General features: G+C 36.2%; 5 protein-coding genes and 1 pseudogene across 6 annotated transcripts; 2 read left to right on the plus strand and 4 right to left on the minus strand.

Annotated features, from left to right (window-relative positions):
• Positions 1-7,029: 7,029 nt before the first annotated feature.
• Positions 7,030-12,009, plus strand: LOC133797092 (protein unc-13 homolog). The gene is made up of 5 exons (XM_062234888.1): positions 7,030-7,853; positions 8,205-9,074; positions 9,224-9,679; positions 10,162-10,351; positions 10,436-12,009. The coding sequence occupies exons 1-5, from the start codon at positions 7,350-7,352 to the stop codon at positions 11,353-11,355; spliced, it is 2,940 nt and encodes a 979-aa protein (XP_062090872.1). The 5' UTR covers positions 7,030-7,349; the 3' UTR covers positions 11,356-12,009.
• Positions 12,010-14,334: 2,325 nt separating this feature from the next.
• LOC133795360 (uncharacterized) lies at positions 14,335-14,832 on the minus strand. Its single transcript, XM_062232813.1, has 2 exons — positions 14,567-14,832; positions 14,335-14,503 (listed from the first exon to the last, which is right to left on the minus strand). The coding sequence occupies exons 1-2, from the start codon at positions 14,830-14,832 to the stop codon at positions 14,335-14,337; spliced, it is 435 nt and encodes a 144-aa protein (XP_062088797.1).
• A 569-nt stretch (positions 14,833-15,401) lies between these two features.
• LOC133797094 (putative pentatricopeptide repeat-containing protein At1g68930) lies at positions 15,402-17,949 on the minus strand (annotated as a pseudogene).
• A 228-nt stretch (positions 17,950-18,177) lies between these two features.
• LOC133797093 (dolichyl-diphosphooligosaccharide--protein glycosyltransferase subunit STT3A) lies at positions 18,178-25,827 on the minus strand. The gene is made up of 23 exons (XM_062234889.1): positions 25,628-25,827; positions 25,120-25,182; positions 24,830-24,885; positions 24,661-24,732; positions 24,316-24,421; positions 24,177-24,227; positions 23,464-23,559; positions 23,174-23,233; positions 22,981-23,094; positions 22,223-22,309; positions 22,057-22,160; positions 21,868-21,963; positions 21,613-21,733; positions 21,439-21,519; positions 21,224-21,355; positions 20,873-21,112; positions 19,865-20,008; positions 19,501-19,687; positions 19,318-19,415; positions 19,103-19,182; positions 18,908-18,995; positions 18,530-18,619; positions 18,178-18,435 (listed from the first exon to the last, which is right to left on the minus strand). Exons 1-23 carry the CDS (start codon positions 25,742-25,744, stop codon positions 18,370-18,372), a joined length of 2,349 nt encoding a protein of 782 aa, XP_062090873.1. The 5' UTR covers positions 25,745-25,827; the 3' UTR covers positions 18,178-18,369.
• A 34,886-nt stretch (positions 25,828-60,713) lies between these two features.
• Positions 60,714-63,613, plus strand: LOC133797095 (SNW/SKI-interacting protein A). The gene is made up of 2 exons (XM_062234890.1): positions 60,714-60,870; positions 61,213-63,613. Exon 2 carries the CDS (start codon positions 61,253-61,255, stop codon positions 63,098-63,100), a length of 1,848 nt encoding a protein of 615 aa, XP_062090874.1. The 5' UTR covers positions 60,714-60,870; positions 61,213-61,252; the 3' UTR covers positions 63,101-63,613.
• Positions 63,614-66,005: 2,392 nt separating this feature from the next.
• LOC133797096 (protein phosphatase 1 regulatory inhibitor subunit PPP1R7 homolog) lies at positions 66,006-68,550 on the minus strand. Of its 2 annotated transcripts, none has more exons than XM_062234892.1 (7): positions 68,182-68,550; positions 67,796-68,026; positions 67,519-67,665; positions 67,253-67,395; positions 67,005-67,119; positions 66,459-66,551; positions 66,006-66,358 (listed from the first exon to the last, which is right to left on the minus strand). In XM_062234892.1, exons 1-6 carry the CDS (start codon positions 68,479-68,481, stop codon positions 66,528-66,530), a joined length of 960 nt encoding a protein of 319 aa, XP_062090876.1. In that variant the 5' UTR covers positions 68,482-68,550; the 3' UTR covers positions 66,006-66,358; positions 66,459-66,527. The 2 variants fall into 2 exon arrangements, with proteins under 2 accessions (XP_062090876.1, XP_062090875.1); XM_062234891.1 differs by having other exon boundaries at positions 66,459-66,608.
• Positions 68,551-71,639: the final 3,089 nt, after the last annotated feature.

A 71,639-nucleotide genomic window follows, 5' to 3' on the forward strand; every position in this document is an offset into this window, starting at 1 on the left:
ATAATGAATATTGTTCTTTAATTTCTCTCAATATTAGATTGTTTCTATTTTTCCAATTGAATGTTATGAATCTTGTAATTTCTTGTTAGGTGGCCAACTAATTAAGGTTTTACATTGTTCAATTGTCATCTTAGAATTACTACTCATCTAATAGTTTAGGATTCTAAGTGTATGTGATAAATTACAATTGATAGTTATGTCAAAAGAATTGTTGATTGTGATGAAAAATAGAACCTAGGTTAAATGAATTATATGCTTCATTAATTTATTGCCTAGATTAACTTGTTTCCATAGGACTTAATGCTTTATCTAAGTTAAATAGATTGTATGCTTCATAGATTTATTGCTTAGATAAAAGAGTTAATTATTAAGCGCTTCGCCTTGATTACTTATAATAGGGAGACTGGGATAATTGACTGCTTCAGCGTTATCTGCGGGGTTAATAGTTTAATTGAGAAATTGGAATAATATTTATTATTAGTGATTAGGAATGATTGTCGAGGGTGGAGATTAACCTTTAACTGCTTCTTAATATCGTAATATCCATCTTTAATTGCTTTCTAGTTTATGCTATTTAATTTTGAGTTAAAAATCAAAATCCCCTTTTAAGTTTTAGTGTTAATTCTTGAATAATAGAGTGAACGATAGTCCTCGTGGGTTCGACCTGTGCTTGCTATTATACTAAATAATTGGAAGTATTGAAAGAAAAATCATTGTTAAATTTGTGTGGTATACGACAGCCATCACTGATCAATCCTTTCCTGGACCAAATCCACTGGGGGTCGAGCCTGGACTTGAGGGGGCTGGTTATCATTAATAAAAACTCCAGCTTTCTGTCTTGGTAAGGGATTATGAGTCGACTGCTTACAACCATTCAGATGGTCTCACAAATCAGGGTTTGGGGGATTATCTCGCCCTCGGTTATGGTTCAGATGATCTTGCAGATCAGGATGATTCCCCTGATTTTTAGGATGTCTAGGCTCAGTATTATAAATACTTACAGACTGAGTGTAATCCGAGCTCCTACTTACATAACTTGTAGCCTTTTCTGGATGTGAGGCTCGATGATTACGAGGTGGGTCCCCTGTTGGTCTCCTTGTTCCAACAGTTTGTGATCTTGACATTTGGCTTCTCGAAGGTTGAGGAGCTCTGTGATCTCGGGTAGTCTCCCTTTCATTCCCCTGTCCAGGCCTAGCCTGTCGGTTTCCATCTTGACTGCCGCTGCGAGATGGTCTCTGTGGTGAAAGTCGTGGGACCTCTTGGACTGGTGAGGGATGCCTTTTTGGTGATGGTGGATGCCTTATGAGAGACGATGTTGTCTCCCATTGTCGGGCCTGGATGGCCCAGAGTTTTCCCAGATAGGCTTCGGGTTGTTTCTTGCAGCATTAGGATTCGGGTTCTGAGCCACTGGAGGAGCTCGGTTATTACCCGTTCCTGTTGAAAATTCTACAGTCGGGTTGGTCGCAGCCTCAGCCAGGGTACTTCTCTGAGGCCTCGGCTGATTCAGTTGCGGGGCTTCCTCCTGGCAGCCGCGCACCCATGGGGACGTCCTCTAGGCCTCTGGGGAGGTGCCTGGGAATCAGCAGCATGTCTGACTAATTCTTCATTGCGTTTTGTCGCCTCTGCCAACTGTTTCCGCAGTTGGCAATTTTCAAGCTCCACGATAGGAACATACCTCTCGGGATTGTAATACAGATTCTCATCAGGCCTGGGAGCAGGCAAGTTCCGAGAGTTGGACGAATCACTCTTCTCTTCAGGGTCCGGGTCCACCATGGGCTGCTTTCCAGGTCGTCGGGGATAGTCCTCGGTATGAGGAGTCTGCTCCTCAGGTATCTGAGGCAATTGTTGCCCACCAGTACTGGGGTTGTTTGTAGCGGCGATTGATGATTCAGGAGGTTTTCTGATTAAACAGGCTCACGTCTTGTTTAATGGCTCTCAATGAAAGCACCAAACTGTTGACACTGTTTTTCGTCAACTTAGAAATGAAGAGCAATTAAACAAAATACCAAAAGAAACAAACAATAGAAGCACGATTTTTTATGTGGTTCAGCAATTAAAATTTTCCTAGTCCACGAGTCGATGTTATTCAACTATGGAATTCTCTCAAAGCTTTTTGAAAGCAATTTAACAGAGTATTCCCAATACCAATTTCTCCGTCCTTTACAAATGAATAACTCTAATCTATTTATAGATTGGTTTACAAAATATCTCCCCTCACATTTCGGAGAGTTATTATTCAAATCTCAAATTAAATACAAATAAATGCATATATTTATATAATACGCGTATAAATCTCATGATATTCGGGATTTAATAATAGATTATATCAAATCCATTAGATATAGGGATTCTCAAACAGTAACTATGTTCACACTTGGCTATCGACCTCGAATATTCGAATGCCTTTGAGATCGACTAACCATCACGAACTCGCTACCTCAGTTTACCTTGGTCTTAACAAATAACTTTTTCGAGATCATCCCTTCCGAGCTCACAATGCCTGAGCTCACAATGCCCGAGCTCGAACCGTCTTATCCGATGGTAAAGTTGAACCAGGAGATTTATACAAGTGTTGAACCTGTTATTGTAGCTTCGAGCTCGACTTGTAATCTCAGAACACCTCTGAGCTCACCAATTCTGATGCTGTCATTTTAATACTCAGCGAGACTGTCCCTGATATTCTCATTAAATATGACGAATCTACTTATTTCGAGCTTACACTTTACAAGTCTGACTTTCGAGATCAAAATTTCTATTCTCGAAATTTGGGTGTAACATTTTTATTTTGTTTACAAATCAATTTAATAAATTTTGTTTAGTTTCATATACCAAATATGAAACTAAACAAAGTTTATTAAACTGATATGCAAACAAAATAAAATACTAAACTATTTGGGAAATATATATTGTTGCTAGAAAATATATATAGTTGTTTGGTGTTATATTAATATAATAAAATGTTAATGTTTACATGAAAATATAATACAACAATATAAATAAGACAAAAGAAGTTTATTTCTTATGAATATGCATAATAAACTAAACTAATTCATTTATTTATTTGTACAATATACATTTTGTTATATGCTTTCAATTGAATTGAGTATATTTTATGTTTATTTTCAATAAAATTTAATAATATGCTTATTTGTTATGGAATATATGACTGTAGTGAACTATCTTTCTCAATTTGAACAATTTGGATAATGAAAAACAATAAGTTAAACAAGGACTCAACATTCACAAAAATAATATTTGTATTGTAATATACGTTTTTGTTTATTGTTAAATGAGTACGTGAATCACTTTCGTTACAAATCATTTCCAAAATATCACTATATAATTGTCAAGTAATGTTATAATGTTAAAATTTATATTTTTAAACAATGTGTTTTGTTTTATTATTTGTTTGGACCTTATATTTTAATAAATTATTTTTTGAACCATATATTCTGTAAAATAGTTCAAATATACCCACAAACTCGATTTTGATGGGAAAATAATCGAATATAACAACATAGTTGTTAAGCATAATAATTGTGATTTTATTCTTAGTCGTTAGTTTGGTAAATTATTTGTGATTTTAGTTTAAAAAACTTTGACCCAAGTTGGGTTCAAGGGTATATTTAAATTATTTTATAAAATATAGAGTCTAAAAAATAATTTATCAAAATACAAAGTCGAAATAGATAATAAAACAAAACACATAGTCCAAAATTATAAAGTTCAATATAATACTTTCAAACACAAGTGGAAAAACTAATTATAGGATTTTCTAATCTAATCTTGGAATTGTTGGAGACCTTTGTGCTTTTTGTATGACTTTGAGTACAAACATATTTGTATTGCTGCTATTTTTTGCATTGACTTTTTTTTTTTAAGAAATGGGAATGGCGGTTGTTTGTGAGTTAATGTTAAATATTTGAATTATTTTTAGAATATTTGCTTATTAATATTGATTGGCATGATCAATTAGTATCATACACATATAGAAAGTAGTAAAATCTATTACATTGATTATAAATGTTTGTTTTATGTTAATAGAACCATTTGCCAAATTTAACACAAAAATTCAATAAATGACATATTTGACACAATTTTTATAATTATACTTTAATACATATTAATGTAAAATTAATCCAAAAATGATTTTTTAATCATTTAATATTTATTGAAAATATCAAATAATAATAATTTTTTCATTTATATTTAATATCAATAATGAATTAGATACTTATATTTGTTTCTATATAAAAAGTGTGCAGATAACGGAAATTATTAATTTTAAATATTTTTTTATTTTTTTATGTTAACTTTAACAGAATATTCTATATATAATAGAATGTTCTTATATTTAACGGTAGATTGTAAATATAATTTAAATTTAAATAAAATTAAATAAATTAAAATATGATATTTTTGAGATATTTTACAATCATAATTATTTAAAAATAATAAATGCATAAGTTTTATAACTTAAATAAAATTTAATTAAACTTAAACTTAATCTATTGGAATAATATTATATTAAACATATAATATAATATAATATCAACTAGCAACAAACTTAAATTAAAAATCTATGTATAATATCAATATTATATTAAACATATAATATATAATTTCTTGTTGTCACTGCCAAATTCAAAAACTATAACAATTATAAACTTATTAAAAAAAAATAAGTAATTAATTAAAATAAGATATTTTATGATAATTTCAATAATTGTATTATTAATATTTATGATATCATTTTTTTTTATCTTATAAGTTTTTGTGATAGTTTATTTTTTATGAAGTGATTGAAGCTCTTTTTATTAATTAGAAATTAAAAATAGTCGATGCATGTAATACTACTCTACACTATGACTCTTTCTATTATTAATTAATTTTTAAATGTTATTGTAATTATATATATGTCATGTAGACATGTAAATATATATTTATGTCAATGTTTTATTTAAATGTCATATATGTAAAGATTATTGATATAAATATCTATATATACTATAGAACTTTAGTTCATTCTTTTATATATCTAAAACAAAGTGAACCAATTTTTATTAAAATTATAGACAATTTTTCCCTAATTTCTTTAATACATTTATGTCATATATTATATTAAGCATATTTTATTTATTGTTATGATATTGTTTATTTATTTAAAATTTATATGATAATTAAAAAAATACATGTTTGAATAAATATGTTTACAATTTTAAAATTAAGGGCCCGTTTGGTAAAAAATTTGTTTTCGAATTTTTTAAACACAAAAATAGAAATATTATTTTATTTTTGTTTCTTTATTTAAAAAAATAAAAATATGTTTGGTAACTATTTTTATTTTTTATTTTTAAAAACAAAAAATAATAAATGCGTTTGATAACTTTTATTTTTATTTTTTGTTTAACAATATAAGATGTTGATTTGAAGAAGAGAAAAAAAAAATTTGAAAACTGTTCAAAAAAAATTGAAAGTGAAAAAATTCTATTTTCAAAATTTAATAAATTTTAATTAAATTTAAAAAAAATAATAAATAAATATAGAGTTACCAAACACATTTTATGTTTAATTTTCAAAATTTTAATTAATTAAATAAAAAACTATTTTTTTAAGTGTTACCAAACAACACCTAAGCAAATGTACATTGAATGTTGTTTCTACCTACTAATAAAATAATCATTAATAGCTAAAAATATATATTTATTGATTATATAAATTTAGATATGTTATATTTTATGTAAAATTTGATTCAATTTGCATGGTATATAAGTTTTAGCACATTATTCCAACAACTATTTTTTTGAAATATATTGTATTTTAGTAATGCATCAAAAAAATTCGGAAGATGATCTTATTAATTTTGTTTGATTAATATAGTGTCTTCATAATACTAGTACACAAGTGAAAAAAGCACTTAATTTTATAACAAAATTATCGAATAAAAATAATCTAATGTAACTAAATTGATGGTCAAAAACCCAACCCAAACCCTTCATTTATTATTTACTTATTTATTTTAAATATGGATGGACACATATGGACAAAGAATTTGGAAGTTATTAGTTGTAACTTGAATCCGACAGTGCCCTCGATCCTCGGAACATGAAAGTATCTGTTTCTCCGTGTCAGTGGCTTTATAATCCAGGTTGCTACTTTTTTTTTCAGATTGATTTTTTTTCTTTCTTTTTTTTCAGATTGAATTTTATAAAAATGAAAAAATATATTTTTAAAATACTCAGTCAGTCAGTCCGCTGAAGCATCGCACTCAACTGTGATAGATTGGATGTGTGTGATATGATTACGAGTTATGAGTTATCGCAGAAGCATGAGTCTGTGGTCCATTTGGTCAAAGACTCGACTCTTTCCTAAAAGTTCAGCGTATTTGCCAAATCAAAACAATATAATCCCATTCATATCATCGATGAATCTTTCCTAGTTAATTAAGGTCAAATCACATATTATCTAATCTAGACTGGACTTGGTCCAATTATCGTCTGTCTGTGTGACCTTCTCTCTTGAAAGAAAAAGGTCACTCTTTTATTACATTCATAATTCTCTTGATGAAATCGCTTGAAATTTTTTAGAGCATTAATGTTATAACATAAACATTCAACTTGATAGTTGAGAAACGACTTATATGTCCAAGATCCAAATATAGGTGTAGCCCTGTTAGTGCAACTTTTTCTTTATGGTTTTGATGAATTTTAATGTTTGTTTGTGACTCAATAACAAACCAATTAGAAAATAAAGCTTAAATGGATGATGGGTGATGACAAAGAGACAACCCATCTCTCTCTCTCTTTCCTAAATATAATAATGTTTTTTTTGTGGCACTAAATATAATAATGTTGAGAACCCATTATCACTTTATCTTAATTGTTTACTAATTAATTGATTTTTTTCTCTAAAAAGGTATTAGATTAATGATTATTGCATGGTAAGCCAACCTTACCTTCCATTCCATCTTTTCCAATTTCCATTGCCATGTTTTGTTTGAAAGTACCAACCAATGAACCCAACTTCTCTTTCTCTCTTATAATAGCCAACAAAGCTTTGAAAAAGTAAAATTCCATATCCAAATCAATTTCCCTCTGAAATTCCGTGTCTTCCTTTATTTTGTTTATCACTCTCTCTGTCTCTCTCATACTAAAAAACATTAGCTCTTCCTTATAAGTCAAGCAAGAATCTCTCTCTACTTTTTTTTCTTCTTTCTCTCTCATATACCAGAAAGAAGAAGTTTTATTTTATTTTTCAAAAAAGAAAGCGAGTGAACCCCACCGGCCACCTCTCCATACCCAAAGCCTGAGTTTTTACCTTTTTATTTTTCTTCTTAATACTCAAAAGCAATGGCTCATATGCTGAAGAAGGACAGAGTAACTGGGGGCTCGAGGAAATACCAACGAGAACCATCCAAACCCGAAACCGTCATGCCCATTTACACACAAACAGGCTTGGTATCCCCATTTGGCGAACTGGGTCTCAACCTTACGGACTCGGAGCTCCGGGAAACGGCCTACGAGATCCTAGTCGGAGCATGCCGGAATACAAGCGGAAAGCCGTTGACTTACATCCCTCAGTCGGAGAAGACCGACCGGGCTCCGGCGACTCTGACCGCGTCGCCGTCGCTGCAGAGATCGCTAACTTCGACGGCGGCGAGCCGGGTGAAGAAGGCTCTTGGGTTGAAATCGTCGCCGAGTTCCAAGAGGAGAGCGGACGGTGGTGAGTCGGTGAGTGAGGGGAAGACGAAACGGTCGGTCACTGTGGGTGAGATGATAAGGATTCAGATGAGGGTTTCGGAGCAGACTGATTCGAGGATTAGGCGAGCTCTCTTGAGGGTCGCTGCTGGTCAGGTATGTATTACGTTTGAGTTATGAATTGAATGTGGAACAAAATGGATTGGATTACGTTTGAATTTTTGGAGACAATTAAGGAACAAATCTTATGTTGTTTACTTGTTATAACGTTTTTGTATTCAAAGATTAGGTGTTCTGTTTTTTTTCTCCTTCAATTATTGTGGCAGTTTAAAAATTCACCAAGTTCTGTTTTTCCCCCCTTAAGCGAGAATATGTCGTTGAGTCCAAGGAATGTGGATCAATGATGGTTAAATTTGAAATTCTTGGTTTGTTGTCGTTGCTTGTTCTTTTGACTAAGGATGCTGAACTGAATTAGTGCATTTCTTTTTTAAAAATGATAATTATAAGCTCGGAAGACGCATGGAAACTATGGTCCTGCCATTGGAGCTCCTACAACAGTTCAAGGCCTCAGATTTTCCCAATCAACAACAAGAGTTTGAAGCTTGGCAGAGGAGAAATTTGAAGGTTTTAGAAGCAGGGCTACTTTTGCACCCTTGTGTGCCACTTGATAAGACAGACAGTGCCCCAAAACGACTCCGGATGATCATTCAAGCATCATTAGAGAAACCAATAGAAACTGGAAAGAACAGTGAATCCATGCAAGCTCTTCGCAGTGTTGTTATGTCTCTTTCTTGTAGATCATTTGATGGTTCTGTTTCCGATACTTGCCATTGGGCTGATGGGTATCCTTTGAATCTTAAGCTGTACCAAATGCTTTTAGAATCATGTTTTGATGTGAATGACGATACATCTGTGATCGAAGAGGTTGATGAGGTTTTGGAACTCATAAAGAAGACTTGGGAGATCCTTGGAATAAACCAAATGCTGCATAATCTTTGTTTCTTATGGATTTTATTTCATCGTTTCGTTACAACTGGTCAAGTAGAGAGTGACTTGCTGTTGGCTTCAAATAATCTTCTGGTGGAAGTTGAAAAAGATGCCAGGACAACAGTGGATTCGGTTTATTCTAAGATCTTAAGTTCTACATTAAGTTCGATTATGGGTTGGGCTGAGAAAAGGCTCCTATCTTACCGAGATATATTCGACAGTGATAATATTGAATCAATGCAGAATGTAGTTTCTCTTGGTGTATTATCAGCAAAGATATTGGTGGAAGATGTTTCTCACAACTATCACAAGAAGAGAAAAGATACCGACGTGGCTCGAGACAGGGTTGACTCTTACATAAGATCCTCATTACGAAATGCGTTTGCTCAGGCAAGTTTAACCTTGCTGAACTGTGAATGATGATTTACTATATTACATTACATTTATGCAGTTGCCTGCAATTCTTTTATTTCCCAAGCTGGCCTTTTTTTTTTGTGAAGTATACTGCTCAAGGTCTTGTTTGAACTTTTCTGTTCCAGAAACTTGAAAAATTGAAGTCGAGCCAGCGTTCATCTAAGGGCAAAAAAAATAATCTTCCTCTGCTAGCCATCCTTGCGCAAGACATTAGTGAACTGGCTTTTAGTGAGAAAGCTGTATATAGTCCAGTTTTGAAGGGATGGCACCCTCTTGCAGCAGGTGTTTCTGTAGCTACCCTTCATTCTTGCTATGGGAATGAGCTGAAGCAGTTCGTTGCCGGTATTAGTGAGTTGACACCTGACGCTTTACAAGTGCTGAGAGCTGCTGATAAATTGGAGAAAGATCTTGTACAGATTGCTGTTGAAGATGCTGTAAATAGTGATGATGGTGGAAAGTCGGTCATAAGGGAGATGCCTCCTTATGAGGCCGAAGCTGTAATTGTCACTCTGGTGAAGGATTGGATAAAGACAAGAGTGGACAGACTTAAGGAATGGGTTGACAGGAATCTACAACTAGAGGTAACAATGCATACCTTGTTGAGCTTTAATGGAACCAATTGGTAGTATCTAACTTTTAAATTTGAGACTGGTATAGGGCTTAGCCTGTACTCACTCAACTATTTTATAAACTAATATTAATTTTGAGAATCACGTAGAGAGGTCAAACTTAGAAAGTTGCTCGCTTTAGAAAGAAGAAATAAAAAAGTAATGAAATAAAATAGTCGGAGCAACATTTTACCAAGTGAAACACCATAATACTAAAAAGCTATTTAGTTCCAGTTCAGGCACAAATATTGTATTTGTGGGACTCTCCTTATGTGGGATTGTGGATGTATTTTTTTTATATATTTGTGTTGTTGCAGTGTCGGGAACCTTGTTAGTATTTTTAATTAATGTTTGTCAGGAGTTCTAATTGTACAATAGTTCTTTAAAGGGAAAATTGAAACTTAATCTTTTTATTAAGTTCCCATGATCTAAGCAAGAGAATATGTTTTCTGTAGGTGTGGAATCCGCAAGCAAATAAAGAGCATTTTGCTCCCTCTGCTATTGAAGTTCTACGCATAATAGACGATACTTTAGAAGCATTTTTTCTTTTGCCGATACCTATGCACTCAGTCTTGATTCCTGATTTGATGAAGGCTCTTGACAGATGTCTCCAACACTATGTATCCAAGGCCAAATCTGGCTGTGGTATGTATAGCTTAGTTGCTAGGAATCTGATGCATTAACTGTAGATTAAATCTCTATAGTGAACACCTTTTCTCCTGTCTCCAGGATCTCGAAGTTCATTTATTCCTACTCTGCCTTCTATGACAAGATGTTCAACAGGATCAAAGTTTCATGGTGTATTCAAGAAGAAGGACAAGTCGCATTTAACACAGAGGAAATCCCAGGTTGGCACTACAAATGGGGATGATTTGTTTGGGGTACCCCAGCTTTGCGTTCGCATAAGTACTCTGCAGCTCATTCGATTGGAGTTGGGAGTGTTTAAGAAGAGGATAGTTGCCCATCTGGGGAACGCAGAATCTGATATTGCAGATCGTTTGGGAAAGATGTTTGAACTTTCAGAATCTGCTTGCATGGAAGGAGTCCTACAACTCTGTGAAGCTACAGCATACAAGGTCATCTTCCATGAATTAAGTCATGCTCTCTGGGATGGTTTGTACATCGGTGAAGTTTCTTCATCTAGGATTGAGCCTTTTCTTCAGGAACTCGAGCAATATTTGGAGGTTATTTCTTCAACAGTGCACGACAGGGCCAGAACACGAGTTATCACAGACGTAATGAAAGCGTCTTTTGATTGTTTCCTGTTAGTTTTACTTGCTGGCGGTCCTTCTCGTGCTTTCACTCTTCAAGATTCTGACATAATAGAGGAGGACTTTAAGTTTCTCACAGATCTATTCTGGTCCAATGGAGATGGGTTGCCTTCTGAAATAATTGATAAATTTTCCAAGGTAGTAAAAAGTATTCTTCCCCTATATCACACAGATACCGAGAGCCTAATAGAACAGTTCAAACGTGCAACTCTGGAGAACTTTGGTTCTTCTGCCAAATCCAAGCTTCCTTTGCCTCCAACTTCAGGTCAGTGGAGTCCAAATGAACCAAACACGCTTCTCCGAGTTTTATGTTATCGGAACGATGAGGCTGCTGCAAAGTTTCTCAAGAAAACATACAACTTGCCTAAGAAACTTTAAGTTGAGTCAAGGAAAGACTGGGAAAAGATGCAATTCATAGGTGGATTGGGTGTGATGAGTCGTTCATGGCATTGTCGTTTTAATCAAATCACAACTCTAACTATAGTTTTCTTACAGACTGCTGCCCGAGTTGAGACTAAACATGTCTGATATATTGATAATTATTGGCTGCATTGTTTTGTTCAGAAATTTTCCAAGTTTGAAGCTTGAGGGGACTGAGTTTTCTCCTTGGAGAGGATCAGGAAGACACGGGCATTTCACAATGCTCAAGAAAGTTATGGGTCAATTAGATTGTCTCTGCCATGACATGAGAATTTTTCTTCCCATCAAGCCTACCAATATGTGGAAAAATTGATGAACATACATAGTATGGGCCTTCAGTTTTCGAGTAAATTAATTTCATATTATACGGGGCAAAGCATACACTGACGAACCAAGTCACACAGAGAAAGAAATACATGTGTATATGTTTATATATATTTATTTTATTTATTCTATTTTTCTCTTTTTTGAGTCTATTATTTGAAAGGTTCTGCAATTTTTGGTTTTTGAGTTTTCCTGTTAGGTAGTGTTGTAGGAGTGAGCAGAAAAATGTTGACTTTGTATGTATGTAACTAATTATTTTATTATAATTTTGTCATTAAGTTTTTTAAATGAAGTGTTAAATAAAGTGATGAGACTCTTAACTCTTTATGTGGATTTTGAAAAAAAATGAAAAGGTTTTATTTTCTTAACAAGATTTGTGCTTCGCTTATATAATAATTAAAAGTAATAATATAAAGAGAAATACAATTGAATGATAGACAATAAAAGTAAACAGAATATTTGATAACTAACCAGGTTTCATATTTGGACAAATCATGGTGAGCTTAGAAAGTGATTTGGTCGGGACAATGACCAATTTAGGTAGAAACCCCAAGGCACGAGTCATTTCTTTCCCTATAACTTTTATCATTCCGATTTTGCTGGAATTAATTTTATTTTGATAACCAGCAAGTCTTTTTTTTTTTTTTTTTAAAATTGCCATTTTAATGCTCAATTTTTTTTCTTTTGGATCAAACTGTATGTTGTTAAGCGCCAATAGAGAGCAAGATGACGTGGAGGAAGAATGGATAGAGCAATTATACGTGTAACATCTGCAATGAGTTTTTTTCTCAATGAAATAAGAATTTTAAACATAAAAAACTTTTTTTATTTGTCAAAAAAAAAAAATGTCAGAAACTTTTAATGTAAAACGGAAAATAAAAAATAAAATCAGGCTTATGAATAGCTTTATTTGTAATAATGTGACATTATCTTGTCTCTAAATTCTTTGTTAAATTTATTACTGCACATATTTTTATTACATAAAACCGAACATATTATTACAAAATTAGTTATCAAGGGAAACTTTAGCTAGAAAATAAACTGTCGTAAGCTTAAATGAAGCGTGGTAGGAAGTAGGAACACACTGATAATAATAATTTTTTATTTTAAAAAAAAAAGATCAAATGAAGTTGATTCCAAAACTTCAATAATTTTGTATAATTAGGCAGATAGCTCTAACCGGATTGCAAAAAAGTAAATATAGTGCTAAAAAGACACAAAATCAAATCCAACCTAACTCCATTTATCCTATTATTATGCTGTCAAGCTATGGTACCCCAACGGCAAAAACAAAATGCAATATTATTTTGCTTTTTATATTAGTATTTAATAATAAATATATATGTATATTATTTTATATATAAGATAAAATAATATAATAATAAATAATATATTTTTTGGTGTAATTTTTGGTGTTGTGGTTAGAATGAAAAAAAATATAGTGTTGAGATTCCTTAAAACTAAAGAATTTTAGCACCATATTTTTTTTCCATTCCAACCACAACACAAAAAATTACACCAAAAAGTATACTATTTATTATTATATTATTTTTTAATAAAATAGAATGTTCTTTTTATTATTATATTATTTAATCATTTATTTATTTAATTAATCTATTAAGTAAAAATGTTATTATTAATTACATGAAACTTATATCATAAATATTAAAATATGACAAATTATAATAACACATTACATTTTCCTATTTCAATATTACACTACTAAAATAAAATACATTCAATTAACTCTAAAACATAACACACCCTTGAAATATTAATTAAATTAAACTAATTTTCCGAGTTAGTATATTTGTCCCACAAGTGTTCAATTAATGCATTTCGCAGTTCAATATGAGCATTCTTATCTTTGATTTTTCTATGTCGAGCCAGAAATTCTTGAAACCAAGCATCGTCATTACCCACCATCTCAACTTTTGGATTTGGCACTTCGAATCGTTCTTCAATTGGTGCATTAACGTCGCGTTCATGTTATATTATTATATTATGCATATTAATACATGAAGTCATTATATCATGTAATATCCTCTCATTCCATAGACACGCTAGTCCTGCCACAATGGCAAATCTTGATTGCAATACTCCAAACGCACGTTCTACATCTTTTCTACATGCTTTTTGTTTTCGAGCAAATAATTGTTTCTTCGGGCCAAGTGGCTCACGAATGGTTTGAACAATAGTAGATCATTTTTGATATATACCGTTAGCTAAATAATAACTCATATTATACTCTTTCCCTTTAGTGACATAATTGGCGGGTGGAGCAACACTCGCAGCAAGATCAACAAAAAAATGGGACGCCTCCAACACGTTAATATCATTGTTAGATCCAGGTAGACCAAAATACGCATGCCATATCCAAAGATCACAGTCAACTACAGCTTCAAGAATAATAGTCGGAGATCCACTACGGCCAGCGTATTGTCCTCCCCAAGTCGTAGGGCAGTTTTTCCATTTCCAATGCATACATTCTAAACTACCCAACATTCCTAGAAAACCTCGACGTTCACCAATATGTAGTAGCCTTGCAACATCATTAGCGTTAAGTGATTAGAGATAGCGGGTTCCAAAGACCTCGATAACAACACGACAAAATCATTTCAAACTTTCCAAAGCAATAGATTCTCCTACTTTTATGTACTCGTCGGTAGCAGCTACTGGTACACCATATGTCAACATTCGAAATACGACCGTTACTTTTTGTAGACCCGATAACTCGAGCTTACCAAATCCATATCTTCGTTGGACGAAGTAATTGTCATGCCTTTGTACAACATCATAAATATGAAGGAATAAAGCACGATCCATTCAAAATCTTCGGTGGAACATCGAGGCAGAAAATCGAGGGTTCTCTGCAAAATAGTCGTTGAAGAGATTGCGATCAGCATTTTCTCGGTCACGGTTGACTACTATATGACTAGGAATTGAGCCCTTGTGTGACCCTTCGTTATTTTGGTGTTGAGCGATGCAAAAATTGTTGTTAGCAGTAATTTGACATTCCACTTGCTTTTCTAGATCATCGTAATAATCATCATCATCATCTGAAGAAGAAGACGATGCCAAATAAGATGAACTACCATAATGAGAATTCATCTTTAATCCACGTTGATTTGTATGTGTAGTTGGTCTACATGAAGCCCATGTTTTATAGTGTAGATTTCCATTGTCTTCAGATTTCAAATTATTGTCTTGAGAAAAAATACCCGTAGCATTGTATTGTCACATCGTATTTTGTCTTCAAATTTCAAATTATTGAAGATAAGAAAAGATACTCGTAACATTGTATTGTCACATCGTATTTTGTCTTTTACTATTTTCTCAAACTATTGAAGATAAAAAATCTAAATTTACATCCTTATATAATGACATATTTTTCACATAAGATGACCAAATTATTAGAAGTATGTCTTAGTTTGTCTTGTGCTATTTATTTATATATATATATATTGTTGTTTTTTTATTTATGTTTGGTGTGTTTAATTTTAATATTAGAATGTAAGTTTGTAATATTTTAATTATCTGTTGTTTCTTTAATTAATTTTAATGTTAATTTTATTTTAAAGAATTTTCATACACAAATTATAAAAAATATTTGAAATTTTATTTAAAAAATTAAATTACGTGTGTATTTATAATTTAAAAAATCCAGCATAAAATATATACTCAAATAATACCATATATTTATATATATATAGGATATAAATATGTGTATTAAAAAAATGGTCTTAAAATTGGCACAGGGTTGGACGTCTTTTGAGGGAATCACGGCATATTTACGCGTTGTAACTTTGCATTGCAGTTTGCCTTAACAGAACTATTGATCACCAATAATCCTTGCAAGAGCATGTCCCCCCTTCAAAATGATGGAATCTGTTTAAATCTCTCAATATGACTGACCTTCCAGTAATTTTCGATACAAACTTCATAAATTGATGGCAGTCACCGCAGACACGAATATTTTTCATTATCCTTATTGGTATCCATGCTTGAGGTTTCTTGATCAATCCAAATGCAAGAGCAAGTTTCTCACTATGGTAACATATAGACTCAATTTTTTCCTTTTCTCCGATGTCATGCAACACAAAATTTGTATTAGGAGTAAACCCAGCTTCTTGCACTTTCTTAACCAGTTTGTTCAGCTCCTCATAAATTGTTTCAGTCTCCGGATGCGATCGATCTTCAGATACAAATTTGTGGATCATGCTATCGATTTCGATCCAACTATAAGCTGAGAACTTCTTCACATTCTTAATCTTCATTAGAGATCTAATGGACACCACATCTTTCCATTTTCCCAAGCTGGCATACATGTTAGACAGAATAATATAAGGTCCAGCATTGAAAGGTTCTAACTTAAAGAGATGCTCAGCCGCCATCTCTGCATTTTTAATGTCGTTTCTCGTTGCACAAATGGACAGAAGTGTAGACCATATTAGGCTGATTGGCTCATGGGGCATACTTTTGACAAGATCTAAAGCTTTATCTAAGTGACCCGAACGACCTAAGAGGCAGATTATACAGGCGTAATGGTCCAAAGTGGGAGTCATACCATGTCTTTTGCTGATTGAATCAAAATATTCTTGGCCCTTTTCAACCAAATTAGCATGGACACAAGCTGATAAGACACCTACCAAAGTAACGTTATCTGGTTTCATGTTTTCTTCCAGCATTCGTTCATAGAGGGCCAAAGCTTGCAGATCTTGTCCATTTTGTGCACAACCCCCGATTATAGCAGTCCAAGAAACAACATTTCGAGTTGGCATTGTTTCAAAGACTAAGTAAGCATCATTGGTAACTCCACATTTGCAATACATATGGACGAGAGCACTCGAAACAAGCAAATCATCATCAACTCCCATCAGAATTGATTTCCCATGAATAGCTTGGCCATGGAATAATGATGCTAATTTGGCGCAAGAACTAACCACAGTTGAGATGGTAAAACTGTCAGGTATGATGTTTTCTGCTAGCATCTCTCCAAACGACATCAAAGCATCTTCTTCTCTACCGTTTTGTGCACAATTCACTATCATTGTCGTCCAACAAATCTTATCCTTCTACTTGATACTATGGAAAGTCTTTATTGCTTCGTCTATACATCCAGTTTGAAAGTAGGCACTGATAATGGTTGATGCTGTAACTTGGTCAGGCTTTAACCCCGACAGTTGCATTTCTCTAAACAAATCAATGCATTTCTTAGGCTCTCCATTTTTCAAATACCATGTAATCATCAAATTCCAGGAAACCAAACTCTTATTCACCAAGTGATCGAACAACCAACGAGCACGGTCGATGTCGCTGCACTTGGCGTACAGATTAGTCAACCCATTCCAAATGAAGGCATTCCCAGCCAAACTCCCAGCAACAACTCTACCATGTATTTGTTTTCCAAGCCTAAGATCCAATAACTGAGAAGATGCCCGTAAGAGGCTGACAAAAGTGTATTCCGAAGGCTCAAAGTTTTCCCTCCGCATTCTAACGAAAATCTCTAGCGCCCTTCTTGGACACTCATTTCCTGAAGAACCCGCGATCATCGTGTCAAAAGAAACCGAATCATGATCAGGCATTTGTTCGAACGCCTCTTCCAAATCCTCAACCGACCCGGATTTTGCAAAAGCAGAAAGCATGCCGTTCCAAGAAATGACATCTCTCTTGGGCATTTTATCGAACAAATTGCGGGCATCGTCAAGTCTACCGGACTTGTCATATAGATGGAAAAGGCGATTATGGAGGAAAGTATTGGTGGGATGGAATAAGTGAAGTTCCATGTGAGACTCCAATCTCTTGGCTTGGGCAACATCGCGGGTAGGCTTCGGAGGAGGCGCAGCCACGAGAGTACAAAAGGTCTACTGCGTCGCCAAGCTTCTGCTTCGCTTTCATTTCAGCCAGGGCTGGTCCAAAGCTTCTCGATACAGGAAAAAAATATGCAATTCATAGGTTGATTTGGGTGCCACAAATCGTTCATGGCATGGCAATGTCACAGGACTGCCCAAGTTGAGGTGAGGCTAAATACCTTTCGTGTATACTTTTGGCTGTGAGATACCTTTCATGTACTTTTTTTTTGCTGGGAAACCTATGTACTCGATAATGAAGTATTTACATCCTGACAAATTGAGTTAAGTTTCTCTTTTAATTTTATTATGAAACGTAATGCAACTTTTTGTCTTTTGAGCTTTTCGTTGCTTCTCAAACTGGGAAATTTATAATAGTTGAACTTACATTGATTCCTCCATTTCGAATTTAGTTCTGCTCCATAAAAGAGGTAGAACTAGTGAGTCTGTTTATGGATAAATCCATATTGCCATTCTAATGGCTAGAGTTTGATAAAATTAAGCTAATGAAATCATTTTTAAATTTATAGGGTTATCGACGCTCAAACCGCAGCAAGAAGTACTACTTGGTGTTGGACCCTTTTAAATTACTAAAACCAGGAGCCCAAAAAAAAAAACGTTTTCTCTTTCTTTTTCTTTGATCCCAACGCTGTCAAAAAGAGGGTACAATTAGCATTACCGTACAAAATTAACCACTACACCTCCACAATCTCTCTAAACGGCTCTCTCGCTTATAAGTAAAGAATTACATGTGACCAGAACTTCGAATTTTGGTCTTTGTGAGGACACTAGTCCATTTTCATTGCCAAGGATTCTTCTTTCCAGCTCTGTTAGAGCTTCTTTTAGGAGTTGTTCCCGTAGATTTCTGTCATGTTTAAGGGGAGATTTCATCAATATATGTCCAAAATAAAAGTCAAAAAACTGCAGAGTAAGTTGGAGAAGAAAACAATCATCCATACCGATTTAGACTTCTTTGTCTTTCCACGAATCCTGTTCTTTGGAGGTTTTAATTTGTATAACCGCACCATCCAATGGTGAGTAGTGAAGACCTACATTATATTCAAAAAGCCATAATGCATTATCAGCGCATTGGAGTTATGGAAGTAGAACAATCACAAATTACAATTAAAGATCATTATTAGAATCAATTGTTATCTAAGATTGGGGAACTAATATGGCCCCTGGAGACGCTTTGAGTTTGGATTTATCTGAGATTATATAAAGAATAACACAAGGGCCAAAGGTTGAGCCTCTAATAGGACTAGCATGTCATAATGATCCTTTAAGTTCAATATACTCGCAGTTCTGTTTATCTAAAGAGATTAATTCTGTCTTACCTCTTCAAAATGAGTAAGTTTGAAATACTTCTTTCCAATCTCTGTTCGCCTCACTCTATCAAAGCCCTTACCATCTGTCTCCACAAACCTGTTGTTAAAACAAACGTGTTATAATTATTAACACGTATTAACATAGGGAAGAACAAAATAAATTTAAAAAACAGTTAAATAACCAGCTTCCGAGCAAACACAAACCTGTAATATGATAGTTTGTACATGAGCGAATTTAGCATAGTTGGAGTGGCTTGAGAATCAATACGATACTGACCATCTCTCTTTAGACAGAAACAAGGTGAAACATAGTCAAGATTCTATTAGCAGTGAAAATAAAATCCCAACTTACAAGATAATCTAATTCCTTATTTGAACAAAAAACAATTGCTGGTTTGGCAGTTGACTTAATAACTTACTAGATAATCAGGCTCCTTGATGTGAGGGAAGACACCCCCACCTATACGAACCATCCACAGGAACTTATTGATGTCATCACTGGGGTAGCCAACAAGACCTAATGAACGAGCAAAGCAATATATCATGACAAAGTTCCAGATCTTGTTTTAGGACAATCACAGAATAGATCTAGAAAAGCTAACCTCCAAAAACCACAAGAACATATTTTACATCCAAAGAGTTAAAGATTTCCCAAGCTGCCTTTTCAGGAGAAGACATGGCAGTACCAACAGTTGCAATATGTGTGTTATTCCAGGTATTATTGTCAACAATGACTGTGCGGTTAGCCATTGCAGTAGTCTGGTACCCATAATCCCACCAAGATGCAACCTGCAAAACAAGTTTTAGAAAGACTAGGTGTCAGTTAGTCTCTTTGGTTTGGTAAAGACACATTTTTAGCTTTCCCAAAATTTAATCGTACAATCAGAGACAATAGGCCTCGAGCCCACAAAGTAGGAAAATTTCACAATAAGAGAGGACTGAGTAACAAAATGGGGAGGTTCTCACTTTGTCATCCACCTCAGTGTTGTGGCTTAGCCATGCATAAGCCTCTCTAAAATCATCGAAAACATGAAGACCATCATGGGAATGAGATGTTAGAACAATTGATGGGGCTGAATAAGCTTCTGCTGCTGCCCAGACACAATGAACCTACAAGGGAATAATTTAACTAAAACTCCTACTAGAGAAAATGATAATAATAAAATTTGTTCAAATACAATTTCTATATATATAGGACAATTCTCATATAGGGGTTTCACTTTAAGCCACCGGTAGGGCTCTTCAGTGTTTTTGACCCATGAACAGTTTTCGACAAGATTTTTTTTTACCGTATATATTGTAATTGTTTAGAGTGTCCTACAAATTTTCAGAAACTTCCGAATAGTTTCCAGTACCGAAAACTAGGTTCAAACATGTTGTTTTCCACACGCATACAAAAAATTAATCACGCGTGCAACATGTTTGAACTTAGTTTTCGGTACTGTAAACTATTCGGAAGTTTCTGAAAATTTGCAAGACGCTCTAAACAATTACAATATATACGGTAAAAAATAAAAATCGTGCCGAAAACTATTCACGGGTTGAAAACACTAAGAACCCTTCCGGTAAGGCTTAAAGTGAAGCCCAGAATTGTCCTATAAATATATATTATGCTAGGGAGAAGAAGTTCAAGGACAGCAGATTCTTGCAAGTCCCTCATGCGAAAATTTTGTCAGACAACAAAGCCAGAACAATCAGTAACACAATTTTATTCAGAAAGCATATAATAAGGTGAAGGTTTTCAAGTCGTGGTTGATTACTGCGAAATTGATTACGAGATCATTCTGCAAAAGAAGCTTGCGAGACATTGGATCACTTATTATATACACGTGCACACACACACTGAGTTCATTGCAGTATGAAGAATCTCAAAGTTCAAACAACTTAGTCAGAAGCACAAACAGAATCCATATTAATTATATCCCATGATTGCATGTGATTCAATCAAGAAATTAAAATTAGAAGAAATTTTACCACATAGAAGGCACCAAGCAAAACAAGCAAGAAAATCGCTACAATAGATGCCTCAAAAGGTAAAACCAGAAGCCTCTTCTCAATTTTAGACTTGATAGATGGCTTTTCCACAGAAGCCACAGGTTCTTTATCTTTCTTCCTGTGCTTTCTTGATGGTCGTTCCTTTATTGTATCTTCAGTTTTATCAGTCTTTGCCACATTGTTCTCTGGTATGACACTAACAGAGCTCGTCTCCCCTGCCTTAATTGTCAAGGAAACAAAAAGACCAAACAAAAGGAAATTTTAGCTTTCAAGTAAATGCACTATGAATTTGGGATAATTTAAACTAGCAGCACAAAGAAAACACATTACATCAACTTGGGGTTTTATTGATGACCCAGGCAACTGGAACTTTATTGATCGTGTAAAAACTTCAAAAGCTTCAGAGAGAGCAATCCCAGACAAGATGCAAGCTGCTGGGGCAAATACTAGCATAAGGCGCACCTGTACATTACCCAAACAGATTATATTAGATTAAGAGAAGGGTGTAGGGAAGGTGAAATTGGCTGTCGGAAGGTAGTTCTTACCATGACTCCAGAAAAGTAAACCGATGTTACTATATAGAGGATCACAAAAGAGCTTGCATCAGATAGAGGTGAAAAGCATGCCTACCAACAGAAAGATGCCATTAGGACACATACAAATTTTAAGTAAGAAAAAAAACATAAATATATATCTATTGTGTTAAAAATATAACTTACAACAATCCCAGCAGGAACCAAGAATGCTAAAACATTAATATCCATAAAGTAAGAAGGCCAAGTTGGTGGTTGATGCTCACTGACACTAGCAATAATTGGTATGTACTTGCTTGCATACGTTCTGGACAAAAAGCAGAAAGTAGCATTCATCATTAATGAAGCATGTAGGAAATCAGCTTTCTTCATATTTCTTTAACACATTCAAGAAGATCAAGGTTGGCAAACAAGAAAGAGATGAGAGTACAGAAGTTTTACGGATCAAGTAGACTAAGACTTCTTCCACTCCATCCTTTCGTCGGGCTAGAAGCTACCAGAGCTACAAGTATTGCTACTACAGCAAAACAGAGTACCCTGATAAAGAATGAGCAGAGAAGCATGAAGATCATTTTTCAAACACTTGCACCATCTAGAATATATTAAGGAGAAAGAATAAATGGAACTTACAGGCCAAGAGACAGAATGAGTGTGACAGCTACTTTGAACATTTTTGCAGACAGAAGACCTTTAATATAATAAACAAGAGCCACCACATGGATAATAATGAAAACCTGCAGAAGAAAATTGTTAGCCAAAGCTCACAAGCATACAGGCATATTATGCAAAAACTTACCAAGAAGGATGCAAAATGTTCTGATGTCATGACTGCATTAAATCCAACTACAGGCACCAAAGCAGCTAGTAGTGTTCCCAAGACAACCTGCATTTACAAAATAAGATTAGTGGTAATTATGACCTCCACAAATGAAGCAGAAGCAGGTTTTACTGTGGAAATCTCCAACCAGATATCTACGTTTGACAGTGATATTATAAATTGGAAAGCAATGGAGTAGCCCAAGAATGATTTCTTTTAAACACCTTATTACCTAATCTGCCTACGATCTCACGGTAACTAGTAAATTAATTTACTCATACATTATGCTTCACAATGTGTTCAAAGTTCAAACCACAGTTACAACAATTTAAGCAAGCAAGCCTTTCAATGGATCTAAGTCATACAACCAATAGCAAGAAAATAACTACAACATCTTTGTTGTTACAATTGACCAATAGCCTTTTTGGTAGTTGAGTATAGCCTACAAGCATGGGTTAATGGAAAAAGGTTATGACAAAGTCCTGCATATGATTTAATGCCCAAATATCCATTTTCCTTACTAGGCATATACTTGAAATCCATTTTCACTAGATGTTGGTCACGCGAGTTTTTCAAATGTAAAATCATTAGAAGTAAGTATTCCCTTTCGCTGTTTATTTTTCTTTGTGAAACCCAACAAAATAGCATAGCAGCACGCTTTCTCCAAGTTCACACTAGAAATGCATATTCATTTCATTTTCAATTCTGTAAAAGACTTATAAGTTGCAGATACTCACAAGGGGAGCATAAGCAATGTACAAGCGGGATGAGTAGCGACCAGTTACAATGCAAAGAAGAACATGCATTGGAATAAGATTAATTATAAAGGTGTAGCCTCCCCAAGAGCAAACCTGAAAAAAAATAACAATATGCCATCAATGATGAATATAATGAGACACAAGTAAAGAAAAATTAACACACGATACATACCATGTAAAAGTATGCTATGGCGTTTAATGTAGCATAAAAGAGAGATCCTGTATTCAGTGTCTGCATACAGTAGAGGAAATCAGAAAAGTAGAGTACACATAATTAGTAATGTATTACAAAAGTGAAAGAACACAGTCAAACTACTAACTGAAATAAAGCACATTGTTCTTTTGGTAAGCCCATTTTTAAATTAATAGAAGACACTAACCCACCAACAACAAAATGGTCACCCCCACCCAAAAGAATAGAAAGACAAAAGAAAAGCCATATATGCTTAAGACATTACCAACCTTTATATAAAGATAGAAAGTGAAAATCAAAGCAAATATGGCCACAGCTTCATTGTCATAGCTTCCAGCTACAGAACGAGATATGTATGATGGAACCTGGAAAATAGAATAAGACAAGAAGAAAAGCATTGTCATGTGCACAGATTTTAGGAATTTGTAAACAACACTACTAATGTTATCGCACAATATGGCAATATATATTTTGTGAAAGAATGTTATACGACTCATATCAATACAGACAACATACGATATTTATTCTAATGAAGTCATATGGGAGAAGAAAGGTGAATACGAAATTAGGTAGAGGCTCCATCTGCAGGGCAAGCATACAATTTTGGAAATGACCAAAGAAGAACCGTCATGTTTAGTACAGGGTCTACCCATACAAAAAAACCGTTTAAAATGAAGCCCGTGAATTGTACCCTATGCGTACATGTAGGGTTGGGTTGCAAATATTCCAAAAGCAGTACTATGAATTTTACTTAGTGATGCAACACTAACAGAACAATAACCAAAAATTATGCAGATATATAAGAATAAATTGACTGCAAATTAAAGTCAGAGATCTGTACTTAAAAAGAAAAAAGAACAAAGAATTTCAAAGAACTGCCAAGAGAATGAGACAAGAGAGATGTTGCACATCTGCTGTCTTAATAAAATTAAAATATGGATAAACAAAAAAAAGAGTTAAAAATACCCGCTATGTAATTTACCATTGCCAAAAGAGCTGCAGCAGTCAGTCCAGCACCAGTACCTTTAACTTCCTATAAAAATAGGTTAAATTGAGCAACATTAATCAATCAGAGGACTATTAAATAGTTTTGAAAAAACAAGCAAGGATGAAAGACAAACCTTAGTGAGAAGAAAAGTTGCCCAGGAAGCAAAAGCAGAAAATATGGGCGCAGTAAATACACAAACAGTTTCAACAGTCAGTGGAATGTTTAATGAATTCAAAAACCTGCAATACGTAGGTAAAGGCACATAAGTATACACTATCCACCAACTTAGGGAACAGATGTAAACATCTTCCTTTTGTTTTTGTGTTTTTTTCTCTTTTTGTTGCTTTTCTGTCATTCTATTTTGGGTTCGTTGGGCAACAATGTCACATAACAAAGGTCCAAAAGCAAATCATCCTATTTCGGCAAGGCAAAAAAAATAATTGCAGTATTTGCTAACCATATGTTCTTAAAAACCTACCACCAAATAGTTCCTGCTGTCAAGGTCAATCCTGGGTAAACTGTTCCACCAATCACACGACCAAGAGGATACCTTTATAGAAGTCGTGACAAAAATCAGGACTGTTAAAACGCAAACTAAAGGAACTTCCCATAAAATTTCAACTGAGGTTACTAACTAGAAAAATTACCATGTTCGATCATCAAACCAGTTCCAGAAGTCATAAATTCCACTCTTTGTCAGAAACTGAAACGAACAAATGAGCAGATACTTATTTCGTATTGCTTCACAAGATTGTGGCATAACAATATCGATCAGAAGAGAAAAGCTAAAGAAATTTTTTTAACTTCAGTGCACTACGCTGTTTTAGAGTAAATTGAGGCAAAGCAATAACAAACTGCTGATGGTACAAATCCAATTATTGGGAACAAAACACTCATACAAAGAAAGAATCTCCTTTTCAAGCGAAAGAAATCGTACCTGTGTGACTCTGTAATTGAAATAAGGATCGAACTCGTGAATTACACTCTCGTACTTTATGACCTGTAAATCATTCGCCAGGCATTATTACCATTAGGACAAATAGTTCACAAAAATTAAGCTCAGATTCACTGAATGAATATTCAAGCACCATCCGGTTTCCTCAGAAAATACAAATATCCAAAAGAAAATGATTACTTAATAAAACAAAAATTCAATCTTTACAATTACCAGAAACGATAACAATTAACAGAACCTCAAGTCAACTTTTTGATACAAAATATCCCATTTGGTCAACACATATACACAAATATTCAACATAAACTCCAAATGTCAAAACATGCGATACAAACATGCAAATGCATATAGTGTGTATAACTCAGAATTCGAACTTTCATTCATTATTTTCCATTTTCTCGGAGACCAAACGGAAGTGTATTGAATTTTATAAGTATTTATCAATTAGATCTATCAAATTGGAAGAAAGCTTTAGGATCAGAGAGCTTACAGAGAAGAGTCGGATCGAGAATGCCAGAACACCGATCAAGATGAGGATGAAGACAGAGAAAACATTTCCGAAAGCGTTTCTTAAAGTGGTCCCCGTGGAAGTCTCCGAGGCCGCCATCGACGGCCAAAATAGAGCTCTGAGCTACGTCTTTGAAAGAGCAAAAGGAGAAAGATAGTGAAGGGGTTTTGCAGGGTACGAGTAAACGAGAAGGAGACTTGTAGTAGTTTGAGAACTACCAAACTACCCCTGGAACTATCGAAATTACATAAATGGGTCTCGCACGATATATAAAATGACATAACTATCCTTTTAGATGCACGTGGCGACTTTTTATACGATATGTGAATATGCGTTGCGATTGGCAGATGACTACGCAGTCTTCCACGTGGCATCATATTATAGGGCTTATGATATTCAGCGTCTTTGGGTAAAATGTGGATTTGAACATTACGGGTTTATTCTAAATGATATAATGAGTGAGGTTAAGACAATGACAATTTAAATCACAATGGAAAGCGCACCTCAAAATATATATAATTTTTTTTTTTAGAAATTATACATTAATTATAAAAAATAACAAAAGAATCAACTGAAAAAAATAATAATAATGACATTAGGCATTTAGACTTCATTATAACAAAATTAAGCACTAGAAACGCAAAATGGGTCCTTTTCTCACTATTTACTTTTTAAAAAATCCAATTGGCTGTGATTGTAATTTGTATTTTTAGATGCACTTTTATCAAACACAATAAGGTATAATCCTAGTCACATATTTGGATTTATTTTGGTATTATGCACCGTTTAACACATTAAATTGAATGTACATGAACATGTTTTTTATTCTTCTTATAAGAAAAGAAAAAAAATCCATGAATCTTCATTATTCACTTGTACTTTCAAAGTGATTTATTTACTTGTTTTCTCACTCTCTGTGTCGAATATTTTTGTAGAAAATTGAAATATAGGAAGTAGGATGGCTTTAGTTTGAAAAAGATTATGTTTTAATGTAATGATTTTCACGAACATCGAACCTTTGATACTTTATTCTTGAGAGAAGGTCATTTCATTTTCTATTGCTGCGTTCTTTTTTACCCAATCGATTCTCTTTGATTCCTCTCCTTTGTCTCCTCATCAACAACAATAGTAGCACTGACTCAATCCTTCAAACCCCACAAAGACTATTTTTATTGATATACATATGCCTTAATACCCCCCAAACAAATGAATATGTCTTTTGATTTTTTTTTTATTTTGGCAAAGAAAGCTATATGCATACTTATAAATTTATAAATACACTGTACAACTAAAATAATCTCATCCTATAAATTAATATATCTCTTATATATAATAAATGTGTAGACAGCGAATATTTTTTGTTTTAACAGTTTTTTATTTTTTTAATGTTAACTTTAACGAAATATTCTTATATTTAACGGTAGTCTGTAAACACTTAAACTTAAATATAATAAAATAAAATAAATAATTAAAAATATTAAAATAAGATACTTTTGAGATATTTATAATGATAATTATTTAAAAATAATAAGTAATTAAACAAATTAAAATATGATATTTTGATATATTTTACAATGATAATTATTTAGAAATAATAAATAATTAAACAAATTAAAATATGATATTTTTGAGATATTTTATAATAATAATTATTTAAAAATAATAAAATCATACTTTTTATAACTTAAATAAAATTGAATTAAACTTAAAGTCACTTATTAGAATAGTATCATATTAAACATATAATATAATCTACTGTTAATCAGCAACAAAATAATTTTTTTTTAAAAACTAGCAAGAAACTTAAATTTAAAATCCACTTATAATATTTAATATTACATTAAACATATAATATATAATTTTTTGTTGTCACTCTCAAATTTAAAAACTAGAACAAGCATAACCTTAAACAAAAATAAACAAATTATTTAATTAAAATAAGATATTTATTTGAAATTTATATGACATTAATATAAATTTAATAAAAATAATTAATAAAATCTATAAATAAAACTAAGTAAACGTGCATATTGCACGTTGCTTGTATCTAGTATATATATAATTATATAAAATTGCACCCTTTATTTTTATAATTATCAATTGTTCATCTTTTTTCAAAAAATATATATCTTCTTAGGGATGGATGGATAAGAGTTACTCCAATGGTGGCTACCCCATTAATTGCTTAAAATGTCTAAATCATCCTAAAATATATATTTTTATTATTTTACCTTGCATCCACATCACTTTAGTCAACATTTTCCATAAAAATGTTATAATGCTAAGACACCCCAAAAGTTGTCAACTATGGTCCCACATATTATTATTTGTGTAACGCCCTACTACCCAGGGACCGTTACGTTGTGCATTTTAAACAGTGTTAAACTCGCTAAATGAGTCATTTGGCCATAATTGTGTAACTAAGTGTGATTAACGGTTTAGGTTAAAAAAATTCGTAAAAAACACAACGTTTCACTAAAACGTTTACTGTATACATTGGGATCCCAAAATATATTTTAAAGGTTAATTATAATAAAATATTTACAACCAGCCGACCTGAGCGGCAAAATAGGATTTAACCCTAGTTCCTCTTTAAACCCTCGATCGAGGTGATCGAGCAGCTGCATATGTACACATTGTCACCTAAGCTCTTCAACTCAAGGATGATCCAGTTTTCTTTTGCCTTTACCTGCACCACATAGCACCCGTGAGCCGAGGCTCAGCAAGAAAACTCAATATGTTCATGAACAGATAATAACATGTCACTGAATCATAATAGGCATGCCTAACAATAATAGCTTTATTCATGCATGCAGACAAGTCCAAATAAATGATTAGGGGCCCTGCCCTGTGTATAGATGACTATCAAGTCAATCTAGGAATAGATGGCTAATGTGTCCATCTTTGAACAGGTGACTAATGAGTCACGCACTTGGGCTCTACACACTAATCAGATAAGTGACTAATGACTCACGCACTTAGGCTCCACACCCTAATCAGATAAGTGACTGATGAGTCACGCACTTGGGCCGCACCTTAATCAGATAAGTGACAAATGAGTCACGCACTTGGGCTCCGCACCCTAATCAGATAAGTGACAAATGAGTCACGCACTTGGGCTCTGCATCCTAAGCCATGTGACGTTACAAATTCTATGTCAAATAATTTTACGTATCATATAATATAGAAAAGTCCAAATTAAAAAATCATTCAAAAATTAGGAATTTTGTGAAAAAATAAACAATAAGAACTTAATTGCTAATATTTATAGAACTCGATGACTTGATTGCCTAAAAAAATCCTTAGGGATTGAATTACCAAATTGGATAAAATTTAGGAGCCTTTATGCTAAAATCCAGCAACAACTAAATAATATACTCAACTAAATATTGATATAGCAAATCAACCTCGAGCGGTATGTCTGCATCAACTAAAAATAACTATAGAATAATTAATTAAGATATTTAGATAAATTTTAACTTATTAAATTATTGTTAGAGAAATATTAGGATTTAATTTTGTTTAAAATTTCTTTTTAACACTAGTTTAAACCTATAATTAAACTATTGTTTTAAAATTTATTTATTTAATTATTTAAATTAAGATTTAATAAATATTTAAATTATTTTTTAAAATAAATGACTTGGACTAATAATTCGATGACACATGTCAGCTTAGTTATGTAATACCCCGAATTCTCCGATGTGTTTAATGGCAGGAATAGTAGGCCGCACTACCAAAAATTAGCATTTGTGACAGTTAGGCACTGCCACAAATGATGGGGCAATTGCGTCATAACATACACTGACGCTGTTTAATGGGGTCGTTTGCGTCAGTGCCCCACTGACGCAAACGGGTCGTTAACAGCGTCAGTGCCCCACTAACGGTAACGGTCCGTTTGCGTCAGTGGGGCACTGACGCAAACCCCTAAGTGAAATGCGCGTTTCACTATGGAGCGTTTGCGTCAGTGCCCCACTGACGCAAACGGGCCGTTACCGTCAATGGGGCACTGACGCAAACGACCCCAATAACCTAAATAAACCCTCATCGTCTCGTGTACAGACCCATTTACCTAATGTTCAGAAACGAAAATGCTTGAAAAACCAGAGAAACCAGCGGCGCCTCCTTCCACATTTGTTCACCTAGGTACGTTTTTATCAATTTTTTTTCAATTTTAATGTAAAAATAATGATTTATATATGTTTATGTAACTTATATATAGTTTTTTTTTTTTGAATTTTTTGTATAGATTTTGTATTTTTGAAAATTGTAGTTTGAAAACCCATAAACTTTCTTGGTTTTTTTGGGTTTTCTACATCAAGAACCCACATTGCTCAATTACCACAAGTAAGTGCAATTTTATTAATTTTTGTGATTTAAATTTAATTTTTGTGATTTTTTTTTATAAATTGACATAATTTCGGATTTTTTAATTTTTGGATAGTTTTATATTAATGATTATGTAATTGTGTTAGGTTTAAACTTTGCATTTTAATATTTGATTTTTTTAGAATATTTTTTTTATAATTTATTTTATTTTTATTAACTTTTTTTTTAAATTTAATTTAATTTCGAATTTACTTATATAAATGAGTGTATATATATATATTAACGGATATATTTTTTATAACTTTCATTTTATTAATTTTTTAGTTTGATTATTATTAGTAAATTTTTGTTTATATTTTGTTAACTTTTTAAATTTATTTTGAAATTTTGGATTTAATTGGTTAAATATGTATATATTAAAATTGTTTGTTTTTTTAAGTTATATTTTATTATTGATTTAGTTAGGATATTTATAGTCAATTTTTCTTTATGTGATTTGTTAACTTTTTAAAAAAAAAAAAACTTTATTTCGGGTTTAAGTATATAAATGAGTACATATAACAAATTATTTGTTTTCTTTAAGCACTTTTTGTTTATTTAGTTACAATATAGCTTTAATATATTTTTCTTTATATTTTGTTAACTTTTTTATTATTTTTTTGTTTATTGTTATATTTGAGTAGGTATTTTGTTGACAACTTTATTGGTGAGATCAAGGTTTGGAGGATTTTATATTAGAGGTAATATTTTAAATCTTAATGTATAATTAAGATATTGAACTTAGTAGAATGTACGAATTATAAAATAGTGGAGATAGGATCTGGGACTGTGTGCTGCGGTGATATAAGGTTGTAATTGTGCATGTTTAATTGATTACTTGATTTGTTGTATTTATGTGATGAATATAGGTTTATTTAAATTTTGGGAAATATGATAGAAATAAGAGAAATGCTGCCCAATTTTTTGTAAGATTTAGTAATTTGAGCAAGTTAGTGAGGAAATTTTAGTTTAAGTAGGTTTAATACTTAGAAATTTAGAACACACAAGAGTACATATATTAACATTGATATCTGAATTACTTTTATAGTTTTGATCACAAATGTTAACTCTAGATAAATGTTTAAAAAAATTATACTGTTGTTTTTCTGTTCACACTGCTATTTTTCTGTTTCTGCTGCTGTTTTTTTGTTTCTGGTGCTGATTTTTTTTTATCAAAATAGACCAGGGAAATTAGCATAAACATTTGCAAATTCCCTGGTTAATACTTTATGTGACAGTGCCCAACTGACGCAAAAAATACTCATTTTTAACATTTGTGGCAGTGCCCCACTGACGCAAACCAGAGTGTCATTTGCGTCAGTGGGGCACTGCCATAAACTGGGATTTGTGACAGTGCCCCACTGACGCAAATGACACTCTGGTTTGCGTCATAAGCAATTGCGTCACATATCAAACTGACGCAAAAAATCAATTGTGGCAGTTATAAACTGACGCAAATGGCCTTTTTTGTTGTAGTGACGGGAGGGCCATACTTGTTTAATTATACCATTAAATGAATATATGCATGTTTATGAGAATTATATTATAATATGATGCTAAATGCATGCACGTGAGTCCACATTTGTTTACAGGGGTATTTTGGTAATTTGGCCCGTTGAGGGCATAATTGTATATTTGTTTGCATGTCAATGATATATTGTGAGGCCACATTATAATGTGGATTGGTTCGAGTTAATCGGCATGAGATGATCTTTAAATATAAATTATCGGTTTGGTCATAACAAGCTTAAGCTCGAGGCTCGGGGTGAGTCTCGGGGTGTTTTGGTGAATAGAGCGTTACCGGGAATTAGAGGGTAACAGGATAAGAATATTTGCTATTTGGGAATATTGAGATTAGCGGGAATTGGAAAGCGTTAATTATGATTAACGAGATAGGTGGGAAATACCAATTTTACCCTTGGGGAGACTTTAGAAACTTTAAATGACCTAGGGGCATTAAGGTCATTTGGCTTGGGTTTATGTAAGGCTTTGGTTGGCTGTAGAAGAACAGAACAAAACAGAGCCCTCATTTCTCCTTCTCGTGCATCACCTTCTCATTGTTTTCCTTTGGAGTTTTTTAACCCAAATTGAGGAATCAAGCTAGGAAATCAAGGAGTTTAGTTTATAGAGTTGGTTCATCCATTGAAGGGGGTTTAATCTCAAGTTTGAGGTGAGTTTCAGCCATTAGTTTCTGGTTTTACTATGTTTTGGCTTTAGTTTTCAGTTTGTGTTTTCTTTGTGGATAGTTGGAATTAATGGATGTTTGGTTGGTGTTTAACTTGGGTTTTGATGAGGGTGAGTTGTAGATGAAGTTTAGGGGTTGAATTGGGTGTTAGGTTGATGTTTGGGATTGGTTTGAAGGGTTAGTTTCAAGGGAAATCGCAGGGGAGAAAATCTGGTTCCTTGCTGTTTTGCGTAATGAGCCGCGACATGGCTTTGGTGAGCCGCGGCCCGTGCTGATTTCTGGGAAGGGCTGCCTCTGTTTGTGGGGCGAGACGCGGCGCGACTAGGGAGGGTCGTGACCCATAAGGGCATTTTTGGCCAGAAATGAGTTTTTAGCTTGGGGATTCAAGCCTTAGGCCTCGGGATCGATCCTACTACCCGGTTTAGTAGGATTCAATGTCTCGGAGGCTAGGTTTTGGTTTGGGACCCTTTGTTATTCATTTTCATTGATGAATCCTATATTTTGGTTATGAACAGGTGACTGTCAAGGAATTAAAAGATTGATCGTTCTCAAGGGTCGTTCTTATATTAATTTTCACTTGAACCAGAGGTAAGAAAAACTGCACCCTGTGTATATATGACATGCGTGATTGTTATTGAAGCATGTTGATTGATAAATGTGGACATGGATTGCATATTAAATGCTAGTGAATATTGTTTACTTGTATATGGCATTGACTAGTCAGGGACACTGACCTAAGAGTCAGAACCGGCATAAGCGTCCTGAACGCAGGGCCGAATGAGGATTAGATCTAATCGATATCAATGTTGAATGGCTCTAAGGCATTAACGCTGGACCGATCCTAAGGTTGATGAATTTATAAGCTCTTGACTAGTCTAAGACTAGTTACTGAGAGCCAGGGAATAAGGCCCAGGTGACTGTTTGTCACATGGCTAGGGAACGCTGTTCCAAGGTTATGACCCTATGGTCATGAGGAAGGTTATGTTGGTGACTAGTCACCATGCACCTATCCTGTTCGATTTGATAAAAGTTCACTTATCTATCAAGCCCCGGTGACCCTATCGTCACAAGCCTAAAAGGAGCTAGACCCAATTTTGTGACTTTTGCGATTGTCACCAATTTGTTTGGACTGATGGTCCTGAATGATTATTATGATCATTGTTGATATTATATCATGCTTTATTGTGTTTTCTTGTTGGGCCTTGGCTCATGGGTGCTATGTGGTGCAGGTAAAGGGAAAGAAAAGCTCACCCAGCCTTGAGTGGAGAGCTTAAGTGGTGATGTGTACATTTGCGGCCGCTTGACCACTACGACCAAGGAGTTCTCAGAGGAACTAGGGGTGTTACACCCAGATTTCGAGCCTTGAGAATTATGATCTCGAAAGCTGGATTCGTCAAGTGTGAGCTCGCAATATCTAGAATACGTGTTCGCAACCTAGGCACCGAACCTACAAAGCAGAGACAACCTTGAAGATGGGTAGCCTCGAAGTCCTCACAAGCTCGAAAGACAGACATCGAAGTACGTCTATTCTAGGGTGGCCTCGGATCAAAAGTCCAGAGCTTGACATAAGTATGAGCTCGAAACTATGTGGTCTTGGAGAAAATATTACAACTCGAAAGTCACTCAGAGACCTGGGATGGCACGATGCTGACGATGTAGGTTGCTGACTTCGAACATCTTAGTGAGTCACTTGGAGAGACGCAGTCTACATTTATTGTTGTAACTTCCCTATAATAAAGGGATATTTATTAGTCAGTTATACGCCCCCTGCTCTTCATGGGACGTTTCCTTGTATATAGGAGTTACAGGCTTATAAAGCCATTAAATTTATTAATGTAAAAGATAACTTCCCAGAAACGTGTGGGATAGTATCCTGAGACTTCCTCTATAAATAGAGAAGTCTTGTACCTTTGTAAGGGACCGAAAATTTGGGATCTTGAGAGAAACTCTGGAGAATTCATCTCTGAAGAATTTCTAGAAATTTCCTAAGTTCTAATAACAAAGACTCGTGGACTAGGCAGAGTTAACTATTGAACCATGTAAAAATCCTCCTTGTTTTATCGTATTTTTCTAGCCATAACTATTTACTGTTTACGTGCTCTATATTTCAAGTTGATGAAAAACGACGTCAACAAGCGGGTTTACCCTATTTTTGCCGCTTAGGTCGGTGGGTTTGAAATTTTGAAACTGTAATGACCATTTTGAGTTGTAAATAACTTGTAAATCTTTTATGGGCCCATGAACAGTTTTATGTATTAAATAAAACATATCCTTTCCTTTTGTTATTTTTTCACCTTAACCTGATAATAACACTTAGATCACGTTTTTAACCAAAGGACTCGGGTAGCGGGTCAAATTTCCAGTTCACCGTTCACTGTAAGTCTCTAACTTAACAGGTGAGTGACTGATGGGTAAGTTACACAAGTGCTTATAATATTCATCGAACTTGAGGTCGGTCCAGCATTAATGCTCTTTGAGTCATCCAATGCAGATTGTCGATTAGATCTAATCTTTGTTAGCTTGTGTTGAACACACCAAAGCCGTCCTGAATTATGAGTCAACACCGTGTGACCAGTGCCCAGTACCACTGCCGAACCTGACTAATGAGTCACGGCTTCACAGTTGATACTAACACCTTTGCCAATTATGACTAATGAGTCAGTACCATGCACAAGTAAGCAATGCTACCAACACATATATCATATGTCAAACATCCAAAGATGGGGCATTCAGCATGCTTACTTAACAATTGCTAGCATAATAATGATCATGCATAAACACAGAGACTCGTGCTCTGACCAATCTCATATTCATCATTCATGGCATGTCTTAATCACATGTTTCTCATGCATCACATGCATCACACTTAATCACCCAGCATGCCTCAATAATAATCATATGCAAATGAGCAAGATTTGCTAAGCATTCAATAATCAATCCATGTCCACATTTACACAATCAACATGCCTCAAGAATCATCATGCATGTCACATATGGGGTGCAGTTTTCTTACCTCAGGTTCGAGCGAGAATTAGAACAAGAACGACCCTTGAGAACGATCGATCCTTTAATCCCTTAGCGGTCACCTAGTCATAAATAAATATAATCTCCAATTAATGAAAATCAACAATGATAGGGTCTTGGTCTAAACCCCACTCTCGGGACCTCGAAACATGCCCACACGGTGAGTAGATTCGATCCCGGGCCTTAAGGATTGAAACCCCGAGCCAAAAACCCTTAAAAACACTTAAAACAGGGTTCTGAAGAAACAGGGTAGCGCTGCCCTCCTAGCACCCCAGTGCTCTACTCAGAACCACAACCGCCCAACCTCCTCTGCAGGTAGCGCTGTAGCGCCCTACACTGGGCGCTGTAGCGCTACCTTCAGCCAGCTTCAGCCCAGAAATTTCCTCCTTCGATTCTATCATTTCCAATACAAATCAAAAGCTTCCAAACATCAAATTCAGTCCCAAATGAACCTAAAAACCATCCTCACATGCCCCAAGAGGGGAGTCAAGGCCAGAAAACCTAGAGGTTGTTCTACATATTGAGGTAAGGAAATTCTGAATAATTATGTTGTAGAATTCAGCCAAGAACGTTATGGTTTGAGAATTGAAGTGTGTGTTTTGCTTGGTGGATTCTTCGGGTGAATTGTGGTTAGGTTCAGCTTGGGTCTAGTGAGTTAAACTTGGAATTTGATTGGGAAAGCAGCTCAAGGTTGAATCTCCACTTGAGGTAAGAATTCCATGCATATTTGAAGTTTATTTCTGGTTTGGTTTAAGATTTCTGAAGGCTGGTTTAAACTTTGCAAGGACTGGTTTAAGTTTTGAGAATTTTGAGCTATTAAGTGATTTGTGGGTTTGATTGTGTATCTAGGCTTGTTTTTGATGTTTATGAGTTGATAGATGGTTTATATGGGGTTTTGGATTGAATTTGAGACTTAGGTATGCTTTGGTATTGATTTGGGAGTGTTATGGCTCGGGGAAAACGTTGGGAGAAACCCAGATTTCTGGGTTTGCGAAGAGGCGTCGCGGCCCTGTTCTTCTGTGCCGCAGCACTAGGCTGCATCAGGGGAAGGGAGCCACGCTGGGCACCGTGACCCTTAAGGGCTAGTGCCGCGGCGCTAGGCCATTTCTGGGTTAGGGGAAATTTCAGTTTTTAGGCTTTTGCCCATGGGGCTCGGGGGACGCTTCCGCCACTTTGTGTGGGGATCCGGGAGGTCCCAGGGGCTCGGGATTGGTTCCGGGAGATGCTTTTGAATTGGTTAGTAATGGGAGTGCTATTTATGTGTTGTGACTAGGTTCTTGGTGAGGCTCGGATTAAGTGCTCAAGAAGCTCGAGACACAGGTAAGAAAGTTGTTGTACCCATAGAGCAGGGAGGCCCCATAGTTGCGTTGCAGGGCACGACCCCATATGATTATGTGTTGGGTGTAGCCCATTGATTATGTTAGTATATGTTTAAGTTATGTTTTAATTATGTTGTGTATGCATATGTGAATGATCGGCAAGGGTCGGGAACGGCGAAGGCCGAGAACGGCAAGGGGCTGAGAGCAGCGTTTAGCACGCGGAGTGCAAGATGCCAGGGTAAGACCCTGAAGGATACCTGGGATATCCTTACGGTTTAGACCGCAACCCAGGGCCTGGTAAAGCACCTGGGACGGCTTGGCCGTATGTGTTTAGCTTGTTGGCGAATTTGTTATGTGCTGAGTGGTTTATATGCATATGTTATATATCTATGTGGAGTTTTCTTGTTGGGCTTCGGCTAACGGGTGCTCTGTGGTGCAGCTAAGGGCAAGGATAAAGTCAACCGACCATGAGTATGGAGAGCGTGACGCGGCGTGTACATATCTGGTCTGCCCAGCTGCCACGGCCAGGGGTATTTTTGGAAGTTGTTTGTAAATAACCCTATTTTGTCGTATAGTCGACTTAAAGTATATTTTGAGTTGTAAATATTTATAAACAGTATTTTGTGATCCCAAATGTTAAATGTTTTATGATTTTCAATAAATGGTATTATTTTCAAAGTTTATGTCTCTATTTATGATTTGATTACATGTTTGCCTTAAAACCTCGATTAGCGAGTTAAAAGCACGTTTTAAACTCACTTAGTAACGGCTCTAAGGAAGTAGGGCGTTACAACTTGGTATCAGAGCGAGCCAAGGTTTATTGGTTCTGGAGATTGACCGATCATGTACGCTCGTTGTCAGTGACAAGCTCGACTCAGGGTTGGTTGGTATGATTGATTATATGCTTGAATATGTGCTTGAATGCCTTGTTTTCATGTTTATCTCATATAGAGCATGATGAATGAGTTAACATATGCATGATGCCAGGGCATGGCCCGTTGTGTGTTATATGCTATCTGTATGTTATCTGGATTGTTGTTCATGGTTGGTTGTTGATAACTCTACAAAATAGAGTTATTTTACCAATTTTTATGTGCTAATTGTTGCTTAATTCTTGAGTTTTTAAGTAATTTATTAAGTTTTTAAGTAATTTTGAATTTATTAGTCTTATCATGATTTTATATACTTTTGTGTGTTTTTATAGTTATTTTGTTGTAAAATGTTGTAATTAATTATTTGAATTATTGTTTAGTTTGAGGTAAAAAATTGTTGTATTATTGAATTTAAATGTAAAATATAAATTAAGTTATAATTAGTATTTTCAAAGTATTAACTTGATTTATTTTATAGTTGAAAATATTTTATTATGATTTATTTTATATTTATTTTGTAGGAAATTAGTCTATTGTTGGTGCTTAAAAATTAATAAGAGCAAAGAAGAGAAAGGTGTATTTTTGAAGGAAATAGCATGAAAATTGGCATTTGTCCCCAGCTGCCTCCTGAAGCCTGGGCCCGTCACCTCCACAGTGGGACTACCCCTTTAGTTCGGCCCAGCCCGTTTCCTACCAGCCTGCTGCCTTCATCACATGGCTGAAGCCCAATCATGCCCAGCATTTGCCACCAGCCGCTTGCTTCAATGCCCCAAGTCCCTTGCCAGCAGCTAGTCACCCACGCTTGGTCTCCTGTCTCCAACGACAGCCTCCAAAGCAGCCAACAACCTCACGCCTGCCTCTTCCAATCACAGCCATGCCCAATTCTCCTCTGCCCAAAGCAGCCCCAAGACCACCTCCCAACCAGTCTAGCAAGCAAGGCCCAACGCCACCTCCCCAAGCTCCAATCAACCCAGCCGTTTGTCCCCTTCAACCAAAAATCTCCTTCCCAAGCATCTGTCAACACAGGCCCAACGCCCCATATGCCACCAGGATCTGCCACAGCCCACAACCACTTTCCTCTTTATTTCCTCTTGAGCCCACAAAAACAATGTACCATTGTCCCTTTGTCTAAAAAAATGCCACATTTTTACCCAACTTTCTACACATTTTTACCCAAACTCATCATCACTCCTACAAATTTACCCCTATATGTCATATTATTCATAATTTCAAATTTAATTTAATCAATTTAATTAATTTAAATTGATTATTTTAAACACTTTTTTTGGCTATAAATAAGGGAGTTTGTGTCCATTTTAGAGAGGAGGTTACTATACCATAATTTATACACATTCAAAACCTCTCAATTCTCTTCATCTTCTTCTTCTTTTTGGTTATTTTCTATGTATTTTTAGAGGAAATATTTGGGGGTTTCTCCTCCAAATTTTCCTATTTATGTTTGTAATTTTTTTGTTTGTAATTTCTATTCTAGTTATGAGTTTCTAATCTTCATAAGATTATTAAGATCATGATAAAGCAACTTGTAACTAGGTAATATTTATGTTGTATGTTGATTTCCCTTGTAATGCAACAAAGTTTATGGATTTTTCTTCTTCATATATTTCTTTCATCTTAAGTATCTTGTAGTTTAGATTGTTGGAACATATTTACACTTTGTTCTCCATTAGTGCATAAACATAATATTCTTTGTGTAAGATGTGTCATTAAATTGTACACATCCATGCTTAGAACAAAAATATTTTGTTTTGCCTTATAAATAATGTTCATTGATTTATTTGTTATTTCATTAGATTGATTTACACTAAATTCTTTGAAATTATAATTTTCAAAAGTGAAGAAAAATCCTATCTTTTTAGAAGTAATTTGTGCTTAAAATTATAAATCTATTTAGAAAATGATAGTTTAAATTATTTTAACTATCACTAAAACTTGGGAATCAATATACTAATAAATATTATTAAACTTACATTTTGTGGATTCCAGTATCTTAATAATCTCTTCTTTTAACACTTATTTTCAAATCATTGTTGCTTTATTTTTATTCTCTTAAATAGCTTTATTTTTCAATATTTTATTTTATGTTCATAATATTAAAACTCATCAATCTTTGGAGCTAGGTTATAATTTATTACTTTTGATTTAAAATAGTTATCTTTTTTATTTTATTTTAGACAACTCCTTTGGGTTCGATCTCGTGCTTACACGAACACTATATTCCATATACGATTCGTGCGCTTACGAGTATAAATTTTTAAAACATACCCGTTTTGGGTCCATCAGCTATTGTGATTGGGAGGTGGTATTGGATTTTGTTATCATGCCTGATGAGCGGCGTCGTTGGTTGCAGGCATATAGTTGTGATGCCTCGACAGTCATCCAGACTCCGCCGCAGTCGGGCCGAGGATGACAATCAGGGTCAGGACCCTCCACCTGCCCCATAGAATTGGCAAGAGATGTTTGCTGAAATGAAAGCCAGGTTGCAGAGTACGGCGCCAGTGCCGGTTCAGCCTGTGGTTGAGAACAGGTGGGAACCTCTGTATGAGAGGTTCAGGAAGCAGCATCCTCCCACCTTTGAAGGTGGATCAGACCCACTGCGGGCAGAGTAGTGGATGAATATGGTTTCCTCTATCCTGGATTTCATGAGGGTTGAGGGAAACGAGAGAGTTGCCTGTGCCAGTTATATGTTTAGAGAGGATGCCTGCATCTGGTGGGATGTTGTGGTTCATAGAAGGAATGTTGCAGTCATGACCTGGGAAGAATTCAAGAATATCTTCAACGAGAAATATTACAGAGTAGCAGTCCGAGCTGTAAAGGTTGACGAGTTTATCAACCTGACTCAGAACCGGTTGACCGTGACAGAGTATGCATTGAAATTCGATCGATTGGCGAAGATTGCGCCAGATTTAGTGCCGACGGATGCGGCAAGGAGGGACAGATTTATACGGGGGCTGAATGTTATGATTGCTCGTGATGTGAAGATCACCTTGGATCCAAGGACTACTATCTATGCTCAGGTTGTGGACAAGGCCCTTACAACTGAGGGGACTGAGGACCAGATCTGGAGAGAGAGCGTTGTTAGGCGCGATGCTAGGAGGACAGTGCCTCCTTTTGTTGGATCCAGTCGGGGTAGTAGCCCCAGTGAGCAGAAGAGGAGGCCCCAGATTCCTTCGTTCCTCCCAGTTCTGATAGGAGGGTACGGGGTGCTTTTAGTGGCCATTAGGGCGGAAGTGACAACTTGAGGAGTTTCCCAGTGTGTCCTCGGTGCAGACGGCGACATCAGGGTGAGTGCAGGATCAGGGCCTGCTTTTTCTGTGGGAGTGCCAATCATTTGAAGAAGGACTGTCCACACGTCAGGAAGGAGGAGCCGAAGCAAGGAGATAGTCTCGCTCCTGCCAGAGTGTTTACCTTGACTCAGATTGAGGCGGAGGCTAGCCCCTCAGTTGTGACAGGTCAGATTTCTAGTGCTAGGTCTTTGTATACTGCATTGTTTGATTTGGGAGCTACCCACTCGTTTGTGTCTGCTAGGGTGATAGATCAGCTGTGTAGACCTAGTGTCGTGTATGCTAGGGGTTTTCAGACTTTGTTGCCAACTGGGGAACTAGTAGTCTCTAGGAGATGGATTAGGGCTTTACCAGTAGAGGTAGATGGTAGGGAATTGTCTGTTGATCTAATTGAACTTACGATGGATGACTTTTATATGATCTTAGGAATGGATTGGTTAGCAAAATATGGGGCAACGATTGACTGCAAGCGCAAGATGGTGACTTTTGAACCGGAAGGGGAGGTACCCTTTGTATTCGTGGGAATTTCTGGTGGACCGTGAATACCTATTATTTCAGCATTGAAGGCTGGAAACCTGATGCAGGAAGGTTGCATAGGATTCCTAGCAAATGTTGTGGACACCTCTAAGGTTGAGTCGGTTGGACCAGGAGAGACTAGATCGGTGTGTGAATTTCCAGACTTATTTCCAGCAGATTTGTCAGGCTTGCCGCCGCAGCGGGAGATTGACTTTGTTATTGAGTTAGCGCCAGGGGTGGAGCCAATATCTAGGATGCCTTACAGAATGGCTTCAGCAGAGTTAAAGGAGTTGAAGATTCAGTTGCAAGAATTACTTAATTTTGGGTTCATCAGACCGAGTTTCTCGCCATGGGGTGCTCTAGTGTTGTTTGTTAAGAAGAATGATGGATCTCTTAGGATGTGCATTAACTACAGGGAGCTGAACAAGCTGACTATTAAGAATAAGTATCCACTGCCTAGGATCAATGATTTATTTGATCAGTTACAGGGGAGTACAGTGTTTTCTAAGATTGATCTCCAGTCAAGTTACCATTAGTTAAGGATTAAAGAGGAGGACATACCAAAGACCGCTTTCCGAACAAGGTATGGACATTATGAATTCTTGGTTATGTCCTTTGGATTAACCAATGCCCCAGCAACTTTTATGGATATGATGAATAGGATTTTCAAGGATTATTTAGATAAGTTTGTGATTATATTCATCGACGACATCTTAGTGTACTCTCAATCAGAGACAGAGCACGAGCAGCATCTGCGGTTGGTTTTACAGCGGTTAAGGGAGCATAAGTTATATGCTATGTTCAGCAAGTGTGAGTTTTGGCTATCGCAAGTCACGCTTCTGGGTCACATCATCAATAAGGAGGGGATTCTGGTTGATCCAAGTAAGATTAAGGCAATTAGAGATTGGCCTAGACCGAGCAATGTTCCTGAAGTGAGGAGTTTTCTGGGTTTAGCAGGATATTATTGGCGGTTTGTTGAGGGGTTCTCCAGAATAGCTACGCCTTTGACAGAACTGACAAAGAAAAAGACAAGGTATGTCTGGACGGACAAATGTGAGAACAGTTTTAAAGAGTTGAAGTGACGACTGACCACTGCGCCAGTGTTGAGTCTGCCAACATATAATGAGAAGTTTGTGGTTTATTGTGATGCTTCCAGACAGGGTTTGGGGTGTGTGCTGATGCAAGCTGGTAAAGTGATAGCCTATGCATCGAGACAGTTAAAGGAGTATGAGCAGAGATATCCCACGCATGATCTGGAGTTGGCAGCGGTGGTATTCACACTTAAGATTTGGAGACATTATTTATATGGTGAGAAGTGCGAGATATACACCGACCATGAAAGTTTGAACTATTTCTTTACTCAGAAGGATCTGAATATGCGCCAGAGACGGTGGCTAGAGTTGGTTAAGGATTATGATTGTGATATCCTATACCATCCTGGGAAGGCTAATGTAGTGGCTGATGCATTGAGTTGGAAAGGCCCAGGACAGCTGTTCAGTTCAAGATAGATATATGATAAGCTGGCTGAGGAGATGACTAGAGTGGGAATAAAGTTGGCGGTTGGCCAGTTAGCCAACATAACTCTTCAGTCTACACTCCTTGAGAGGATCAAGAAGGCGCAGGGGAAAGATTCCCAGTTGAGAGGTCACAGAGAGAACGTCTTAGTCGGAGTGGCTAAGGACTTTTCTCTTTCGGAGATGAGGTTACTAAAGTACAAGGGTCAGATTTGTGTTCCGATGGATTCTGTTATCTGACGAGAGATTTTAGATGAGTCGTATACCACTCCCTACTCTTTACATCCAGGTATGACAAAGATGTACCAGGATTTGAGAGCTTTATATTGGTGGTCGGGCATGAAAAGGGATGTGGTGGATTATGTGGCCAAGTGTTTAACATGTCAACAGGTCAAGGCTGAACATCAGAGGCCAGCAGGGTTGTTGCAGCCTCTAGGGATTCCGGAGTGGAAGTGGGAGGACATTACCACTGACTTTGTGGTTGGTTTGCCGAGAACTGTGGGACAGCATGACTCGGTGTGGGTGATTGTGGATAGGTATACCAAGTCAGCCCACTTTTTGCCTGTCAGGACGACTTATACTGTGGAGTAGTATGCTAAATTATATGTGAAGGAAATTGTTCGACTTCATGGAGCTCCGAGGTCGATAGTTCTGACGAGACCCCACCTTCACCTCCAAGTTTTGGGAGAGCCTGCAGAAGGCTATGGGCATGAAGTTACGGTTTAGTACCGCTTATCATCCCCAGACAGATGGACAGTCTGAGAGAACGATTCAGATATTGGAAGATATGTTGCGAGCCTGTGTATTAGACTTTGGGGGATCTTGGAGTGAGTGTAATGCCCTGGATAGCTGTAACACCCTAAGTTGCTAATAAGGCTTAGGACCTTGATTATCGTGCCTCGAGGGCAATAAGTGAATTAATATGGTAATATATGAAGTTAAATGAATATGTGATTAGAATGCATGTTTAGGTGGTATAAATGTGCATGTGAGCCCCGTTTGCATGATAGGGGTAAATTGGTAATTTTAGCCCGTTGAGGGCATAAATGTGTTAAATGTGCTATGTGATTTGTACCACGTGAGCGTGGTGATAACAGTGTGATGCACGTGCTGAGACGATCCTAGCGAGCTAGATAACTCAAAAATCACAACGGGATCTAATACCCGGCTAGGGAGGAGTCTAGGGGTATTTTGGAGATTTTGTAATTGGGTTCTTGTGAGTTAATGGTAATAGGAAATTTGGTAACTCGTGTAACTGTTAGTAACCACTGAGAGTAACAGGTTCAGGTGGGAAAATGGTAGAATTGCAATATAGATATGAAATGACAAAAAGGTGCCCTTGAGGCTTAGTTAGGAAGGGATATTTGAGGAAGGGTAGAATGGACATTTGACAAGATAGATAACCTTCAGCATAAGGAAAAAGGGATATACGTGTAACGCTTGGTGATAGTTGGTTTATGTTAAAATTTGGGACCTAGAGATAGAACAAAAGAAAAGCAGAAGAAAGAAGCTGAATTTGGGTCTTAGGAGGAGGATCAAGAGGTTTGAAGTGACCAAGGTCAAGCTTAGGCCAAGGTTGTTCAGAGGTAAGAGTCTGTGCTCTGTTTTTGTTGTATTTAAGTCTGAATTTACAGAGATTGAGTGTGGAAATCTAAAGGGGATATGGCTGGTTTCACTTGGAAATTTAACTAGGATAAACAAGGGGAAAGAGGTTGGAGGCTGGAATTGAGAAGGGTTCAAGCCAAATTCTTGATTGAGGTAAGAGTTCTAACATGTTTATATTTTAGTTTCTGATGTGGTTTAAGATTTTAGAAGCAAGGTTCATATTTTTCAAGCTATGGTTTAAATCCTAGAAGCCATGGTTTAGGTTTCTGAAATTTGAGCTCAAGAGTGGATTTTTGGGTGTGATTGTGTAATTGAGTTTAGTTATGATGTTTATAGGTTGTTAAAGGGTTCATTTGGGGTTTTGAATTGATTTTGGGGCTTAGGTACTTGTTTGGGATGATTTGGAGTGGTTTTGGCTCGGGAAAAACGCAAGGAAAAACTCGGATTTCTGGGTTCGCGAAGGTGCGCCGCGGCGCGAGGCTGTTCCTGGGCAGGGGAAGCCCTCTGACTTTCTGGGCGTCGCGGCCCTCTAGGGCAGCGCCGCGGCATTAGGCCATTTTCAGAACATGAGATTTTGCAATTTTGAGCCTTTGCTCCGGGGGTTCGGGGGATGTCTTCGATATATTGTTTTAGGGATTTGGGGGTTCCAAGAGTGTGGGATTGGCCCCGGAAAGTGGTTTTTTATTGGTTAGCATTAAATGGTGTTTTATATGTGTTGTGACTAGGTTTTCGGAGAGGCTCAGGTTAGAGGACCGTGCTCGCGGCCTTTGTGCATCAGAAAGCTCGGGATACAGGTAAGAAAACTGTAGCACCCGTAGAGCAGGGCTTGAGCCCATAGTTTTGCTGCAGGGCGCGGCCCTAGACTGTATTATTGCTAGGATGTAGCATTACATGAATGATTATGTATTTGATTGTTATTTGAGTATGCTAAATGTGGAAATAGCATAATGAACAGCGAAGGGCCGAGAGCGGCGAAGGCCGAGAACGGCAGTGAGGCCGGGAATACCACTTAGCACATGAAGTGCTCGTGGTTAGGGTGAGACCCCAATGGATACATGGGATATCCTTACGGTGTAGACCGAGATCCCAGGCTTTGGGTAACGCTTCTGGGATGGCATGGCCGTACATGTGTTAGATTTTATGGACTGTCTGACTAGATTTGAGATATCTGTTGTAATAACTGTATATTATGCATATGTTATGTACTGTTTAAGTTTTCTTGCTGAGCTTCGACTCACGGGTGCTCTGTGTTGCAGGTAAGGGCAGAGAGAAAGTCAACCAGCCATGAGTACGGAGAGCATGGGGGCGGCGCGTACATGTTTGGCCTGCCCAACTGCCTGGTTGGGGGTATTTTGTAGGAAAGGCTGTGTAAACCCTAATTTTGAAAGTTAACTACTTGTAAACTTGTTTTGGAGTTGTAAATATTTTATAAACTATATTTTGGGATCCCAGATGTAAGACACTTGAAATTTTCAATGAATTAAGAGATTTTCAAAGATTACAGCCTTAACTTCAGTTTAATCACACTTTTGTTCTAAAAATCTCGTCTAGCGAGTTGTTAGCACATTTTAAACTCACTTAGTAACGGCTCTAAGGTAGTAGGGCGTTACAATAGCCAAGAACGTTACACTGTGTGTGTTTATAAAGTGCTAGACTTGCTAATCAAGTCATTTAATTAAAAACGTGTTATTGAAACTACAAGGGAACTAGGGTTAAAATGTTTTGGTCTCAAAAGTCACATTTTCATAAAGAAACATTTCTTGTTTACACGGGATCCCAAAAATGTTAAGTTTGAAACTGTTTACAAAAGATTCAAGGACTAAATACAGTATTAGCCATATTAAGGCAAAACAGACAAATAGGCAATCTCTGTCCTGATCTACTCCTCGGCCATGGCGGCCGAACAGCTGGCTATGTACATTCCACCCCGCAGCCCTCCATCTCAGGATTGGTCTAATTTGCCTTTACCTGCACCATGTAGCACCCATGAGCCAAGGCCCAGCAAGAAAACACAACAACAGAGCATAAGCAATCAGCAGACAAATCAATATCTCATATTGCATCATATATTCTTAACCATATTAACATTCAGAATAGTCAAGTATTCAGCATACTAAACATATCAATCTATAGCATACACCAAATCACACATGATAACTAGGGTTAGCGCCCTCAGGCCGCACCCTCCGTTATCTCACTGACTCCGGCCCACTTAAACCGAGCTCAGTGAATATTAAGCTGTCCTCGGCTACGAGTGGCCAAGCCGCGCCCTGTGCGCAAATATTGTGTACGGCACCCTTAGGCCGCTATCACATGTCCCATGGCATAATACCATCGTTGACATAATACAAATATCGGGAGCACTTAGTCCCCTCACAAACATATAAACGGGTGCAGCTTTCTTACCTTTCGATTCACTAGCTTTGATCACTCGACTCCTTGAGCACGATCCCTCTCGAGCCCTAACGCTCACCTAAACACAACCATAGGTCAAAGTCATCACCAAACCTTAAGTCCAAAACCTAGCCTCGGGACCAATCCCGAGCCCCCGGGAAGTTCTAGTTCCACCAAACAAGGTGGTGGAATCAAACCCCAAACCCTTGGTAAAAAACCCTTGAAAACAACCCTAAAATCCCTTTCTGGGAACAGGACAGCGCTACAACGCTCTTAGGAGAGTGCTACAGCGCTACAAGTGTTGAGTCTAGTTTTTGTCATGTTTAGGTGATATTTTAAGTAGTCTTTTATCTCGTTTTTTTTTTCATTTAGTGCGGTTTTATGCTCTGTTTGTTTGTCTTTGTGAATATCAGGAAGAATTGAGTACTTGGAGGAAAATGTCAAAGAAAGGGAAGAAATAACCAAGTTTTTCAACATATTTTGAGAAAGGATGGATCTCAACATGATTTGGAAGTGTTGGTGAATTTTTGGGATGAAAACTTGAAAAATTGAGAAATCCCTTAAGAGCCACGGCATGAGCAATGTAGAGCCGCGGCTAGGTGGTGAAACAGAACCACTGTTTTGAAGGAGAACCACGGGCCGCGACATGGTTGGCTAGGGCCGCGGCATGGAGAGAACAATTCGCCCATGAATTTAGACACGGGCCGCGGCATGGAGAGAACAATTCGCCCAGAAATTTAGACACGGGCCGCGGCATGGTGCATGTAGAGCCGCGGCCCGCCTCTTTTAAAAATTGAATCTCAGGTTTTTATAAGGCGAAAAAGAGAGAAGAAAGGGGACGTACGGATTAGGGAGTGGTTTTTGCTTGAAGGCTTGGAGTATTCAATCTACATGTTTTTCTTCTACTTTTTGATATTATCTTTAATTTTTGTTGTGATTAGTATTATGATTATGAACTAATTTTCTATTTAGGATTTTTAATTGAATCACTTGAATCCCTATTATGAACTAATGCAATTTCAATTTTCTTCTTCTTCAATTCCATATAACCTGTCCTTATAGATTGATTATTGATTGGCCATCTATAGTCATCATATATATATGTTTTTAAATCAAAATCTGAGAAGTGAGATTTGAATCTGCTGTGGTTATATTGGACATAATTCTAATTTGGAACGAAAGTATCCATATTAATTGTGTAATTGTTTACTAAGTTGTCAAGATTAATGCTACCTTTGTGGTTCAATTTACCATATAAATATAGGAAATTGTTACCTAGGTTGAGTTTATAATTCATAGTATGATTATAGGCTGCTGTATCAACTTGTTAATTGAATTAGGCAAAAAGAAGAAGAACTCAGTATTTTGCATTAGGAAATGATAGGGAGGATAGTTGATGAGATTAAACATCCTAATTATTTCTTCAGTGTTTAAATCAAAGGTTTTACTATTAGTTGTTATTCCATTTAATTTTCAATTATTGTTTCTGAACTTTATAGTTTCTTTTGCTGTGTCTACAACAACCAAGAATTTTAATTGATCAAATAGAAAGAGAAATTAATTGACTGATAATTGATAATTCAGTCCTTGAGGACGATACTTGGTTTCTTTACCAAATCATTACAAATTGCGACTGTGTGCACTTGCATAGCTTAAAATATCGCAACAACAAGCAGAAGCAAAATCCCCCAGGAAGCATGGCCTAGCGCTACAACGCCCAAAGGCTAGCGCTGTAGCGCTAGTCACAGACAGCCAACCTCCCAATTTTCCCCCTGCGATTTCCTCGAACCAAACTCAACCAAAACTTCTCCAAACCTTCACCAAACTCAAAAACAAGCTTATTAACACATTCCACTCATCCCAAGCACCCCAAATACTCAAAACCCAAGCACATGCATCCCTAATCTCAAAATCCACCATAGCCACTTCTAGACCTCAAAACTCAGCAGAAACCAGTCAAAACAACAAAGTCAAAAGCTCAGAATTTATACCTTTGATGGAACTTTGACCTCAAGTTGCCTCTTGACCTCCTTGGCTTGCTTTTCCTCAACCCTTGGCTCCAACTTCCCTAGAATTCCCCATCAACACAGCTTAGATATCTTAGCTAAAAACCAAAACCAGAACTGAAGGAACTACAAAATCTTACCTCAAGCAAATGGCCTATCCTTGCTAAACCCTTGCCAAATCTTCAAGCTTAGCTCAGAAACCTTATGGCTTAGTTGACCTAGCGCTCCTCTGAATTTTTCTCCAAGAAGAATGAAGAGAAATGATGAGAGAACCACAAACCGACCCTAGGAAAAGCTGTTCTGTTTTCCCTTCCTTTTCTTTTTCTTTCCACAGCCTTCTACCTTTCTCTACAATTTCCCACTAAGTATAAAGCCTTAACATACTTATCTCTGAAAAGACAATTGACCTAAATGCCCTCCTTATTAATTCTAAATCATTTAGTCCACTTAGGGGCATTTTAGTCATTTTACCCAATTCCCGCTAATTCCTCGAGTGTCTCTAATATTTTCCTGATTACTTCCCAATACCTAATTAATCACCAATTATATTCCTCGATGTCAAAATAGTCTCCAATATACTCACTAAATTCCCATTTATACCCCCTAGCTCGCCCCGAGCCGGGTATAAATCCCCGCCATGACTTTTCTCCAATCTGCTCACTAGGATCGTCTCGAGTCACAGATCACAGATATATCCACATAATAATGTGGTCTCAACAATTATCACATATATCAATACAGTTATGCCCATAATGGCCAAAATTACGATTATGCCCTTCTAACCTAATCAGGGCCTACATGCATACTAATACACATAATCATGCATCTCGAATATTCAAACAGTCATATAACATGCTTTAAATCATAATCATGCCGTTTACTCACTAAAGTCACACATAATTCCCATTATGCCCTCCAGGCACACTAATCAAGGCCCTTAAGCCTTATTAGCGAATTTGGGTCGTTACAGTAAGTATCTTCCTTTGATTGAGTTCTCGTATAATAACAGCTATCAAGCGACTATCGGAGTGGCTCCATATGAGATGTTATATGGGAGAAGGTGTAGATCACCTATCCATTGGGACGAGATGGGTGAGAGAAATTATTTGGGTCATGAGATGGTTCAGAGGACCAATGAGGCGATTGAGAAGATTAGAGCGCGAATGCTCGCCTCCCAGAGTCACCAGAAGAGTTATTCATACCTGAAACGCATGAGTGTGGAATTTCAGGTTAGTGACCATGTGTTTCTTAGGGTTTCACCTCTGAGAGGAGTGAAACGGTTTGGCATTCGGGGCAAGTTGAGCCCTAGGTTTGTAGGCCCTTTCGAGGTTCTGGAGCGGGTTGGGGAGGTATCCTATAAGTTGGAAATGCCTCCAGCCTTATTAGGGGTTCATAATTTTTTTCATGTGTCCATGCTCCGAAAGTATGTATCAGATTCGACGCATGTATTGAGTTATGAGAGTTTGGAGCTGGACCAGGATTTGTCCTATGAGGAGAAGCCAGTTCGGATCCTTGACCGAAAAGATAAGGTTTTGCGGAGCAAGACCATCGCCTTAGTGAAAGTGCTGTGGAGGAACAACAAAGTTGAGGAGGCGACATGGGAACTTGAATCAGACATGCGGGAGCGGTATCCAGAGTCGTTCAGGTAATTTCGAGGACGAAATCTTTGTAAGGAGGGGATAGTTGTAGCGACCCAAATTTGCTAATAAGGCTTGAGACCTTGATTAGTGTGCCTGGAGGGCAATAATTGTTATACTGTATAAATTTATGTGAATTTAATGAATATGTGGTTAGAATGCATGTTTAGGTGTGTAAATATGCATGTGGGCCCCATCTGGTTGTCAGGGGCATATTTGTAATTTTAGCCCGTTGAGAGCATAAATGTGATATATGTGACATAATGGTGATTTATTTGTGATGCACGTTCCAAGACAGTCCTAGGGAGCTGTTTAGCTAGAAAGTCACAACGGGGTCAAATACCCAGCTCGGGAGGAGCCTAGGGGTATTTTGGGAATATTATAAATTTAGTTTGGGAATTTTGGATAATGGTTAATGGCACTTGGGTAACTTGGGTAACTATAGGTAACTCTTGAGGATAGTTACTTTAAGTGAGAAAGAGGTATTTTTGTAAGAGGATAGGAAAGGTTTAGGTTGCCCTTGAGGATTAGCTAGAGTATAGGTTAGATGGGAGGGCAAATGGGTAATTTGGCTATAGGAAGGGATAACTATGGCTGAGAGAAAGTCATTCACGTTTTCTACACTTAGACAAAATTCAATTCTTGCTGAAAGTTAAGGAGAAGTTAAGAAGCAAGAAGGAAGGAAGGGAATCTCTGAATTTTTTTGAATCAAGATAGGAGTCAAGGCCAGAAAACCTAGAGGTTGTTCTACATATTGAGGTAAGGAAATTCTGAATAATTATGTTGTAGAATTCAGCCAAGAACGTTATGGTTTGAGAATTGAAGTGTGTGTTTTTCTTGGTGGATTCTTTGGGTGAATTGTGGTTAGGTTCAGCTTGGGTCTAGTGAGTTAAACTTGGAATTTGATTGGGAAAGCAGCTCAAGGTCGAATCTCCACTTAAGGTAAGAATTCCATGCATATTTGAAGTTTATTTCTGGTTTGGTTTAAGATTTCTGAAGGCTGGTTTAAACTTTGCAAGGACTGGTTTAAGTTTTGAGAATTTTGAGCTATTAAGTGATTTTTGGGTTTGATTGTGTATCTAGGCTTGTTGTTGATGTTTATTAGTTGTTAGATGGTTTATATGGGGTTTTGGATTGAATTTGAGACTTAGGTATGCTTTGGTATTGATTTGGGAGTGTTTTGGCTCGGGGAAAACGTTGGGAGAAACCCAGATTTCTGGGTTTGTGAAGGGGCGCCGCGGCCCTGTTCTTCTGTGCCGCGGCGCTAGGCTGTATCAGGGGAAGGGAGCCACGCTGGGCGCCGCGGCCCTTAAGGGCTAGTGCCGCGGCGCTAGGCCATTTCTGGGCAGGGGGAAATTTTAGTTTTTAGGCTTTTGCCCAGGGGGCTCGGGGGACGCTTCCACCACCTTGTGTGGGGATCCGGGAGGTCCCGAGGGCTCGGGATTGGTTCCGGGAGATGCTTTTGAATTGGTTAGTAATGGGAGTGATATTTATGTGTTGTGACTAGGTTCTCGATGAGGCTCGGATTAGAGGATCGTGCTCAAGGGTTCAGTGCTCAAGAAGCTCGGGACACAGGTAAGAAAGTTGTTGTACCCATAGAGCAAGGCGAGGCCCCATAGTTGCGTTACAAGGCATGACCCCATATGATTATGTGTTGGGTGTAGCCCATTTATTATGTTAGTATATGTTTAAGTTATGTTTTAATTATGCTGTGTATGCATATATGTGAATGATCAGCAAGGGCCGGGAACGGCGAAGGCCAGGAACGGCGAAGGCCGAGAACGGCAAGGGGCCGGGAGCAGCATTTAGCATGCGGAGTGCAAGCTGCCAGGGTAAGACCTTGAAGGATACCTGGGATATCCTTACGGTGTAGACTGCAACCCAGGGCCTGGGACGGCTTGGCCGTATGTGTTTAGCTTGTTGGCGAATTTGTTATGTGTTGAGTGGTTTATATGTATATGTTATATATCTATGTGGAGTTTTCTTGTTGGGCTTCGGCTCACGGGTGCTCTGTGGTGCAGGTAAGGGCAAGGAGAAAGTCAACCGACCATGAGTATGGAAAGCGTGACGCGGCGTGTACATGTCTGGTCTGCCTGGCTGCCATGGCCAGGGGTATTTTTGGAAGTTGTTTATAAAGAACCCTATTTTGTCGTATAGTCGACTTAAAGTATATTTTGAGTTGTAAATATTTATAAACAGTATTTTGGGATCCCAAATGTTAAATGTTTTATGGTTTTTAATAAATGGTATTATTTTCAAAGTTTATGTCTCTGTTTATGATTTGATTACACGTTTGCCTTAAAACCTCGATTAGCGAGTTAAAAGAACATTTTAAACTCACTTAGTAACGACTCTAAGGAAGTAGAGCGTTACAATTGGAGTGCGAGTTATAACGGGGGAAAACTATTGGTATTTAGGGGATTAGTATATTTAAGTGTAATTTGAGGTTTAGTGGGAATTGGTGTCAAATGACCTTTTTGCCCTTAGGGGCCTAAAGGAAAGATTTTAAGGAAGGGGCATAATGGTCTTTTGCCAAGAGCCTAGCCCAAGACTTAGTCAAGCCTGAGCCAAACCCTATTTTTACGTTATCTTCCCTTGCTCTCTCTCTCTCTCTCTCTCTCCCTCTCTCTCTCTCTCTATAACGACCCAAATTTGCTAATAAGGCTTAAGGGCCTTGATTAGTGTGCCGGGAGGGCATAATTGGGATTAGAATGAATGTTATTGATTTAAATGTGTAATTATATGATTAATAGTGTGCTTATGATAATTGATGATATTATATGATGATGTGATATATATGTATGGGATATATGCGAGAACCACATTATTATGTGGATAATTCTGCAGCCGGCGACTCGAGGCGATCCTAGGGCTAGATAGTGGGAAAAGTCACAACGGGGCATTATAATTGACTTTGGACAAGTCAAGAAGTATTTTAGGTATCGGGTAGTGATTTAGACTATCGGGTGATGAAAATAAATAATTGGAGATATATTTGAGGTTAGGATGTCTAGGCGAGATTAATGGGGGATTTTACCGTTTTGGCCTCGGGGACGTTCCCGGCACCCCGAGCTTTGGGATTAGTCTAATAACTTAAGGATAGATTTGGGAGGATTTTAGAAAACAGTAGACACAAAGTTATAACCGACTTATTCTCAGCTTTGCTCTCTTCTCTCTCTTAAGGAAGAAAAACTACTGAAACTTGAGAGGGGACTGCTGGAATTAAGCTGTGTCTTATAGAATTTAAGGGAATAATCTGGAGGATTAGCTCAGGAACTGGTCAAGGTCTAAGATAGAGCCAAGGTAAGCTTTGAATTTTCGTTTCTGAGGTTTAGAGAAATGGCTGAGTTTTAAATATCTGTGGTTTTGGCATTTAAGGTGGAAATTGAGGCTTGGAACTTTGAAGATAGGTCAGGGGACTCTTGGGGAAGTGATTCTGCAGCTGAGGTAAGCTTTAATCCAGGGTTTGATGGTTGAATTCTAGAATTTCCATGGCTGGTTCTGGGTTCTTAGGTTTGAAATCTCAGAAATTGGAATTGGGATTTTGGTGAGTGTTAGGCTGGATTTTTGGAGGAGTTGTGTTGTTTAAATCATTCTAATGTTGTTATTATTAATTGGTTTTGAGTTTGGGGCTTTAGGATGGCTTAAGGTGAGGTTTAGAGATTGAAAATGGTGGATTTTTCTGGGTTCGAAGGGTCGGGCCGCAGCATGGTTCTTGGTGCGCCGCGGCCCTTCAAGGCTGTTGCATGTTGAGGAAGGAGGGCGGGCCGCGGCATGGTCCAAGCAATGCCGTGGCCCTTACTTGTTTTTGTGCCTTAGATGGTTCTGTTTGGGGGACATGCCGCGGCATGGGTGGCCTATGCCGAGGCACTTAAGGGATTTTGGGATTTTGAGATTTTAGGCTTGGGAATTTAACCTAGGGTGCTCGAGATTGAATCTTTTACCATATTTGGTGAAGTTCAATGATCCTGGGACTAGAACTTGGTTTGGAAACTCATTTAAGATTGTTAATGGTATCTTTCACCATGGTTATGACTAGGTGTTAAGCTAGGGATCGGATCGCGCTCAAGGAGTATCGCCCGTAGCTAATTCATCTAGAAGCTAAAGGTAAGAAAACTACACTCGGTTGAATATTTGAACGGGACTAAGGGCTCCCTGATATACATGATTGAAAGAATGGTATTATGCCATGTAAATTGTAAACCAACGGCCTAAGCGTGCCACGGTTAACTTGTGTAATTGGCACGGCTCGGACACTGGTATCCGAGGATAGCTTATTATGCACTGAGCTCGGTTTAAGCGGGCTGGAGTCAGTGGGTTAAACAGAGGGTGCGACCTAAGGTGTCGACCCTAGCATTTGTGTTAATTGACTATTATATTTGGCTATGAATGTGATTAATGAGATTGTTAAATAATCTGAGTATAGATGAGGCTACTTGTACCTTGATGTGTGCTTATATGCGGTGGATTGAATATCTGAACATGTTTATTGGAATGTTTGTTTGATAACATTGTTTATGCTGTGTATGTTGTTTTCTTGCTGGGCCTTGGCTCACGGGTGCTGCGTGGTGCAGGTAAAGGCAAGGGCAAAAGCGATCAACCTTGATTGGAGAGCTCTGCAAGGTGAATGTACATGTCAAGCCGCTCAACCGCCACGGTTGAGGAGATTACAGGGACGAGAGGACCAGAACCTTGTATTTTGCCTTAGTATGGCTAATGTTTACTCTTAACTGTTGAGTTTTGTAAACCAACTTTTAAACATTGCAAGGTTTGGGGATCCCTTCTGTAAACTGTTTATAACTTATAGAATGTATCTTTTGAGGCCAAAATGTCTTTTAGCCCTAGAACACTTTAGCTAATGACACGTTTTGATCAAACGACTTGATTAGCAAGTCGCACATCTTTATAAATACACAGTGTAGCGGTCTTGGCTATCCAGGGCGTTACACTCTCTCTCTCATTCTTCCTTTGTTCCCAAGAGAGAACTTTGAAGACTTGAGGGGATTTCTTAGTTTGGAGTGGCTTTTGAGGAAATTGGAGGCTTGCTTTTGCAAAGTGTTGGAGCTATTAAGCTTGGGAACTTAGTGGGGATTCAAATTCTAGGAGGTAAGTTTAAATCCTAAAGCTGTAAGTTTTTATGGTCTTTTAGTGTTCTTGAAGAAATATTAGAATTCTGAGTGTGGTGGTGTTTATAGGGTTTTGATAATTGTTTATGGTGTTTTCTGTATTGTTGGTGTAATTCTGTGGTCGAATTGGGTTAAAAATTAAGTTTGGGGTGAATTTGGGTCGGATTGCGATTCCTAGAATCGCATAATTTCTGGGCTCGCGGGGTCGTGCTGCGATGCTGTTCTTGGGGCGTCACGGCCCGCACGAACTCAACAAAGTAGGAGGTGCCTCAAACCGACTTAGCGCCGCAGCGCTTAGCGGGTTGCATCGCGGCGTATGTGAATGGATTTTTGGGTGTGGGGCTCTCTTCCTAAAGGTGCGTCGCGACCCTTCAAGGGCGGGTCACGACTCTAATTGGGGAAAATGGCCAAATGAAGTTTTGAGTTGCGGGGACTCACACCTAAGGGCTCAGAAATGATTCTACTACCCCATTTTGTAGAATTCGAGGTCTATGAGGCTAGGACTCAATCTTGAAGCTCTTAATTGGTATTGTTCTTGATAAATATCCGTTAATATGTTGTGACTAGGGGTACAACAGGGCTCGGGAGGAAAGGATCGTGCTCATTGTCGCCTTATCCTATCACTCAGGACATGAGGTAAGAAAACCGATACTTGCACCGCGTGTAGGGCATGTGCCCCAATTGTAGGACACGGCGATGACCGTGTCATGAATCTGTTTAAGTTAATATTTGCTTTGCATGAACCTAGATTGTTATAACTGCTTGTACTAATTGGTTGTGATTGTGATCGATCGACCCTTGATTATTGAACACGAGTACGACATGTTGTGAATCTGTGTAAGGTAAATGTTTTCTTTATATCGACATATGTTGTTATAAACGTTTGTAATGATTGGTTGTTGCTTGTTATTGATCGGTCGTGTAATGCCCCAAATTTCCTAATAAGGTTTAGGACCTTGATTAGGAGGCCGGGAGGGCCATAATTGATTCGTTATGATATTTAATGATTATATGCATGTTTACGTGAATTATATTATTATATGATGGTGAATGCATGCATATGGGAGTATTTATTATTATAAGGGTATTTTGGTAATTTGGCCGCTGTGGGCAGAATTGTGTATTTTGGGTGCATGATTGTGATTAATTAATATAGTCACATTATAAAGTGGATTGGTTCGAGCTATTCGGCATGAGACGATCATGAGATGTAAGTGTTCGATCTAGTCATAACGGGTTTAAGTTCGGGGCTCGGGGTGAGTCTCGGGGTCATTTTGATGATTAGAACATTACCGGGAATAAAAGGATAATGGGATATGATTTATTGGTATTTGGGAATATTGAGAATAGCGGGAATTGGAGAGCGTTAATTATAATTAACGAGATAGGCGGGAAAGGACGGTTTTACCCTCGGGAGCCTTTAGAGGGATTTATTTGGCTTAAGGGCATTATGGTCTTTTGACCTTAGGGATTTATATCAGCCTTTGAGTGTTTAGAAGGCTGTGGAAAACAGAACAAAACAGGGCCTTATCTCCTTCTCTCCCGTACAAGGTTTCTCCTTCATCTTTCCTTCAAATTTTGAGAGCCATCTTGAGGTGTTAGGCTAGGAGATCAAAGGTGGAAGCTAGAGAACCTATTTCAGCCATTAAAGGGGATTCAAAATCGAGTTTGAGGTGAGTTCTAGCCTTTAGTTTCTGGTTGTGCTCTGTTTTTCCCTTTGGTTTTTCAGCTTTTGATTCTTGTTAAAAGTTTGGATTTGAAGAGGTTTTAATTGATGTTTAGCTTGGTTTTTGATGAGGGGGAGTTATGGGTGATGTTTAGAGGTTTAATTGTGTGTTTGGAGAAGGTTTGGAGCTGGTTAGAGGGCTTGGTTCCAAGGGAAAACACAGGGGAAAGATTTCAGGTGCGTACTGTCATTTTTGGCTGTTCTGGGCTGGGCGCCGCGGCGAGGCTGTGGTGCGCCACGGCCCTTGGCGCTGACAGAGAAGGCCACCTCTGTTTGAGGGGCACGCCGCGGCGCAGCAGGGGAGGGTCGCGGCCCTTAGTGATATTTTGGGCAGAATGGTGTTTTTAGCTTGGGGATTCAAGCCTTAGGCCTCGGGGTTGAACCTAGTACCCGGTTAAGTGGGGATTGATGTCCCGGAGGCTAGATATTGGTTTGGGAACTTATGTTGATCATTTTTATTGATGGTATCTTATATTTGGTTATGACTAGGTGGCCGCTAAAGGACTAAAAGTTGATCGTTCTTCTAGCTCGACTTTGAGGTAAGAAAACTGCACCCTGTATATATGAATGACATGGATGGCTATTCTTGATGCACGTCGGTTGATTATTATGTATGACATGCATGGCTATTCTTGATGCATGTCAGTTGATTATTATGTATGACATGCATGGCTACCCTTGATGCGTGTCGGTTGATTATTATGTATGACATGCATGGCTACCCTTGATGCGTGTCGGTTGATTATTGAGTATGACATGCATGGCTATTCCTGATGCATGTTGGTTGACTATTGAACGTGACATGCATGGCTAATATTGGTGCATGTTGGATTGTTGGATATATTGCATATGATGCATGAGAAACATGTGATTAGGACATGCTTTGTATACTGGGTATGATATTGTTCAGAGCTTGAACCTCTGTGGTTGTACATGGTCCTAATTGTACTGGTATCTGTTTAGTAAGCATGCTGAATACCTTGTTTATGGATATTGAACATGTGATATATGTTTGGTGGCATGACTTGCTTGTGTATGGCACTGACTAGTCAGGGACCAACTCTAAAGTCGAAGAACATGCATTGAATGGCTCTATGGCATTAATGCTAGACCGACCCTAGGGTCGAAGAACTTATAAGCGCTTGCTTGGTCTAAGACCAGATGATCATAGCCAAGGTATATGACCTCGGTGACTGCTTGTCACATGGCTGGGGGACGCTGTCCTTAGTTACGACTCTAGAGTCGGGAGGATGGTTATGTTGGTGACCTATCACCATGCACCTATCATGATCAAGCTTATGAGAGAACCACTTATCAATTAAGCCATGGTGACCCTATCGTCACATGGCTAGAGGGAGCTGTACCCACTTCTGTGACTTTTGGTTGTTGTCACCTATCTGTTTTGGACCGTTGGTCCTGAGTAGCTATTATGATTATTGTTGATATTATATCATGTTTTATTGTGTTTTCTTGCTGGGCTTCGGCTCACGGGTGCTATGCGGTGCAGGTAAAGGCAAAAGGAACCTGGACCATCCTTGAGTTGGAGAGCTTAGGTGATGACGTGTACATATGTAGCTGCTCGTCCGCCACGGCCGAGGTTTAAAGTGGAACTAGGGTTAAACCCTGTTTTGCCGCTTAGAACGGCCTGTTGTAAATATTTTCTGTAATAGACCCTGAAACTATATTTTTGGGATCCCAATGTATATATTAAACGTTCTAGTGAAACGTTACATCTTAACCAAAGTTTTAATCCCTAAACCGCTAATCATACTTAGTTACACGTTTTTGGCCAAACGACTCGATTAGCGAGTTTAGCACTGTTTACAAGGCACACCGTAACGGTCCCTGGAGTTGGGGCGTTACAGGTCGGGAGGCCGTTATCGGCCTTGAGGTCGTTAGCGGCCTGAAGTCGTTATCGACACTACATGCATAATGTAGGTCGTAGTGGCGAGGCCATTACAGGGGTGCGATGTTCGCCGTATTGGCAGGGCCATTGTAACGGTGTGATGTGCATCCACTTGGCATGGGTCGTTATACTGGTTGGAAAATTTATGTGAAGTTTCTAAGATTTGTATTCTTGAAATGAATGCATTTAGTATTTGTAAAGCATGTTGTTTATTACTTATGATTATTTGGATATTTTTTATGCCGTGTGGGGTTTTCTTGCTGAGCCTCGGCTCACAGGTGCTATGTGGTGCAGGTAAGGGCAAGGTGAATGATGATCAGCCACGAGTTGGAGGGCATTGGAGCGGTGCATACATGTTCGACCTGCTCGGCCGCCATGATCAAGATTTATAGAGGGACTCAATGTAAAAGTCTGAATTTTGTCGCTTAGGACGACTGTTTGTAAAATGCAATTGTAATTATGTTTTTAAAGATTTTTGGGATCCCACGTAAACTATTTTACAGACTTAATGAAATGTTGAATCTTTTTATCCAAATTTTTTACTGCCTGGACCTTTATGTTACATTTTTGAGTCTAAACAACTCGCTTAAAAAGTTAAGCACAATTTTAAACATACAATGTAATGAACCTGGATTAGTAAGGCGTTACAGGTTTGGAGAAGACGAGGCTCTGAGAAAGTGTCAGGTTTTATTAAAAATTGATAACTTGTACCGTTTCTTTTTACGATATAAAATTTAAACTTTTTAAACCTAAAATTAATCTAAAAAAAATTAGACTTAGTCAAAACTGATTAGGTTTTTAAAAATTTAAATTATTTAATAACCATTTCAATCAAATTAAAATAATTATTTAATAAATAAGTAATTCATATTCTTAACCATTAAAATTTGAATTGAACAAATTAAGTTTTGATATGTGTCACACACTTTGGCATGTGGCACACATGTGTTCCCTAATTTTATCTCTTTTATTTATTCAATTAATAAGGTAATATATTTATGTATTAAATTAATATAATATTGTATAAATATAAGTTAATTCAAAAGTAATTTTATTTTATAATTTAAACAATTTATTATATTTTCCTTTCTCATTATTAATTAACCCAAAACTAATTAATATTTAACACAACTAAAATATATTTTTCAAATAAAACATATTAGTTTTATTAATTACTTACAATCATTCCATGTATAGATGGATTCATACTCTCCATTCTCATTTATTCAAAATTACAAAAATGTAAAAATTATTAAAATATCATTATGAGTATATTTTAATAATTTCATTATTAAATAGTGATTTATCATTCTACTTCTCCCTCCTTCCTACCATACCAAACAGTTTAGAGGGATTAACATAAAAAATCCAAATTAACAACAACACTAAAATGCTAAAAGACAGAGAAATAAAAACACGACATAACCAAAGAAAAAGGTTATTCTTCAATTTTGTCAACAAAATAAAAGTTTTGGGACTCAATTGTTAATATTCAAACTTTAGGGAGCACATCATCATAACCAAGATTGTCGAGGACCATATGCGTGATTAACCCTACATAAAAGAAATAGGTGCTTGAGTCGGCAAATATCTTTTACAACGAGGGCTTGGCCTTGTAACTCGAAAGCCTTGCACATTTGAATCGCCTTACCCAGATTGAATTGAGGAGAGCCGCCTTACCGAGCCGCCGCCATCTGCAACGTCCCATTTGTAATCGCTTCTCAGGTTTGGTTTATATATTTATTTATTATCGCAGACCTATGTTTTCTGATCTAGGTTAAGGGGTTCATCTAATTTACTCAACAAATCTCTCGCTTGGGGTATTTTTGTTTGCTTTAGGACTCGATTTTAATTTTTGCTTTTTGAGGGTTTGTTTTCAGAATTGATTTGGGTTTTTATGTTTTTAATCATGCCTTTTCGGTATATGATTATGAGAAGTTGCTTGTACTGTACATGTAATAAATTTTTGTTGGTTTGAGTATGTGAACGAGGGGTTTTCAACCAGAGTTATATTTGTCGAATTAAAGTTCACAGCTTTGCCCTGATTGATTTTGCTCCGTTTCTCAGATTTCAGGTTTGGAGGGAGTTTGTTTAACATATAATTAGAATGGCGACTTTGAAGGATTTTCTTCCTCCGGCGAAAACAACCACTACTACTCATTATGATCACTCTAACGATCCATGGTTCAAGCAGCGATTCAGCTCATCCGAAGCTGAAAGGTCCGTTGCTGTAATGAAGCCTAATCCAGTTCCTCCTTACTTAAATCGTGCTGGCTTTGTTCCTCGTAAAGTAGAGGATTTTGGTGATGGGGGTGCGTTTCCGGAGATTCACATAGCTCAGTACCCTCTTGGCATGGGTAGGGATAAATCATGGAAGCCTGGCGGGTCGAAGATTCTGCCAGTTACGGTTGACGCCCATGGAAACATTGCTTATGATGCCATTGTGAAGCAGAACGAGAATTCAAAGAAGATTGTTTACTCACAACATAAAGATCTTATACCGAAGATCTTGAAAAATGAAGTCGACACAGCTGAGGATGAAGATGAGGAAATTGAAAAAGTAATTGAAGAAACGACACAAGAAACAAAGGCTGCCCTTGAAAAGATTGTGAACGTGAGATTAAGTGCAGCACAGCCAAAAAATGTTCCTAAACAGTCATCAGACTCTAAATTTATCAAGTATAAGCCATCCCAGCAATCTGCAGCATTTAATTCAGGTGCGAAGGAGAGGGTCATTAGGATGGTAGAAATGCCAGTAGACCCACTTGAGCCTCCCAAGTTCAAGCATAAGCGAGTTCCCAAGGCTTCTGGATCCCCACCTGTTCCAGTTATGCATTCTCCGCCTAGGCCTGTGACTGTTAAAGATCAGCAGGATTGGAAGATACCCCCTTGTATTTCAAACTGGAAGAATCCAAAGGGGTATACTATTCCACTTGACAAACGTCTTGCGGCCGACGGTAGAGGGCTTCAAGATGTTCAGATTAATGATAATTTTGCAAAGCTTTCTGAGGCTTTGTATGTTGCCGAACACAAGGCAAGAGAAGCAGTTGCTATGAGATCAAAAGTTCAGAAAGAGATGCTCATGAAGGAAAAGGAAAGGAAGGAGCAGGAATTGCGGTTGTTAGCTCAAAAAGCACGTTCTGAGAGAACTGGTACAGCAGCCCCAGCAGCTATTCCAATGCCTTCTGAGAAAAGCTCAATGGATGCAGCTGACACACGAGGGGATTATGACCGTCCAAGAGAAAGGGAAAGGGAAAGAGAAAGAGAAAGAGAGATGGATTATCCAAAAGAGACGAGAGAGGAGAGGGAAGAGCGGATACAGCGGGAGAAAATCCGTGAAGAGCGACGCCGAGAAAGAGAAAGAGAGAGAAGATTGGAAGCCAAAGATGCAGCTATGGGGAAGAAAAGTAAAATTACTAGAGACAGAGACCGTGATATCAGTGAGAAGGTCGCTCTTGGCATGGCTTCTACAGGAACTGGAAGGGGAGAGGTTATGTATGACCAGAGGCTATTCAATCAAGATAAAGGAATGGAGTCTGGTTTTGCCACCGATGACCAATACAATGTGTATGACAAGGGCTTGTTTACAGCCCAGCCTACACTTTCCACCCTGTACAGACCTAAGAAAGATGTTGATGCTGAGATGTATGGAGGTGCTGATGAGCAATTGGACAAGATCATGAAGACTGAACGATTCAAACCTGACAAGGCATTTGTTGGTACTTCTGAGAGGGCAGGTCCAAGAGATAGGCCAGTTGAGTTTGAGAAGGATGCTGAAGAGGCTGATCCATTTGGACTTGACCAGTTCTTGACAGAGGTGAAGAAAGGTAAGAAAGCTATGGACAAGGTTGGTTCTGGAGGGACAATGAAAGCAACTGCAGGCTCTGCAATGCGAGATGGCTACGAGGGAGGAGGTTCAGGTAGAAGTCGCATTGGGTTTGAGAGGGGTCGTTAAGGATAAGGAGCCACCTCATACTGCTTCAGACAAATTATGTGCGGAATCGAATATATTACAGTTTTACTTGATGGAAAAGTTGCCCAACACTGAGTTCAACTGCTCCTCCCTATATTTACTTGCTAATTAGGCCTCTGAAAGCCTCTGGCGGGCCATGCTTTGTATGTGGAAAGAAAAAGTTGAAATCCTTATTATTTGGAGTGGAGGATATGTGTTTTAACTTTCATTTGTTGAGTGAGATGCTTTTATTTCATGCAGAAGTTGCCAGGTCAAGTTCGTCTAGTTAAGTTGTAGCTGATCCAAATTCCTATCTCCTTGCATAACTTCGTTAGTACACCTAGAACACATAATTGGTGTAAACAAGTTTGAGGTTGGTATTTTTGGGTTTACATTTGACTTTAATGACTTTTATCTGCGAACATTGCTATTTCATCATTGTACACCCCTTGACTGACTTCTAGAAACTTTTGGCCGAAAATTAATATCCAACAGACAAGCTGACAATTTCAAGAATTTTCTCTATTCTTCTGTTTAATCTCTTCATTTGAGTTGCGAGAAGAACCGCGGCGATTTTAAATGAAAGATAAAATAAAAGCCTAGTGTGGGTACTCGTTTGAAAAAATGAGTTAATATTCATTGGTTGTCCTATTTGTTCATTGTACTCGTGACTGTCTTTATGTAATAGAATCCTCTTATTTCAAAATGCTGGGTTCAACTTATGGCAATGAAGGTATATGGGATTATCTGCTAATGAAGAGATTACGGTCAGCACCAATTTTTGGGTTAGTTTTTTTTTTGAGAAAAATTTGGCCTCACTAAACCCTGTTCGAAAAGCTCAAGAGAAGGGAAAAATAATTTCAAGGAGCATAGCATTAGTCTCAATAATAGAGTTAATACAATGAAGATGGCCAAACCGCCATACATGATACTCAGCATTATAGAGTGCTAATTCTGCTAAAGGGTGGGTAGCCCATTAGCATTTATCTGACAATGACAGAAAAATATATAAAAAAATCATTACAAATGATCATACATGATACTCAGCATTATAGAGTACTAATTCTGCTAAAGGGTGAGTAGCCCATTAGCATTTATCTGACAATGACAGAAAAATATATAAAAAAATCATTACAAATGATAAGAATGTTGTTAACAAGTTCGCCTAAGATCGTCCCACTTTTTCTTAATAGTTTTAATCATCTAGAGACAATTAGACTCAACGACGTCAACAATGATATACAAATAATCCAGACTCAACTTTTTAGGTTAGTTAGTTATTTACTTCTATCATAAATTTGTCTTCTTTTCAAAGATAAAAAAATATAAGATTTAGAGAAAAAATTTAAATTAATTAATATGATGAGTTGTTTTGTCGCTACAATATGATATGATAAAACAAAACTTTAAGACATTTAATATGATTCTTGGATTTAAAAGATCATTATCTAAATTGTTGATTCAAATTGAATGAGTTCTTGTATTCACACTATTGTCCAAATAGGAAGGTTAACTTTTTATGATGAAATAATTTTTTTTCTTCATATAAGATAATAAGTTATTTAATATAATGAGTTGTTTTGTTTTCAATATAATGAGATGAAATACAATACCATACCATCAATTAAAGTTATTGAATATGATTCATTGGATTAAAGATATTATTATCTAAATAGTTTGATGAGTCATCTTGTCTTCATGCTACTTTTCAAAATGGACAATAGACTTTTTTTTTACAAATGACCTAATACTCATTAATTTGAATATTTAAGTACATATGTTATAATGCATGTTGAAATTTCTTCCAATCAAATAATCTCATTTTTTATCTAAAGTGCATATCTGGCTAACCCATGAGTTACTATATTACCATTGCGCAACATATGGGTCAGACACAAATCTAGAAAGACAGATAATAAAAATCTAATATTCATAAGAAGACAACCCAAAAAGAAATATAATTTACAATCAGTCCCGTGACTTTGAGACCACGCTCCAAACACAATTGTATATCATAAATAATAATCAATGCCTCTGACACTTTGGGAGCATGAAGTCAAATGATCAAAGCATTAAAATATCCATATGGGCTGCCTCATCAAAAGAAGAGAATTCCTAGTAAGCTTCAAGAACTACAAAGTGTGACACCAAAACAAAAGCTTTAAAAGGAAAGAGTGATAGGTGGAAACCACTAAAAAAATGCAGTAAACGAGCATTGAGTGCATGGCATCAACAACAATGATGTCAAACAAGATATGATAAAAGATAAAGAAAGTTAAATAATGTAATATGATAAGTTATCATGTCTTCACTGTCTCTAATATTAGAAAATAGACTTTTTAAATGACATAATATAAGATATAGTTGTAAAAATAATATTTTTGAATTCCATTATTTGAGTGCAAGGCTAAGACTATAAAAAACAAGGCTAAGACTATCAAAAACAAGACCAAGGATTTAAAAAGATATCAAAATAACTTTAAATCGCTTTGGTCAATATTTTGACTCTACATATGATATATATTTTTTAATTTATAATGTATTTTTAATTTTTGTATTATGAAATGTTTAATGTCGTTGATCAGATAGTTACAAATAGATATGTATTGTTCATCAAGTACCTTTATATTATGGCCATGTTTGAAAAGTAAAATTGAATAGGATTAAATTAAAAAATATAGAAGAATAAATGAGTTAATTATTTACCAATAATAAATTTGAAAAAAATAAGTTAGATACAAAATGACAATTCATTTTGCTTACCATAGAATTGGAAATACAAGAAAACAAGATGAGATAGAATAAAGTTATCCAAATTATTTAATGGGATTAAATTATCCAATGAGAGATTATTTAGGTTGTTTGATTAACTTCTTCAATATACTCTCTAATAAATATTAAAATTACATTATAAAAATTATCCAATCTTATTAATCCTTCTCGTAATCACACGTTTAAGCACCAAACAAATAAAAAGAAAGCTTTCAATACACAAAACGGTTATGAAAGCATATGAAGCATGCACTCATTCAAAACGAATGAGAATCATCACGTTGAATAATAAAAAGGATGAAGTTCATCCAATCTACTCCTCAAACTTTGCCAGCCAAAAAAAAAATTGAAAGGTGATTAATAAAGGAAAACATAATTGAAAATCATGGTATAAAATTCACATTTTAGATCATCCATGCTGAGTGACTCATTATTTGCACCATGTCCGCCGCCTATAAGTCTGGAACACGCTAAGCCTTCTGAACCATTCTGCTCAAAAGGTAAGGATGTTAGAAAGCCAAGCTAATGGAAATACAAGTCGGTACAGTGCTGCCTACTAGAATTTACATGAGAGCTTTAAGAAACTTACCCTAAACCAGCTATGGTTCTCGGCCTTTAAAGAAAGCTGCCTTGATAGAAGCCAATGCCATGAAATCTTCTAACCATAGATATTGGAATCAATCTGTTGGATATTTGGAAAACTTTGTCTCAAAATAGTAGAATAGTTGGGAGACTTAGCCTGGAATATGAGAAGCCGGATCAAAGTTGAAGCAACATGGAATAAAAACTAAACATAATTAAAGTGGAAAAATCATAAGAATAATAAAGCGAGTGCAGAGAATAACCCATAATGAAGGAATAGGGAATTAAAATACCAGCACAAGAAAGGCTAATAATTAAACCAATAAAAGATTTCTTCATATAAAATCATTGTTAGGATAGCGGAAAGGTTCAGTGAAGTCTTTAACAAAGCTTCGTTTGCTAAAAATGTGAACTTTGAAAATGCAAATCAAAGCAAATGGAATCAATAGATTATGACAATCATCAAAATTCACAATGCAAGCAATCATCTATGTAACAAGCTTTATATCATCCTCTGAAGAATTTAAATCAATCAAGTTGAAAATAGACATACACATGGATTGTTTTCAAGGTAGATGGTAATAAGTTTATCTTTCGAACCAGCAACAGCATCAGCGATGGCATCCAGTGACACTATTTGGTTGTCATTCAGCCATAGGTCTTCCAATCTATCAGAATTTGCATAACAGCAGAAGGAGTGGAAAGAAAAGTCAGGATCTTTAATGTCAAATTGATTAATAGTGGATTAAAGAAAAAGAAAAAATCAACATCAGAGCTCAAGGAAAATGGAAGCACACATACTGTGTCAGATTTTTTATGTCATCCACAGAAGTTAGCTTATTTGATGAAACATCCAATACACGTAGGTTGACTAAGGAAGACAAGCCTTCCATTTTCGAAATCCCATTGTGACTCAAGTATAGTTCTTCTAGAGCAACACATTGCTGAAATAATTAACACATTGAAAACAAGTTTCTTGTTAATTTAAACAACAGAAGTACACATCTATTCGAGAAAAATGGCTTCACTGTTGGAAACCAGACATTTTACAAATCTAGAAGACATACCTCAAATCCTTTCATAGAAGTTAATCGATTACTTTGCAAGCTAATCTTCTTGATGCATTGCAGCCCACATAAATTAACTACCTTTACGCGATTCCTCCCCAGCCACAACTCTCGTAAATTTTTCAAATTTTCCAAATTTTCAATCACCTGAATAAACCACCCAAACGCTTAGACCTAAGTAAACCCTTTAAAAACAACACTCAACAAGACTAACATACACATCAATGCAAACACAGAGATACAAAGTTTGAAGGATATCTGCAATTAAAAAGCTTACCCGCAATCTGTTGGAACCAAGTTCAAGAATTTGCAATTCATGAAGGTGGTCTATCTCTTCTATCTTAAGAACTTCATTTTTAGATACATAAAGCTCCTTGAGGGTGTTGCTGACCTTAGATAATCCATGTAAAGTAGTAATCTCATTGAAAGAAACATCAAAAATCAGAAGACTCTTGAATATGCTAACATCAGGTATTTTTGTCAACTTATTATCCCTGAAAATCAAGTCCTGAAATATAAAAGAGCTATAATCAATGCACAACACATTAATTACATTCTACCGTTGTACATCTTCTCTAGGAAAAAAAAACAAACGAACGAAAAGGACAAGAAAACCCTAAGCAAGAAATAATTCTAACACAACCATGGAAAGGGATGGCTTACCTCAATATCCGACAAGGCGTGCCAGCTAGAGATGGGTTCGACGGCGGCATCTTCGATGAGGTTTTGGCGCAGAGAGAGCTTCTTGAGGTTCGAGAGGTTTGCGATTCGAGGGTCCAGACTCGACAACCGGTTTGCCGTGAGGTCCAACTCGGTTAGATTCGGAGGTAACTCGATGGAGTCGAGATCGTGGAGTTGGAAGCTGCTGAGATCGAGTACATCAGAAGAAAGGTCAAGCTCAACCGTTTGATCGTCGACCGCCTCAGAAGTGGTCTGCGGAGAAGCTCCGGTCGGGTCGTCCATCGGAAAATATATGCTCGAAAGGTTGTGTACGCTTTTTTCCTGGTTTCTTTTGATTCTTCCGGCCGTATGATACCTTTCGGCCTTCTTTAGCACATTTGGATTATGGGCTTTGGCCAAAACATGGACTTTCCAACATGGGCCTTGCCTCTTAATCATAAGGGCATATATGGTTGGGAAATTTATAAGGGAAATCTACAAAAATACACTCAAAGTTAAAAAAAAATCTTAAAAATACGGTACATTACAAAAAATACGGAATTTTTGGATAAAAACACGGAATGACAAAATTGTAAATACTGAGTGACAAAATCATAAATAAAAGCTGTAAAATACAATTTTTTGTAACCAACGTTTACAAACTAGTAAATATCTGTTACAAACTTGTAAATATCTGTTACGTGTTTGTAAATAATATTTACAAAATCAGTTATAGAATTGTAATTTTTTTTTATTTTTTTGTAAATAAAACTTACAAACAAATTCGTAACTAATTTTTTTATTTTTGTAACAATAGTTTACAAATCTAGTTTTACAACTAAGAAAGATATTTTTGTAACTAACATTTACGAAAATATTTTATAGTTAAGAAATCATAAACAAAAAATACATAAAAATATTATACTTTTCCATATTGTTACAATATTGTACCAAAAAATTACATGAACCATCATATTTATGCTATAAAACTTAAAAATATAAATTTAAGATATTCATTATTTATAAAACACTTTATTGAATATAGTGGTGAAATACAATATTTTTTTTTAACAAGTTTTACATTTTTGTAACAACAATTTACAAAACTAATTTCACAACTAAAACGTTTATTTTGTAACTCACATTTACATAAATATTTATAAATTTATTTAACATGATTATTACAAATATTTACAAAACTAATTTTTTAACTTTAAATTTATTTTTGTAACAAAACTTGAAACTTGGATTAGATTTTGATTTTGGTTTAACATTGAGTGTTGAGACTTGACTAACTATGATTTAATAAAAAAATAATAATAATATTTTTATAAAGAATAATAATATTGTGATTATCTTTAAATATATATATTGTAACATATAGTTATTAATATTAATTTTAATTAACAACATATTGTAATTTGTATAAATATTTATTTATTTTTTGAGTAATTGTATAAATATTAATAAATACATTTATTTTAAATAAAAATAAATTAATCTACTTTATTTTATTTTATTGAAGGTAGTAACTATAATTATTATTATATATTATTTGATATGCCTAAATTCTTATTAAAAATTAAGACAAAAAAATAAAACAAAAGATCTATATATATATATACACACATGGTTGAGGAAAACGGTAATTTTGTAATTTATTAAACATACCGTATAAAACGAATTTTTTTTTATATTACGGTGTGAGATGTAATTATCTCAATTTATAATAGGGAAAATTACATTTTACACGGTAATTTAAAAAAAAATATCGTTTTATACGGCAGATTAAATAAATTACAAAATTACAGTGCTTCACTGTGTACAAAACTTTTTGTTCTCCTTAATTGATATTATTTTGTGTAGTGAATTTATAACTTTGAGTCAGGATTTTACTTTAGTCAAATTAACATTTTATAGATACATAAATATATTTATTGTCAAATCACTTGAGATTCTATATTAAATATTTATTTAATATTTTTTGTCAAACTATTATTTTTTATCGAGAAATATATAATTAATCTAAAAGTTTCAAAATTATTACCTACTTTATTTAATTTATTTATTTTCGATATACATTGACAACATTAATTAGACACATCACTTATATTAATAAAGACAAAATTTTTAAGATATGCCTTCAATTGTAAAAATAAAATGGTTTTGTGCTTATTTGATGAGGCCATTAACTTTTGTAACATATATTAATAATAGAAAAAAATAGTAACAAAAATTATTATATTTTTTTGAAAATCATATATAGCTAGTTAAATCTCAACACTCAATATTAAACCAAAACCATAATCTAATACAAGTTTCAAGCTTTGTTAGAAAAATATATTTTAAAGGTAAAAAATTAGTTTTGTAAATCTTTGTAACATTCATGTTAAATAAATTTATAAATATTTATGTAAATGTTAGTTACAAAAATAAACTTTTTGGTTGTAAAATTAATTTTGTAAATTGTTGTTACAAAAATGTAAAACTTGTTTCACCACTCTGTAACAACTTTTTTCATATAAATATATATTTAATAAAGTATTTTATAAATAATGAATATCCTAAATTTATATTTTTAAGTTATATATAGCATAAATATGATGGTTCCTATAATTTTTTGGTACAATATTGTAACAATATGAAAAAGTATAACATTTTTATTTATATTTTGGTTATGATTTCTTAATTATAAAATATTTTGGTAAATATCTCTCTTAGTTGAAAAATTAGATTTGTAAACTATTGTTACAAAAATAAAAAATTTAGTTACGAATTTGTTTGTAAGTTTTATCAACAAAAAAAATTTATAATTCTATAACTAATTTTTGTAAATATTATTTACAAACATATAACAGATATTTACAAGTTTCTAGCAGATATTTACTAGTTTGTAAACGTTGATCCCAAAAAATTGTATTTTACAGCTTTTATTTATGATTCTGCCCCTTCGTATTTACACTTTTGCCATTCCGTGTTTTTATCCAAAAATTTCGTATTTTTGTAATGTACCGTATTTTTCATATTTTTTTTAACTTTTAGTGCATTTTTGTAGATTTCCCTTTATAATATTGATATTTGCATCATAAATAATCAATCTTTACATTTGTTACAGTTAAATACCTAATTTTTTATTTTTATGATAAAAATATTTAATATTCAATATATGTTAAGGATAAATATCTAATCTTTTTTCTTTGCGACAAAATTACTTAAAGTTTTTAAAACATTACTACAAAAATACCTAAATTTTTTAAAACATTAATTTTTTTAATACCTCTTCTGTTGGAGTTGTTAAGTGTTGACTCACCAGATATCACTCTATAATTTAAGTATTTTTGTTATCAAAATATGTATGATATAAATTTGTATTAATTTAAAATGTCTTAAATTTAAAATATTTTTTAAAAATATATATAAAATAGACTGATTACAGAGTGACAAATATCTGCTTAGTCAAT

This window comes from Humulus lupulus, chromosome 8 (assembly GCF_963169125.1).
Source record: "Humulus lupulus chromosome 8, drHumLupu1.1, whole genome shotgun sequence".
Lineage (NCBI taxonomy): Eukaryota > Viridiplantae > Streptophyta > Magnoliopsida > Rosales > Cannabaceae > Humulus > Humulus lupulus.

Bases quoted from the DNA above. Each gene is read 5' to 3' on its own strand.
- LOC133797095 (XM_062234890.1), top strand. From the start codon at position 61,253: ATGGCGACTTTGAAGGATTTTCTTCCTCCGGCGAAAACAACCACTACT.
- LOC133795360 (XM_062232813.1), bottom strand. From the start codon at position 14,832: ATGAATTCTCATTATGGTAGTTCATCTTATTTGGCATCGTCTTCTTCT. The intron at 14,504-14,566 runs GTTCCACCGAAG...TGTTGTACAAAG, and splicing joins CCTCGATTTTCTGCCTCGAT to GCATGACAATTACTTCGTCC.
- LOC133797096 (XM_062234891.1), bottom strand. From the start codon at position 68,481: ATGGACGACCCGACCGGAGCTTCTCCGCAGACCACTTCTGAGGCGGTC. The intron at 67,666-67,795 runs GTAAGCTTTTTA...TGGTTTATTCAG, and splicing joins TTGGTTCCAACAGATTGCGG to GTGATTGAAAATTTGGAAAA. The intron at 67,120-67,252 runs GTATGTGTGCTT...AAATTCTGATAG, and splicing joins GACATAAAAAATCTGACACA to ATTGGAAGACCTATGGCTGA.
- LOC133797093 (XM_062234889.1), bottom strand. From the start codon at position 25,744: ATGGCGGCCTCGGAGACTTCCACGGGGACCACTTTAAGAAACGCTTTC. The intron at 24,422-24,660 runs GTAGGTTTTTAA...TACGTATTGCAG, and splicing joins ACAGCAGGAACTATTTGGTG to GTTTTTGAATTCATTAAACA. The intron at 21,356-21,438 runs GTAAGAACTACC...GGTAATGTACAG, and splicing joins TTTACTTTTCTGGAGTCATG to GTGCGCCTTATGCTAGTATT.
- LOC133797092 (XM_062234888.1), top strand. From the start codon at position 7,350: ATGGCTCATATGCTGAAGAAGGACAGAGTAACTGGGGGCTCGAGGAAA. The intron at 9,075-9,223 runs GCAAGTTTAACC...TTTCTGTTCCAG, and splicing joins TACGAAATGCGTTTGCTCAG to AAACTTGAAAAATTGAAGTC. The intron at 10,352-10,435 runs GTATGTATAGCT...TCCTGTCTCCAG, and splicing joins CAAGGCCAAATCTGGCTGTG to GATCTCGAAGTTCATTTATT.